We start from the raw sequence: 72089 nt of genomic DNA, 5'->3' as shown, positions 1-72089 counted from the left end.
TCTGCATCTCTCTTGCCTATTTCTGTACCCCTCTTGCCTCTTTCTGTACCCCTCTTCCCTCTTTCTGCATTTCTCTTGCCTCTGTTTGCACACCTGCTCCCTCTTCCTGCACCCCTTTTACCTGTTTCTGCAACTCTCTTGCATATTTCTGCAGTTCTATTGCCTCCTTCTGTACCTCAGTTGCCTCTCTCTGCACTTCTCTTGCTTCTTTCTGCATCCTTCTTCCCTTTTTCTGCACATATCTTGCCTCTTTCTGTACCCCTTTTGTCTCTTTCTGTACCTCTTTTCCTTCTTCCTGTACTTCTCTCTCCTCTTTCTGCACCCCTCTTGCCTCTTTCTGCACCTCTGTTGCTTTTTTCTGCACTTCTTTTGCCTCTTCCTGCCCCTCTCTTGCTTTATTCTGCACCACAATCAACACTAGTCTTCCCTCTTTCTGCAGTTCTCTTGACATTTTCTGTACCTCTTTTGCCTCTTTCTGCACCTCACTTGCCTCTTTCTGCACTTCTCGGGCTTCTGTCTACTCCTCTGTTGCTTCTTTCAGCAATTCTCTTGCCTCTTTCTGCACCTCTCTTGCATCTTTTTGCACCTTTGTTGCCTCTTTCTGCATCTCACTTGCTTATTTCTGCGCCACTCTTGCAACTTTCTGCACTCTTCTTGCCTCTTTATGCACATCTGTAGCTTCTTTCTTCACTTCTCTTGCTTCTTTCTGCACCTCTCTTGCCTCTTTATGCACTTCTCTTGCTTCTTTCTGCGCCTTTCTTCCTCTTTCTGCACGTCCTACCTATGTAGGCATAGTCAGAAATTAGCAATTAAAAAACATTAGAAATTCACAGAAAAAAACAGTTATAGGAAGTTATAGTTAAGGATTAACATTAAAAGAAACTTAGAAATATACTGAAAAAAACACAGGTTTCAGGGACGTTATAGTTAGACATTTTAATTTAAAATACATTTGAAATTCACTGAAAAAACCATAGGTTTCACGGACGTTATGGTGAGAAATTTTCATTTAAAAAATCTTGGAAATTCTCTGAAAAAACATAGAGTTCTGGGACGATATAGTTAGAAAATAGCATTTAAAAAACCTTTGAAATTCACAGAAAAAAAACACAGGTTTCAGGGACGTTATAGTTAGTTGGAAATTTACCTCGTACAAAACCAGATAAATTCAGCCGTTATAGTTAGTTAAGCTAACTATTACTCATGCCACGGCAATGCACTGTTGATGACGTCACATATTACGTTACTCATGACATGGTCAGTGACATCACTGAGGACATCACTGATGACATCTCAAATGACATCACTGATGACATCATTGATGACATCATCCACGTTATCAACTGATGCACCTCCTCACACCCTAATAAAACCTTTGATACACCCATCCTAAAATACAGACTACCAATATCGAAACCATAGACAGACCAATAGCCTTTAGTACATACGCATGCACTGATTCATAGGTCTATACACACATCCATTCACTCATCCATACAGTCACTCATACACGAAGTCACTCATCAAGATAGCAACTGATATATGCACTCATACACCCATACAGACACTCACACACAACCACTCACCTATAGAGTTATTCACACACCTAGTCAGTCACCCAAAGAATCAATCACACTGCCATTTACTCACCCATACAGTTATTCACACACCACCTCACTTATTCATACAGATACTAACACATACTTATTCTCTTCTACAATCACTGACACAAGCACACACTCATGCATACACCCACTCTCACAATTTCTCACTCTCACATATAGTCACTTTTATACTCCAACACTCACATATACTGCCTTTCACATATATAGTTAATCACACATATACCACTGAGTCATCCATTTACTCACCAACACAGTCATGCACACATTCACTCACCCATACAGCCCCTTGCAGATCCACTCATGAACCCATACAGCCACTGAATCACCCACTCACACATCAATGCAGGGAGTGAAACCACCCCACCCACTCACACAGATATTCAGGCACCCATATAGGTACTCAGACAATCAAACATTAACCCATATAGATACTCATGTAGCTACTCACAAACCCATGCAGCCACTTAAACACCAACTGACAGACTGATATAGACATTCACACAGATTAGTCATTCACCCTTGCATTCACTAAGGCACGTTTAATTACTCACTTTTACAGTCAGTCACATGCCCACTAAATCATCCATTCAGACACTCATACACCCACTCTATCTTCGATACACCTTGGCGTATATATATTCGAAACATTTGCTTCGAAAATATCCAATATAAATGTGTTAATTTGTGGTAACATTGTCACAATATGCTGAATTATGTATTTGGCTTCAAAAATATCAAATATTAATTTGGTAATTTAGAAGGCAACCTAGATCTGAATTCCAAGTGGGCGTCATTGCAATGTGTCCATCCTTTATTACACTTTAAATACACAGTATAGTGTCCAGATGTTGTAGTAGGTCCAGCATGGAAAATAATAGCACTGCTATAAAAGTTCTTCCTGAAATAGATATTTGACTTGCAACAACATTTTTAATATTTGTTTCCAATTTTCTTCCATTTGCTCTACAGTGTTGTAGCATTAAAATGAAATATTTTCCATATCTATCTGCATGTAATGTAGGCAACATCTCTGATCTACAATGTGAACATTTCATGACCTGATTGGCTGTTTTAATCAATTTGTTAAAAGGTACTGATTCACAGTCTGGTATTTGTCAAGTATATGAATCTTTCTCATCCTAATTCAGCGGTGGAAGTAAATGAACACTCTTTACATTTATGATCCCATCGGTAAATTAGCCAAATAAGTTGTAAATCTGAATTCCTTCATGTTCTAACACTCCAAGCATAAACATTAGAAATTCTTGTGCATCTTGTTGTACATTAAGAGTAAATGTTAATAAACCAGTACATATATCCAAAAGATGACGAACTCCAGAAGGAGTATGGATTTTAGTTCTGTCAGTTACCAGCTGTTGAAATACATGATGAAAAAAAGAACAAAAATATTTTTTCATGATTTCTCATGATTAGTATAGCAGTTGATATATGAACTATTTTCCAACTAATATCCTACAATCTCATCAACAGTTTCCATTTGCTTTTTCTTTACGCCTTCAAGTTTCTGTTCATTTCTTTACTTTGTTTTAACCTCATTTCCATCTTTGGCACATTTCTGTTTTGGACAGACTATATGTTCCTCATATATGGGTAGTCACCTAAATCAGGAGCATAAAGTCTTCTTAAATGAATATATTCTCTTACACAATTTTCATCAGCACTAACCTTTTTGTCATCAAAATCTATCAAATACAAACCAGACAATGTTCTTACTCAAGATAATGCAATAAATGCCATTCCCTCTTTGAACACTACTTCCAATATTTACAAAAGCGCTGTCTATACTTAAACCTTGAGACTTACAAGCAGAAACCATACAACACAACACCCAATCTGTGTTACCTCTTGAATGTGATCAAATTTTATCTTCAAAATGTCTATTCCATCTCTGTTCTGATTGCTTACAAACTCAATAACCTTTCCCATTGCTCCATTTACTAAACCTTGTTGTACAGTCAAAATATGCCTTAAAATTACCAACAGTTTACACATAGATGTAAAGTGTTTTCTAAGCCTGCTGTTTTAAATACAGACTTCTCCAAAGAATGCAATTCAGACTGTAGTTTGTCTGTAAGAAGAATAGTCACTCCCTCGTGTTCAATTTTTAACAATAGCTTTAATTTCAACTATTTCTTGTTTTTCCAGTTTCAAAGGTTTTTGATTAAATGTAGAACACTCTTGAACTGTAGGCATTAGGCAAACTATAGACTTGTTTTCTTCAAGCTTATTGTACATTATTTTAGATGCTGTGTTTTCAGTTGTAAACAAGTTCCTTAGTTGCCGACTTTTCAAAGCGTCTTTATCATGTTTCGTCAATACACCAATTCTTATATCTTGAAGACTATTTCCATAATGTTCATCACTTGCTTGTCGCATATTCTTAATACATTTTTTATATTCAAAATTTGAACAAATGTTCATATTTCCAATACTTCCCAGAGACTTCCTAGTGGCCTCATGCACAAGTGTTTTAAAATAGGTTTGTCCTTTTACAGGAGTAAGTTGTAGTAGATCTCGGAGTACAATTGCATGTTTACCACCAAACAGTACACCGTAATCTGTTTTTAAAATCTCTTGCATCTTCAAGTGTACAAAAGAAAGCATTAAGTTTGAGACCATGCTCACCTCATCAATGATTAGAAGTTTCATTTTCTTCAGTACTCTTGAAATTTCATAAGAAGCTTCTCCTGATAGCTTCTGATATTCCAATCTATTATCATGTCCAACTGGTAGCATAAGTAATCGATGTCAAGTAATCCCTTTAATGTTGTGTGCTGCTAATCCAGTTGAAGCTGTTACAACACAAGATAAATGTGATTCTGTAGTTTTGTGGAGATAACTGTTCAAAACTTTAATTAAGAAACTTTTTCCTGTTCCAGCTTGGCCACTGGTGTACAATAAAATAGGTTTAACCCCTTGAGTGCCCATGACGAGATGGTCTCGTCATGGGCCGCGGTTGCGCTGTGCCCATGACGAGACTATCTCGTCATGAGCCCCGCCCGCTAATGAAACGCCCGGCACAGGGCGTGGAAAGGGCGGGGCACACAAGGGATTAAACAATGAATATTGGCATTCGTTTTCTTCATGCAGTAAACCATGTTCTATCTGTTGTGTCACTTGTTGATATATTTCTTTTTGTTCGATGTTTAGTTGTTCTTCTAACTTTTCTAACTGGATAATACCATGTTGTGCTTGTTGCATTGCAATGTCTACTTCATTTATGGCAATTGCTGCTTTATTTTCGATAATTGGTTGTCCCAGTGGATCTTGACTTAGTGGACCAGAACTTTGACTATCTTGAGAACTGTCTCTGGCTATTTCACCTGCAATAGTAGTTTCTTGTTCCATCTCATCATTTAACATTTGTAGATATGTAGGGAACATTGTGCACCCAATGCCATCTTTACTTGCATTGGAAGAATCTTCATAGCAGTCAACATCTCCAAGAAATGCCAAGGCTTGAATAGTTGCAGAAGTGCTTAATAGAAAAATTCCCTCTTATCTGGACTTTCACAACTGAGCTTTCTGTTGTTAATAATATTTCCTTTGGCATGTTTTACTAAACATCCATCACATCCAAGTACTGCATGTTTTTCTTCATTTATATTTTCGATAACATTTCTTTTAAAGCTGTAATGTTGAAGTATTTCATAGAGACATAGGTTTTCCATATGTGGAATCCTTTTGGGATAGTAAGTATCCAACATATTTGCTTTAACAATATCTGTACATTCTGGTTCATTCAATGCTAAGTATTTGAAGGCATATTTACAATGAAAGAGACTCAGTTCATTCAGCAAGCCATTTGGCTGCACCACACCGAGTCACTTTCAAAGCAGGAAAGGTCACCTTCCTGCACAAAACCAATCACTGCAGGCATTTTTCTCTTTCAATGCATGCTGTAGAATGCAGCACGCATTGAAAGGGGAAAAACAGGGATAAACAAAAACATTTCTCCTCGTTGCCACTCCCTATGCCTCCGCTGGGGAGGCGTAGCATTCAGACTCATTTCCAGATTTACCATTCCTCGTAAATCTGGAAATGTGTCTCGTTCCATGGGTGTTGCGTGTTAACACTCACAGCAACACCCATAGACTGCCCCTTTCACGCAAAGTGCTGCATGTAAAGGGGCCATATTTACAAGGACTGGAAAAGCCACTCAGGGTGTCTTTTCCTGTCCTTGTAAATATGGAGCAGTAAGATTTGTCACCAGTACTTCAAAAATACTGGTGGTGCAGGGAGCCTGCAAATCTGCCCCTCAATTTCTTGTAGAGATTTCAATAATCTATTTTGTGTGGCTGCAGACCTATACGTACCCAAATGATTCTTCTTGACTTTGAATATAAACTGGCAGAGCTCAACTGATCTGAACATTCATAGGATCCAAACTCTCGGTGGGAAAGCATTTTCAAGCTAAAACTGTTCAATTTCTTGCTAAGACTCTTTTCCTGCGAAATTTCTTCCCACATTTCTTTCTACTCTGTTGTTTCAGATTTGGTTATATATGACGTAACATAGCGAGCAGCAGCAATTGAATTATCTCTAACATATTGAATATCCATGTTTGCATTCCAGATAGTCAAAATCACTGGATTGTAGTCATTAATATACTTTGAATCTTCGGTTCTTTTTAAGTTGAATGTATTCTTCAGAGATTTCCGAGCTATTGTACACCTTACTGCTGACATAATACTATTGACTCTTGCTTTTGAAATGATTGGACGTGGGAATCTAAAACGACATTTTGTATACAGTGTTCCATTTGAATTGTATTTTTGTCGACAATATTTTCCACATCGATGACTTTGAAACCCTAAAACTTGTTGTCTCAAGCAGTTTTCTGCTCCTTATTTTGGAATGGCACAGGTAACATACTCTTCGATGAAAAACAAAACACTTTCATAAGTATCAGTTCCAAATTTTGTTGCATTCTTGATCTACAATAGCATGGGTTTATGAGGAGCACCTCTGGCTTGGTACTCCTTTCTCCATAAGAAATCAGTAACTTCTCCAAGAGGTGGATTATTTTTATTGCAGATAAAATGCATCATAGCTTGAAATCTATGATTAATATATCTGCACACATTTACAGGATCCAAGGAACAGAGTGATCCAGCTGTCTTCAATTCAATATTTTTAGCATTTGAATTTGCTTCTTATAGAAATTCAAATATATCGTCCCATGCATGTTCAGCACAGCTAAGTGCTAAAAACCACATAGGGGTACCTAAGTTTCTATACATACATTTAAGTTCTCCTTGATGATGATACCAATACTCATTGGTACTACATTGATATGCCATCAAATTAATTAGCAGAGATTCTAAATGATCATCTCTTTCTTGAACTTTGTCCATGAATTCCTTTGCAAAAACATGTGGAAGATGAACTCCTGTTTTTAATATGTTATTCACTGCATATGAAAGTGCAGATAAGTCACTTTCAAGCAGAATATGAAATATATATGGAATGCACTGTTGAAATCTTGGATCTTATGAGTACAATCATGTCAAGTGGTATTCTGAAGCTGGAATCCGTACTGCTTGTTCATCATACCGTCCACCTTCTCCAGTGGGGAACAGCTGTGGAAAACAACAATCTTCTAAACTTTTTTCCCATACACTCATGGAAGTTCCCTTTGCTTTCTTCATTTGAAACAATTCAATACTGTTTCATAACACTTCTTTTGAATGTAGAGGATGTATACTGTTAATGTTCGTAAATCTCTTCGCTCTTGGACTTGTCCACCTTTACTATTTGCCTACTTGAAATTTCGGTTTCATCTTCTAAGCATATTTCCTGTTCTTCCACATTTACAGTTTTATAATAAATATTGTTTTGAACAAGATATAATGTAGCCTTTTGAAGTTTGGTAACATCTACTAACTTGCCATATTTTTCGACTCTTTGTTGGTACACCATTAACTAGAATAACTAAATGCTCACTTTGACCTCAATATACCAACAGTTTCAATATTTGTCTTAAAATCTAAAGGTATGTACACAACTCTTCCTTTCAGACCTCTTTGTAAATCTGTTGGAGGCAGCTTACCTGTTTTAGGCTCCATACGAACCTTAGCCAGAAACGGGTACATAGATTGAAAAATAATGGACTCATATGCATTTAAATCTGCCAGTTCCGGTGGAATAGCTACCAACTCTAAGTTGTTATGTACTGCTCTAGCTGGCATTTTGTTTTCTTCTAATTTATTGTAACAATATTTACAAATACGTTGATCAGTATCAGTACCCAACTCAAAACGACCATCCACCAACAAATAAGCACCAAATTGCTCCCACTTATCATTGTTTTCCTTTTCACTTTTTAAATATACATCAACATTCCTAGTTTGACTTCCATAGTGAGTACGTCGACAATAATCACAAACAGTTTGTTTTTTCACATGAAAGCATCTTAAACTTTGTAATTTCTTCTGCAAACTTGTCAGTACTAATATCGTGCACCAGTTCTTCAACACCTACGCTTATCAAGTTCTCACTTTCTCTACACTCCTCCTGTGAACCAACAAAACTAAACTGTATATCATCACAAACTTTTTTTCACATCAGATACTGAATTATGCAAAAGGACTACGTTCATTTCACTTAAAAGGATCTCTGACATATTATCGACAGACACATTATCGAACTACACAAATATCGCATCAAATATATCGACATCAAAAATATCGACATTGTATACTTATTTAAAAAACGACACTAATATCAACACTACAATATCGAAATACAATTATATCGATCACACAAAAATCGCACACATAAATATCGCAATACTAAATATCGACATGAGTAAATAAATATGACACATGTCACAAATATCGATGTTTAAGCGCCAGGAGGCTCCGTCAGGAGTGACAGTTGCGCTATATAAACCTTCCTTTTCATTTCATTTCATAACCAAAATATAGACATCAATAATATCGTTTTTTTTAAATATATCGACAATTCTAACACTAATAAAACCAATATTTTAAACAACATAAAGACAATATTTTCCCAAAACATACTTTTTTCAAATGAGATTCTACTTAAACATAAACATAACATTTATAGCGATCTCAATATTTAACAACATAATAAAAAAACACTGAAATAATTATCACATTGGCATTTCGAACACATTTAAAAAACATTCACTACACATTATAAACAATCTTTTTATATATAATGATTTAAAACTCTCCTCCTTTAAAACTAAATATACTCTTACTTAGCATTTTCCATAAAAGGAAACCAATTAACTAAAAAAAATTCAAACCATCCAATAGAAAGGCCACATACAGAAAACAACCAATAACATTCAAGAAACAATTTAAAACCACTATATAAACCAATTAAAACAAGTCTTCTACTGTGCCTTAAACCAAAGCATTGCACGAAGAAGAAACTCTGCTAAACAGAAGAAACCTACATCCTACTACTATTCTAAAAACGTAAGTAAATATTATTTTCTAACTAAACTGCCAAATTAAACTAAAACACTAATTTATCTTTACTCAAATAAATAACTAACGTATATATTCCATCTCTTTATGTTTCCACTACAGATTTTACTCCAAACACCGAAAGAAAATATTGTACCTAATGTATTTGGTGTTTCTATGGGTGATGTGGTTAAGCAAAACATACGTTCTAATGATTGGGATGTTCACGCCATTGAAGCACTATTTTCAGATTTGAAATATTATGCCGCTTTTGATGCTGAAGATTTAGATGAAAATGCGGCTAATCATGCGGAACAATATTGTTTTCAACATTATGGCAATCACTTTCTGCATAAAGCAAACACTTTTCGTAATTTTGTAAATTTTACCCAATGGGAACACTGTCCCACTCCCTCTTTCGGCAGTTCACCTACATTAGTTGATAAGTATACTTATTTTACTGATTTCATTGTTTCCAGCCCGGCTTCCTTTTATTTTAAGGTTATGCCTGAGTCTGCCACAAAGGTTAGACTCACACACACCAAGTTACTTTATTCTAAGTCCTTTATGGACGAGTTGTCAATCAAAGGTTATGATCTATGGAAGGCTACTATTGATCTTAAATCGGTTTGGGGTTCCAAACCATGGCAGGTTCAGGGAACTGAAGCTTTGCATCGTGCCTATCTTGTACCAAATCATATGTGGTTTTTAAATTCAACCATCTTCCGAACCACCTGTTTCGGATTGGACACTTCTAAACAACTAAAGTCACCTTCTGTGCCGGATCTGGGTGCTTACCCCAATTGGGATAACCACACAGATCTGTCCCTTCCTGCTTTGCAGTCATTGATTTCTAATACATCTTTCAATATTTCGAAATTTAGTAGTGATGGATGGTTAGTTTGGCAAAGCAGTTCAGATACATGTCAACGTCGTTTTCTAGGTCTGAAACCGGGGTATACTCAGCAATGAGTGGACCCTCGGTTTGAGTCGTCACATACCATAACTACATACTCTGTAGGAAAGTTATGTCAATCCTGGCTGCGACATTCCACCTTGGCATCTGTCAAAGTTCATTTATCAAGATTACATGACAAAATAGATTTGAATGATTTTGTTAAAAGTCCTGTGGGTGGCAGATCCAAAAGGTGGACATATGCTATTTACAACGAAGTATGGAAACTGTCACAAATAGAGGCAGCATCACGATTGAGAGCTATTGATCAGGCTAATATGGAAAAGGTATTAGCAGTTATTGATAACAGCATTAGCACTCTTTCTTCCCGTATTTATACATTGGACAATATTGTTTCTTCAATTGTTGATATTGTGCATGATGATGTGTCTATATTGTATCATGGTCAAAACCAGTTGCATTCTGTTATGCAGTTTGCATGGACATTACAAACGTTAAAGGCAGGGAAGGTCCCCTGGGACTATTTGAATACAACATCTTTATTTCTTCCCTTTAACCTTACTGAAAAACAGCAGTTCATGTCCATGAAAGATGCTACATATTCATTGTTACATATTGAAAAATTAGAACCTTTACCTTTCTCTGTAGCGGAATTGGATACAGGCGTGTGGTTATTACATGGGTTGATCACTCTCCCGTTCGTGCTTTTCAAGTTTACGTCCTGTATGAAACACTATGCTCTGGGTAGATATGAACAGCTGGGCACCGCTTTCATACATGAGGTTTGGTCCCTCCCTTTTATGTATAGATGTACAAGGGACGGTACTGAGGTTTATCTGACGGGTGAGGAATGTACAACGACACCTGATCACTCTGTAGTATGTAGGCACATTCAGTTACACGGTGCATGCAATGTACAATCTCCAAATTTGGCCTGCGTCTTGAAAGGTATCCCTGTGCCAGTGATTACGCCATCTTTCACGCTGCTTGCAAACGGTAGTTATTTAATTTTGAACAATGAAGCTTGCTGCGGAATATTAGTGGGAATCCCTTACATAGTGACTGTATCGCAGAGAGTTGTCTGCTGCAATAATGTTCTATTTCCACCCCCGCTTGGACGGCTGGATGTTTCCATCTGGCCTTCGATTCCGACCTTGAAGGCAGAGTTCAACAAGATGAGCAGAATAAGGGCGCTATTGTCCCAAAAGGAGGTGCCATTGACTTCCTCCCGTGAAACATTTGTCCTTCACGTTGCAAATACGCGTACTGAGGTACAGACACTTTAGAATACTGACCTCCCCCTACATTTCGGTGCTTTGATCCAAACAATTTTCAATGCTTCGTCCACGACCGGCCTGGCTAATTTTTTTAAGCTTGTGGGCTCGGGCCTCGTGACCTCTTTCCAAACTATTTTTGGTGTGATTCCGGCATTTTTTCATTCTATTTTCTCGAGCATCTTTGGAGGTGTCCCACTGATTCTGGCGCTTGTGGCAGGAGTGCTGCTTTTACTTTTCATACTGCGAAATGGCTGCTCTTTCTGTGCCACACGACAACCTGTCCCGTCTGCATCTTCTCCGTGACAGGATGCTTGAATATTATGGTACGCTGCCATTGGCGACTTTGAGCCTGGCGTATGGATTATCCTTCCGGTATTCTTACTTCACCTGCGTACAGCCAGTCTTTCACTGCCTAGATTGTCCCTTTGAATGGCCTTTGGATTTCTGCTTAACCAACACGGTGTCTCCGGTGCCGGATTATGATCGACTGATGAGGCCCTTAGTGTCTCACGAGTTTGCCTGTTCTGGTGTTCGGATTATGGCCTGTGGTGCAGCGCATGGTATCCTGGGTAATTGGGACATCGCAAGAGCAGCCTATGATTTCTTGAAAATGAGCTATCTGGAGGAACAATTCGGTTGCCCTCTGATTGTGCTAGAGGCTCCGCTCATTGAAGAACATGTATGTTCCTTTTCTTTGATTAATTGGATGGCTGAAACTTTTCGTGACTCTGCAAACGATTTCTTGTTGGAAGCAGTGGCCACGTATGCTGCATATACGTTCATGGATTGAGTGAACTGTGGTCCTCTAGGTTTTTTCTCCCGTGCCTTTGGACTGCTGTCCACAGCAACATTTTTTAATTTTTCCCATCACACGTTTGTGGTTTTTTGGTTTTTTCTCCCCTTTTCGGTTTTCATGTTTTCGGCTTTTGCCTGAACTATAAATTGTTTATTAATTGAATACGCCTTGTTCTGCTGTGTCGAAACTGAACTTTGCATTCTCTTTTTTCTTGCCTACTGTATAGTGCTTCGATCAAGGGGGCATGTAGTGAGGACTCCCTTAATACGTACATACATTGTTAAGTTAGCATAACCGCGTAAGATGTTAGAAAGCCATCTTGCCGCTTTTGCGCACGACACTGCGTTTACATGTTATTGCTTAAACAAACAGCTGACTCGAGCTTTGCCTCACACGGAAGCAATCTGTTGTTACCATCCCGAGCTCTGCGCAGCGACCTTGGTCTGTACATGGCGTGACAAAACAGTCTGGTTTGTTAGACAATGCATGTGTTCTACTCTAGGTTGATCAACCCACTATTTAGACATAACACACAGGCAGCTGTAAATACCTGAAAGTTGGTGCTTTTAATAACACAGACATCATGTTTATTATTCAGACCGAAGACGAGCCTTCCTGCGAGAAGACTCCTGATGCTCCTGTGATGTGATTTCACTAAGCTGATCTTTGAGGTATGGGGTCCCCTATTCAAGCCTAAGAGACCTTCTATTAGCATAATAATGATATTAGCTTCTTAGTAAAGGGAAGGTGGTATTATCCACTGTCATTATAATATGATCACCCCTTTTATATTCTATGGTATTGTAACGATGCTGATGGTTTTGATTTTAATCATTTGTCTGCTTGTATTAGCCAAAGTACTGCATCTTAGGACACGTGGTCTATAAAAATAAACTATTTTTATTTTCACCGTGTCTCTGTTAATTCTTGTTGTGGACTGATGTGAGAATAATATACGAACAGGTATTTCCGATTCCCACCATTCCTGAGAGTATACTGAGTCGCTTGTTCTGGGTTGTCTTTTCATTGGGATCTCTGAGCCTAATCTCGGATAACGAATGGGACACTAATACTAGCCGGATACTGGGTTCTGGGTTCTGAGGTGAGTTTCTGGTGCACCACAATTCACTGAGTTGGCAGTATGTGCTGGACACAGAACTTAATTAATTTATTATTCCCACTCCAATCTATATTTAATTAAGATAAGTGCTGGACACTGAACTTAATTAATTTACTATTCTCACTCCAATCTATATTTAATTAGGGTAGATGCTGGACACTGAACTTAATTAATTTACTATTCCCACTCTAGTCTATATTTAATTAAGATAAGTGCTGGACACTGAACATAATTAATTTACTATTCTCACTCCAACCTATATTAAATTAGAGTAGGTGCTGGACACTGAACTTAATTAATTAACTATTCCCACTCCAGTCTATATTTAATTAAGATAAGTGCTGGACACTGAACTTAATTAATTTACTATTCTCACTCCCACCTATATTTTCTTAGAGTATGTGCTGGACACAGAACTTAATTAATTTACTATTCCCACTCCAATCTATATTTAATTAAGATAAGTGCTGGACACTGAACTTAATTAATTTACTATTCTCACTCCAATCTATATTTAATTAGGGTAGATGCTGGACACTGAACTTAATTAATTTACTATTCCCACTCTAGTCTATATTTAATTAAGATAAGTGCTGGACACTGAACATAATTAATTTACTATTCTCACTCCAACCTATATTAAATTAGAGTAGGTGCTGGACACTGAACTTAATTAATTTACTATTCTCACTCCAACCTATATTTTCTTAGAGTATGTGCTGGACACAGAACTTAATTAATTTACTATTCCCACTCCAATCTATATTTAATTAAGATAAGTGCTGGACACTGAACTTAATTAATTTACTATCCTCACTCCAATCTATATTTAATTAGGGTAGATGCTGGACACTGAACTTAATTAATTTACTATTCCCACTCTAGTCTATATTTAATTAAGATAAGTGCTGGACACTGAACATAATTAATTTACTATTCTCACTCCAACCTATATTAAATTAGAGTAGGTGCTTGACACTGAACTTAATTAATTTACTATTCCCACTCCAGTCTATATTAAATGAAGATAAGTGCTGGACACTGAACTTAATAAATTTACTATTCTCACTCCAACCTATATTTAATTACAGTATGTGCTGGACACTGAACTGAATTAATTTACTATTCCCACTCCAATCTATATTTAATTAAGATAAATGCTGTACACAGAACTTAATTTATTTACTATTCCCACTCCAATCTATATTAAATGAAGATAAGTGCTGGACACTGAACTTAATAAATTTACTACTCTCACTCCAACCTATATTTTATTAGAGTATGTGCTGGACACTGAACTGAATTAATTTACTATTCCCACTCCAGTCTATATTTAATTAAGATAAGTGCTGGACACTCAACTTAATTAATTTACTATTCTCACTCCAACCTATATTTTCTTAGAGTATGTGCTGGACACAGAACTTAATTAATTTACTATTCCCACTCCAATCTATAGTTAATTAGGCTAAGTGCTGGACACTGAACTTAATTAATTTACTATTCTCACTCCAATCTATATTTAATTAGGGTAGATGCTGGACACTGAACTTAATTAATTTACTATTCCCACTCTAGTCTATATTTAATTAAGATAAGTGCTGGACACTGAACATAATTAATTTACTATTCTCACTCCAACCTATATTAAATTAGAGTAGGTGCTGGACACTGAACTTAATTAATTTACTATTCCCACTCCAGTCTATATTAAATGAAGATAAGTGCTGGACACTGAACTTAATAAATTTACTATTCTCACTCCAACCTATATTTAATTAGAGTATGTGCTGGACACTGAACTGAATTAATTTACTATTCCCACTCCAGTCTATATTTAATTAAGATAAGTGCTGGACACTGAACTTAATTAATTTACTATTCTCACTCCAACCTATATTACATTAGAGTAGGTGCTGGACACTGAACTTAATTAATTAACTATTCCCACTCCAGTCTATATTTAATTAAGATAAGTGCTGGACACTGAACTTAATTAATTTACTATTCTCACTGCAACCTATATTTAATTAGAGTATGTGCTGGACACAGAACTTAATTAATTTACTATTCCCACTCCAATCTATATTTAATTAAGATAAGTGCTGGACACTGAACTTAATTAATTTACTATTCTCACTCCAATCTATATTTAATTAAGGTAGATGCTGGACACTGAAGTTAATTAATTTACTATTCTCACTCCAACCTATATTAAATTAGAGTAGGTGCTGGACACTGAACTTAATAAATTTACTATTCCCACTCCACTCTATATTTAATTAAGATAAGTGCTGGACACTGAACTTAATTAATTTACTATTCTGACTGAAATCTATATTTAATTATGGGATTAGTAAAATTCTACATTATATTTAAATTTTCTAAATAATGTTTTTTTAAAATTTAAAAATATATAAACATTTTAAATTAACTTCCCAACCTTATCCCCTATAACCCAACATTCGGCTCCTAAAATAATTTGTAAAATTCTAAATGTAATTTACAATTTCAAAATAATTTTTATTAAAAATTAACAAATATATAAAAAAAATGTAAACACTTCCCACCCTTATCCCCTATAAACCAACATCCCGCTCCTAATAATATCTGTAAAATTCGAAATATACTTTACAATTTCTAAATAAATTTATAAAAAAATTAAACAATATATAAACATTTTTAAAACACTTCCCACCCTTATCCCCTATAAACCAACATCCCGCTCCTAAAAATATTTGTAAAATTCGCAATTTAATTTTCAATTTCTAAATTATTTTAATACAAAATTAACAAATATATAAACATTTTTAAAACACTTCCCACCCTTATCCCCTCTAAACCAACATACCGCTCCTAAATTTATTTGTAAAATTCGAAATTTAATTTACAATTTATAAATAAATTTATTAAATAATATAAAAATATATAAACATTTTTAAAACACTTCCCACCCTTATCCCCTATAAACCAACATCCCGCTCCTAAAAATATTTGTAAAATTCGAAATGTAATTTACAATTTCTAAATATTTTTTAAACAAATTTAACAAATATATAAACATTTTTTACACTTCCCACCCTTATCCCCTATAAACCAACATCCCACTCCTAAAATTATTTCTAAAATTCTAAATTTCATTTCCAATTTCTAAAAAATTTGTAAAATTTTTTAAAAATATATAAACATTTTTAAAACACTTCCCACCCTTGTCCCCTATGAACCAACATCCCGCTGCTAAAATTTTTTTTACAATTCTAAATTTAATTTACAATTTCTAAATATTTTTTTTTTAAATTAACAAATATATAAAAAAATTTAAAACACTTCCCACCCTTATCCCCTATTAAACCAACATCCCGCTCCTAAGATTATTTTTAAAATTCTAAATTTAATTTACAATTTCTAAATTATTTTTATTTTAAATTAAACAATATATAAACATTTTTAAAACACTTCCCACCCTTATCCCCTATAAACCAACATCCCGCTCCTAAAATTAAATATACATTTCACATTTTAAATAAAATTTTCGAATTAAATTTTACAATATTTAAAAAAAATTAATTAACTTTTTTAAAACACTCCCCACCCTCATCCCCTATAACCCAACATCCCGCCCCTAAAACAATATAAATTTTCTCATATTATATACATTTTAACTATTTCTACAAACAACTTCAAAATATTTACTAAACATACAATGACGATATTTTCACATGTCGATATTATTACTAACGATATTACCTACATCGACATATAAGTAAAAAAAAAAACGATATTTTTCACATCGATATTATCTATTACGATATTTTGTACATTCGATATTTTTGACTCGATATTTCTGTCCCTCGATATTAAAAAGTCGATATATAGACTGCTCACCCACTTAAAAATAATGCAGGACTTTTTACGTAGTACGATCTCCTTATTCATTTCCGTATTTCTGAGTAGTGTACTGCTAATATTCTTAAATGATTAAATGCACTTTTACACACTTTCCAAGAAAGACAAACCAGAGAATGACCCTCAAACTTAGTATATTTTCTTAGTCTTCTGTTTAATACTTTGTTTGGCATATTCTAAGAAAACTCGTAATATGACAATAGATTCCTGTCGAATACTACAAATACTACTTCAATCCCACTTATACACTGGAGCTTGAGTACATCTCCCTTGAACTTCTTCAGCTATTACTTCTTCCACAATCCTAGGAACCACCTTTTCTTTTTCAATTGGACAACCATCTTTCATCTCCTAAAGACCACTGGTATCAACTGCACGAAGTAATGTATTTTGTTGAAAATACCTTTCTTCATTTAAGAAAGGTTCAGTACTAGACGTGTGCTTCCATTCACCAGAAAAGGTTGTGCAAAAGTTACTTCTGTTAGCCAGTCTTTTTCGTTTGATTTTCTCCTTAATAAAGTGCATTGTTTTATTCAATGTTTTCATTCTCTTCAATACCAATATAAATAATTTTTGTTTCCATTCAAAAGCAGTATCTATTGCACTTTCAATCTGTTGGATCTTCTAATATGCTGATGATCTTTTTTTATACATTTTACAATTGTTTAATACATTTTGAATTACTCTATTCCGAAACATTCGTAAATGTATGTCTTTAAATTGTTTCTGTCTTTTTGTGGCTTTTTCTTTTCCAAAAACGAATGGTTTTTTTCCATTGTATCTCTTTATTTGCTTCTGCTTTGTTGTAAAAATGTATTTTCTCCTTTGATTAGTATTTTCTTTGTTTAATCTCTCTTTAACATTTTTAGTAAATTGTTTAGTTCTCTTACCAGAAGAGGCTTTATCCTCAGCAACCGTTTGGTGTTTTTGTAGTCCACTCTTTCTAGTTTTTTTTTCTTTGCACTCTACTCTTTTCATGCTTTCTTGACATCTTCCAATTATAATCCAACCAAATATCTTTCTAAAAAGCAAAGAATAGTTTGATTATTTTGTTACATCATGTCATGCAGAGGAAGGTCTCACTAACCTTCTTAGCCGGGTACAGCAAGAGCGATGATGCTAGGCAACCCCTTCCCCTTAAGGGCACTACCAGTGAGCGCTACGTAACGCCTCAGAGACAGGGCCCTGCTCGGGGAAAGGGAAAAAAGGGAGAAAAAGAAACAAAAACACTGCAGCCAGCAACTCAAGATAAGGGATGTCGTCAGATATTTTGGGAACCTCTCGTTCCTGCACTCCACCCCAACCGGTCCTGCAAAGGAAAGACACAACACCATGAGCTAGCTGTCGTCACTACCCAGCCCCGCGTGAACCCCTATGTGTAAGTGTACTTACTGGACAGGTAGCTGCATATAGTATAGGAGAGCACAAGCTGAGAGCTCACAGAAAAGAATCAAGCAATTAAGTACGCTTAGTTATTGCACTAAAGTACTTATCTGTCCACGGCCTCTGACCCTTGACTGGAACTTCAGGAATTTCTGTAGGTCCGTTCCACAAGGATTTAGGCCAGGGTATCGCACTCCTTGAAGTCAGGAAGCGAGGAGGATCTGCACAGTGTAGAGCACTGTCTTCTCTTGTTGTATCCAAAAGGAAAGAGAAGCGCTGCCTTGCGCTTCTATATAATTCCAGGTCAATCCGTTTAAAGCCTTGGAGATTGTCAGGGGTTTGCACTCAGAAATGAAGGCGCTGACATCGCGCTAGGTCTAGTCTTGGCGGATGCGAAGTCTTGCCGCAGTATTCACTCCAAGCGCGTCTGAAAGTGGCTTTCTCGCCGCGTTGCTGACAATTACTGTAGCGTCTTCCTCGGGAGCTGGGGGACGCTACTTTTGCCGGCTCCATAGACGCGCATGCGTGGTTCAGGAAGGAAGCTGGGAGGAGCAAGCCGACAGGAATGTTTTGCGGTGCTGGCCAGGTGCGCCGCAGGTTCGTACGATCTGGAGCGTCGTCCGTGAAGATAGTAGGATGACGAATCTCGGGTCTAGCTGCGACGCTAGGGTGAGCAAGCTCTTCCGAGGTCTTCGTCCACAAGCAGGTGAGAGCACGTCAATGGTGACAAGCCCCGAGCCGAGCGTGGGCGTGACTTAAATAGTGGGCTACTGGTCGCTCTAGGGTTTGTGGGAAACGTAGTGCATCGAATCGTTGTCAACCCGGGTTGGGTATTCATGCTCTAGGAACCTGCCTTTTCCTACTCATGACACATCAATTAAAATTTTTAAAATTCATAACATGTCAATATTGAATATAACAACTAAGCAAAACATTTCAATTACATTCTTATTGCATTTATAACAAATACAAAGGGAACAGTGTAAAAACAAGCAAAACAGCTGCAAAAAAAGAAGAAAAGGTGCTCAGAGAGAAAGAAAGAGATAGGGAAAAAAGATAGGTTTAGAAACAGCATAATAAAATATTCAAAGAACAAGGCTACTGAAAAATGTAAGAAATAGAGAAACAAGCAACAGATGTGCAGAAAGAGGCAAGAGAGGTGCAGAAACATGCAACAGTGGTGGAAAAACCAACCGATGACAAGGGTGCAGAAAAGGCAAGAGAGGTGCAGAAAGAGGCAAAAGAAGTGCAGAAAGAGGAATACAGATGTACAAAGAGGCAAGTGAGGTACAGCAATGGGTAAAAAGGGTGTAGAAAGAGGTAAGAGGAGTGAAAAAAGAAGTAAGAGAGGTACAGAAAGAAGGAAGAGAAGGGCAGAAAGAAGCAACAGAGTTGCACAAAGAGACAACAGAAAGGCAGAAAGAGCCAAGAGAAGTACAGAAAGAAGAACAGAATTGTAGAAAGAGGCAACAGAAGCACATAAAGGAGTAGCAGAGGTGCTTAAAGACACAAGAGAAGTGCAGAAAGATGCAAAACTGTGTTTCAATGATTGCATGAGTGCAAGGCTAATGCCTGGGTTATTCAAATAGTGCAGAGGTGGTGTCTGAGTGAATGGTTGCATTTAAGAATACTCCCTGAGTGATTACATAAATGCATGGGTAGTGCCTGAGTGAATGTATAAGTGGAGAAGTACTGTTTAGGTCCTTAGGACACAAAAGGACCTCATCACCCAACCAGCAGTGTGCCAAGAGGTGTGTTTGCAGAGTGGTTTAAAAAGGGCCATTGCCTCAGACCACCTCTCAGCAATCCCACTGTGTTGGGCTTACTGGAGGTACCTGGTGGGCTAATTGGCCCCTACGGACCCTTAGGATTCAAGGGGACTTAATCCCCCAATCCAGAACGCGCCAGGAGGTGCCTTTGCATAGTGGTGTATGGAGGGGGTGGGGTCTCCAGTGAGATGCTGGCTTCTGCTTGTTTTTTTATTAGAAGGGGGTCTGTGTGGCCCCGGTTCTCTTAATATTTTGTGGGCCCTGTGGACCCCATCACCGAAGGGCCCTAGCCATTTAAAAAATGAAAAATGGGAAGGGGCCATGTGGTCCCACTTCCCTGCTGGGCCTCTTTTGGCCTCGGGGACCACATCCCCCGAGAGCTGCCCTGCTTTAAAAAAATAATAATTTTGGAGTGGGCCGGCCTGTCCTTATTTAAAAATAAATAAATAAAACAGACCCCATCCACCAGGGCTTGGCCCGGCTTTTTTGTTGTTGTTATTTGTAGGGGGGCTCCCTCCTGAGGCCAATTATGGCCCCGGGGACCCCATCCCCCGGGGCCTGGCCTTATGTTGGGGACCGCGGGAAGCACCTTGCACCCACGCGGTCCCAGCCAGCTTCCCGCCTCCTGCGAGAGCCGACATTGCTTTTGGACAAGGGGAGCTGAAAAAATGCAGCTCCCATTGTCCAAAAGCAATACTGCTGTGCTTTGTGGAAGTGAGAGCAGGTTTCCTGCTCTCGCTTCCATGAAACAAAGCAGAAGTTTGCAATGACAGTGCAAACTGCAATGTCCCACGGATGGGCACCTCAGGTCATTGCTGGAGCCGGCCCTCTCCCATCAGTATTAAAGCTCCGGGGTGGTGGTGGTCCCCAGTGCCGGGGGTCGGCATCGGACCCCCATATTTCAATAATTTGTGCCCTGGGAGGTGGTGGTCCTTGGGGCAGTGTTGGGGGGCTATATATGTTATAGCCTTGGGGAGGTGGCAGTCTCCAGGGATTGGGGTCCACAAGGCCCCCCACAAATAATTAAGCAAAACCCCGGGGAGGTGGCAGTCCCCGGGGCTTGGGGGGGCTGCAAGGCCCCACCAATATCTAAAAGCCCTGGGGAGGTGGTGGTCCCTGGGGCAACGTGCGGGCAGGAGCCCCCCACACATTTTATTAAAAGCCCCGGGGAGGTGGCGGTCCCCAGGGCTACAGGGACACGCACGCCCCGCATATATTTAACATATTGCACCCGGGACCTGGCCCCACCGTGGGCTCATTAAAATGAAGCGCGGAAGAACGTGCTTCATTTTTTTTTTCTCAGCTGGATTTGCACACCCAGCGTGACTCTCGCTGCAAAAATAAAAAAATATATACTCTTTTGGGCCCTGGAGGGTTCCTGTGTGACCCCCTGACCAGGCCTAGGGGGTCACGGTGTTCCATTTCCTTCATTTTTAACCTGTGTTTTTTTACCTTGCTTTTACTTGTGACTCGGGTCAACCGAGTCACAAAATAACTGCCAACACATTTTGGTTTGGAGTGTTGGCAGCCAATCAAATGAAGCTCATGCTCGGGAGGGTTTGTGAAACCTCCTAGGCCACCAGATTCGATATTTTTTATTTTTTAATTTCTCAGGAACTACTGAATGGATTTACACTATTTAAAAAAAGAACGCTTTCTGAACCAAGACCTACCTTTTTGCCAAGTTTGCTGTAATTCCGTTCAGCAGTTCGGCTGTAGCTTTGTCTAAAGTTTCCAACTAAAATTAACATGGAGAAAATGCGTTTTGGTACCCCCCTTTTTTCTTGGCCCCTGCTTGACGAATCACCCGAAAACTTTCAAGACAGGAGCTGACCTGAGTGAACCATTAGTTTTGAAAAGTTTGTGAAGATTCGTCAAACAGCGCCAAAGAAATTAGCAAAAGAAAAAATGTTTTTTGAACAAAAACGAGGTCCTTACCATAACTACCTACTGGCGACCTTCAGTAGGTTATATATATACTCACTTAAAAAAAAACATAGGTTTCACACACGTTATAGTTAGGAATTAGCATTTACAAAACCTTGCAAATTCACTTAAAAACCATAGGTTTCACACATGTTACAGTTAGGTGGACATTTCACTTGTAAAAAACCAATGAAATTCCCCCGTTATAGTTAGTTGAGATAACTATAACTCGCGCGCCCGCAATCCTCTGCTCATGACGTCACATATTACATCACTCATGACATGGTCAGTGGCATCACTCATGACATCACTAATGACATCATCCTTGTGATAGAGTGGCGGTCACGTGAGTTATAGTTATCGCAACTAACTATAATGGGGGAATTTCATTGGTTTTTTACGAGTGAAATGTCCACCTAACTATAACATGTGTGAAACCTATGGTTTTTTAAGTGAATTTGCAAGGTTGTTTAAATGCTAATTCCTAACTATAACGTGTGTGATACCTATGGTTTTTTAAGTGAATTTGTACGGTTTTTTAAATGCTAAGTTATGTATGTATTATTATATGTTTTTTTTAAGGTTTTTCACCGTGCGCGCACCGTGCGCGCACCGCGCGATTTTTTTTACAAAAAATAAAATGTTTTTTCCACCCTTCGGGGTCCTTCAGGGACCCCCTGACAAAGGCTAGGGGGTCAGGAACTCTCTAACCTGCCCCCTTTTCACGTTTGCCACCTCTCTTTTTCACTGTCGAACCCAAAACAAACAAAATGGCGGAAGACACTTCCAGATTTCGACCGATTCGAACGTTGACTGACATGTAACCACCAATCAGAATTACGCTCGCGCACGTTAGGGTGCACGCACGGTGCGCGCACGGTGCACGCACGGTGCATGCCTACAGATATTTATGTACTTTTAACTGCAATTTTCTCAGGAAATACTGAACAGATTAACTCCATATATGCAAAAGGCACATGCCTGACCTGAGGACTACCTCTTTGTCAAATTTCAAGTAATTCTGTTCAGCCGTTCGGGCTGTACCTTCGACTAAAGGTCCTAAGGGAAAATGCATGGGGAAAACATGTTTTGGGACCCCCCTTTTGTCTCAGCCCCCGCTTGACAAATCACCCCAAGACTTTCAGGGTAGGAGCTGAGTGGAGCGCCCCATTAGTTTTGAAAATTTCACGAGGATTCGTCAACCGGCGCCAAAGTTATTCAAAATAGAATTTTCAGATTTCCTATGGAAACACGGTCCTAACTATAACTATCTACTGGCGACCGCCAGTAGATAATATATATATATATATATATATATATATATATATATATATATATATATATATATATATATATTCTATGTATATATATATATATATATATTCACAGAAAAAACTATAGGTTTCAGGTACGTTATAGTTAGGAATTAGCATTTAAAAAACCTCAGAAATTCACTGAAAAAACCATAGGTTTCAGGGGTGTTATAGTTAGCTGGACTTTTCACTTGTACAAAACCATTGAAATTCCCCCGTTATAGTTAGTTCAGCTAACTATAACTCGCGCACCCGCAATGCACTGCTGATGACGTCACATATTACATCGCTCATGACATGGTCAGTGACATCACTCATGACATCACTGATGACATCTCAAATGACATCACTGATGACATCATCCAGTGAATGTGTGTTTTTCTGAAAATTAAATATGTTTTACATATGTATATCTCAAGGTCGATGGAAGAATAAATGGGTGTATAAGTGTCTAAATGGATGATTTGTTTTTGAAAAATTGATTGTGTAACTGACTGATTAAGTGTATCATAGTGAATACATGGCTTAGTGAGTAATGTTTAAATATGTAAATATCTGTATCAGTCTCTCACTTTGTGTATAAGTGGCTGCATGGGTTGGTGAGTAGCTACATGGGTGTCTATATAGGTTATTAGTTGGTTTTTTGAGTATCAGTCTGAGTTTCTGCATGGTTCGGTGGGGGGTATTACGTAGTGCATAGGTGCATGAATGAGTGACTCACTCTTTGTATTTGTTGAAGACAGCATGTGTGCAGGACTGTATGGGTGGATGAGTGTGTGTATGGGTGTGTTAGTGAGTGAATGACTGTCTCAATAGTGTCTTTATGAGTAACTACATATGTTTTAAACTAGTATATGTGACTATTGGTGTATATAAGTGACTATATTTGAGAGACTGGAAGAATTCCTGTATGAATAAGTATGTGTTTCTATAAATGATTGTTTAAAAGACTAAGTATGTGTAAGTTTCTGTAGAAGTAAGTGTGGTTGTGTGTGTATAACTGTATATGCAAATAAATGTATGTTTGATTCTTTATTAGCATGAGTGACTATGTGTGTGAGTAACTCTATGGATGAGTGGTGTTGTGTAACAGGATGTATAGGTGTATGAGTACATATGATGAGTGAATACATGTATGAGTGACTGTATAGGACTGTTGGTGAATGAGTGGATGTGTATGTGGATCTTAGAATTACTGAAGAGGTTGTTGTAACTGGTATTGGTATGTCCATTGTTTTGAAAAGTTTAGTCTCTATTTTTGAATGTGTGTATCAAAAGTTATATTAGGGTGAGAGGAGGTCTGCCACTCTATCACAAGGATGATGTCATCAGTGATGTCATTTGAGATGTCATGAGTGATGTCATGAGTGATGTCACTGACCATGTCATAAGTGATGTAATATGTGACGTCATCAGCAGTGCATTGCGGGCGCGTGAGTTATAGTTAGCTGAACTAACTATAACGGGGGAATTTCAATGGTTTTGTACAAGTGCAAAGTCCAGCTAACTATAACACCCCTGAAACCTATGGTTTTTTCAGTGAATTTCTGAGGTTTTTTAAATGCTAATTCCTAACTATAACGTGCCTGAAACCTATGTTTTTTTCTGTGAATTTCAAAGGTTTTTTAAATGCTAATTTCTAACTATGCCTACAGAGATAGGACATGTGAAGAAAGAAGAAAAAATGCACAGAAAGAAAAAAAAGAAGTGCAGAAAGAAGCAACAGAAGTCCTCAAAGACAAAGAAAAGTGCAGGAAGAAGGATAACGTGAAGAAAGAACAAAAAGAAGAGCAGAAAGAAGCCTTGTTGCAAAATCATCCTGTACCCTCAACTTTTTCAGACGGATAGTGGTGGTAACTGAGTCTGACTAACCAGTCCTAGAGCCAGTGCTATGTTAAAAGACACTTAGAATACAGTGAAAACACCTACATACACTAGGGAACATTATGCGTTGGGGTCCCCCTGTGATTAGCATGACCTCCTCTGTAAGCCCCTAGTATATAATAGGGCAGGGGGATTAAAACTACCTCTTAAAACAGGCCACAGGGCGTTTTTGCACACGTTACCTCAGGCCCCGTCCCATCCCTTCACCACTGTGTAAACACGCCCTGTGTCCGTTTTTAGTTGGGAGATTAAGTTCATTTGAATCCTCAGGGTCCCAGGGTCCAACTAGCCCACTAGGTACCTCCAGTAAGTGCCACAGAGCTGCGTTTCAGAGAGGTGTAAAAAGTGGCACGGCCTGGACCACCTCTCTGCAATGCAGCTCAGTAGCGCTTACTGGAAGCACTTGGTGGGCTAGTTAGCCCCCAGGGGCCCTCAGTATTGAAGGAAAATTATATCCCCAATTTAAAACGTGCCATAGTGCGTGTTTGCACACGTCACCTCAGGCCCCATCCCCTCCCTTCACCACTGTGTAAACGCGCCCTGTGGCTGTTCTAAGTTGAGAGATTAAGTCCCCTTGAATCCTAAGGGTCCCTAGGGTCAAACTAGACCACTAGGTACCTCCAGTAAGCGCCACAGAGCTGCAGAGAGGTGTAAAAAGGGGCTTGGCCTCAGAACACCTGTCTGCAGCGCAGCTCCCTGGTGCATACTGGAGATGCCTGTTGGGCTAGTTGGCCCTCAGGGACCCTCAGTATTGAAGAGGAATTAATTCCACAACTTACAACTCGCCAGGGGGCGCGTTTGCAGAGTGCTGCAAGGAGGGGGCGTGTCCTCCGGCACGATGCCAGTCTTTTATTTATTTTAATTTTTTAAGAAGGGGGCTGTGTGGATCCCCTTCTTATTCTAATTTTTTGGCCCTGATGACCCCATCCCCCAGGGCCTGTCTCCTAATTATATTTTTTTGACCCCAATCCCCAGGGCCGGCCACTGTTTTTTATTATTTTTAAAAATATATATTTATAGACACACCTAGGACATGCTGGACAAACCGTACGTACCTATCACCATGATGATTTGCGTGATATTCATTAAAAGGCGACTATGCATACAATGAATCCACGTGGAATGTATTTACACCACTAGTGAAGCTCTGACATGTCTGATGCCCTACCGTGCCTAATCCCGGTAGACACCCTTGTCATTTATTTATACAAACATGGGTAGCTATTGACGGGCACATTTAATACACATGCACACCAAGCCATTCAAAGGGGATTCGACAAAAATTCGACCAAAACTATACAAGAAACCCCCCTCACGGTTAATAAAACACACATCCACTGCCGGATCTGTAATACTTTTTATTTTACTCTCTGGAAAGGGGACGAACATCACTTGAGAGTCACAGAGCACAATGCTGTGTTACACCCACCATTGCCTGCTGAGTGCCACACACCTCTGTGTTGTATTCCACTAGCTAGTGCATATGCTATGACACTCTCTAGCCCATGTGCACTGTAACACCACCCCGTGAATATGTCATGCCACACTTGTCTTCGCACGGGTTATATTGCCCCATCTAACGTGCCTTCCTCGATGCCTATTTTATAACGCACAGTGCTATGCCATACATATTACAATCTGGGATCCATATCTTTGTCACAGTGCATATGCAACGTTACACTCCCCAGCACATATTTTATATTACAACTTTAGAGACTAGTTAGGTTACACAACACTGCCCTGTGCATATTACACTCCAAGGCGCATATCGCATAGCATGCGCTAGTGCCTGTGCTATCTCGCGCTCTCCAATGAATCTGTCATTGCGCACAATGTATTGCATATTATATTTCACGCCCGGTTCATCTTATATCACACTTTTTGGTGCATAGTTTATACCATACACTATATCTAGTTTTCATTTTCAATCGTGCTCTCAGGACTATGTTCTATATAACACTGTGTTCACCTACCCTTTTCACAGGCATTACATTTTGCAATAGGGGGTGGAGGGTCAGGGGGTGTTTCTGCCAAGTGAGCCCGGAGTCACAGTCACAAACGTCCTCTTCTTCCTGAATAAAAGTGAGATTATGCTGCATACTTGTTCATATTTTAAGTAGTTCGCACAGACACACGTTTTAAAAACAATAAAGTTCCTAATACCCGCCTTCTCTGAACAGTTAGCTTGCTGCCCCATCCCCCTCCTCCCTATCCTCTGTTGTGTGAATCCATGGACTAGCTTCCTCCCTCCTGCCATGCATGGTCTGATGTCCTCAATTTAGTATGATGTACCAGTCCACTCCTCCTGCCCTCCATTGCCCAATTCTATGCCCCATCATTGACCTCCTGCTTAAACTCTGTGCTTAGCTTGCTGCCCCTATTCTCCTTCCCCCTGCCCTCCGATGTCTTTGTGCATGCCCCTGCTCCATCCTTTTTGCCCACCATGTTCCATGGACCTGCCACTCCTATCTACTCTGAGTGTTCTGTTGAGCTGCCACTCCCCTCCCACCTGCCTAGCATTGTCAGATGACTGTAACCTGTCCCTGCTACCTCCACCCTGCCTGTCCACATGCCATGCCCCTATCCTCTTCCACCTGTCCTACATGGTCCATTGTACTGCCACACCCTTCTGCCCTCCCTGGTCTGTTGTGCTGCAACTGCTCCTCCTGCCTGCCCCGTGCGGTCTGTTGTGAGGCCCCTTCCCCTGAACTTTCTTGTATGTGCACAGGTCCTGACCCTCCCTTCTATCCTCCATCGTCCTTTGTGCATGCCCCTGCACCCTCCTTCTTGCCCATCATAGCCATTGTGCTACCACTAACCCTCCCACTTGCCATGCATGGTCTTCTGTGCTGCCACGGCCCCTCCCACCTTCCCTGTGTGGTCAGTTAGCTGCCCTGAACCCCTCCCACCTTCCCTCCATGGTCTGTGTGTATGCCATCACAGTCTCAATGTTGCTCTTCATGGTGTGTCTTCAAATGCCCATCCTGCCTGACCTCCATGGCTATCTTGCTGCTCCTGCCCTGCCCCCTTGCCCCCAGCCCTCTGTTTACATGTGCAGACCCCTACTCCCTCCCTCCTGGCTTGTCTGTTCCATTGTAATGCCCCTGATCCATCCCTCCTGCCCTTTATGGTCTGTTATGCTGCAGCTTTCTCTCCTGTCTGTCCATTATGGTCCTGCCTCTTGCCCCTCTGTTCTCTGTTGTCCATGTGCATGGTCCTGTCCCCTCCCTCCTGCTTTCTATGGATTGTTGTGCTGCACTCCCGTCCCGCATGCCCTGTGTGGTGTATTGTGCTGCTGCAAACCTTGATGCCTGCCCTGCAGGGTCAGTTTGGTGCACCTCTCCATGTCCCTCCTGTCCTCTGTTATCCAAGTCCATGTCCCTACCCCACATCCTTCCATGATCCAATGTACCATACTTGCGAACATTTTGAACTTGGTAAGAGGGAGATTTTGAAAAAAAAACTGGGGTATTGATTTTCCCCTTTGAGTTACATTGAAAAAGAGGAGATTGTAGACAGGAGACAGATAAAATAAAGCCCATTTGATCTTAAAAACATTGGACGTTTCCTGGCTGAATCGGGTCTGTTGGCATGTATGGTTGTACTACCATTGCCTCTTCCTTCTGCCCACAATGGTCTATTACATTGCCACAGCCTCTCTTGCAAGTCCTGTATTGTTGGTTTGTTGCCCCTGCCCCCCTTTCCACTGCCCTCCATAGTCTGTTGTGCTGCCACGGCCCTTCCTGCCTGCTCAGTGTGGTTCAATTGTTGCCTTTGCACCCTCCTACCTGCCTTCAATTTTCAGAGTCCGTGCCCCTGTCCTCTGCCTCTCAACAGTATCCTAATTAACAACTAGATTGCTAACATTCTATATTTATTACAAAAGTGTGGAACGCCTGACGTCATCTTGATGTAATCAAAACTGTAATACCTAGAGCATTTCCTTTAGAAATTACATATATGAGAGGGTCTTATTGGCATCAAAATTATGGTTAGTGCTCTAAAAGTCTAAAATAAGGACATATTTTCTGAGTTTTCAAATAGCGAGAAAGGACTTTTAAATTATTTGTTACCTTTATGTTTTTTTATCCAGTTGACCACTTGATTAAATGTTGCACTTAGGGGAGAGGATGTGGTGTTACTTCCAGAACTGCAGACTTTGCAACTGGGGAACCAGGTTGGAGTTTCTGCTTCAGCTCGACATTCTGTGATTCTGGTCAAATCACATTGGTGCCGATCACGATCCGGCAAAAAATTCCCCCGTGCGACTCGTATCGGGTCTTTTTACCGTACGAATCGTACAAGTGCCGTACGAACTGGCAATCACGATTCGCATGGTAAAAAGTCCATACGAACCGCACTGGGAATCATTCCCCACACGTTCTCGGGTCGGAAAATGTGTCCGACACATCCTCGGACGATTTACCTTACAAACGTGAAAATCCAAGTCCGACCGAGGAATCACGATCCATCCCGTGCGTCCGAGCGTACAACCGTATGGAAAAAACACCGTCCGCACCGAACACCTATAGCAACCATGGAGACATGTGCCCGCATACGCGCCCAACACTCCCCCCAGCCCCCGTACGTCCGACACGTACCCCCCGTATATGTATACCCCCACCCGTCTAGGTACACCCCAGTACGTTCGAGCCCCACCCCCACCCCAGTACGTGTCATAGCCCCGTCTACCTACACCCCAGTACGTTCCAGTCGTACCCCCACCCCAGTACATGTCATACCCCCCGTGTACCTACACCCCAGTACATTCCAGTCGTACCCCCACCCCAGTACGTGTCATACCCCCCGTGTACCTACACCCCAGTACGGTCGAGCCCCACCCCCACCCCAGTACGTGTCATAGCCCTGTCTACCTACACCCCAGTACGTTCCAGTCGTACCCCCACCCCAGTACGTGTCGTACCCCCCGTGTACCTACACCCCAGTACGTTCGAGCCCCACCCCCACCCCAGTACGTGTCATAGCCCCGTCTACCTACACCCCAGTACGTTCCAGTCGTACCCCCACCCCAGTACGTGTCATACCCCCGTGTACCTACACCCCAGTACGTTCCAGTCGTACCCCCACCCCAGTACGTGTCATACCCCCCGTGTACCTACACCCCAGTATGTTCGAGTCCTACCCCCACCCCAGTACGTGTCGTACCACCGTCAATGTACACCCCCCCACCCCTGTACGTGTCGTACCACCGTCCATGTACACCCCCCACCCCTGTACATGTCGTACCACCGTCAATGTACACCCCCCCACCCCTGTCGTACCACCGTCTATGTACACCCCCCCACCCCTGTACGTGTCGTACCACCGTCTATGTACACCCCAGTACGTTCCAGTCGTACCCCCACCCCAGTACGTGTCATACCCCCGTGTACCTACACCCCAGTACGTTCCAGTCGTACCCCCACCCCAGTACGTGTCATAGCCCCGTCTACCTACAACCCAGTACGTTCCAGTCGTACCCCCACCCCAGTACGTGTCGTACCCCCCGTGTACCTACACCCCAGTACGTTCGAGCCCCACCCCCACCCCAGTACGTGTCATAGCCCCGTCTACCTACACCCCAGTACGTTCCAGTCGTACCCCCACCCCAGTACGTGTCGTACCACCGTCAATGTACACCCCCCCACCCCTGTACGTGTCGTACCACCATCCATGTACACCCCAGTAGTTCCTGGCGCACCCCCAACACAACCTCCTAAGTACGGAGCGCACCCCATGCCCCAACATCACAACCGCATGTACGAGTCGTACAAAGCCACACACAAGGACATAATCGTACAACCAAATGGCCCATGTACACACCGTACACACGCTCAAAACGCACGTACACAACCAGGACAAAACAAAACAACACAAGAATACACCATTCGAAAGGCACAAAGCCACTAAACATGGCCAACAACCACTAAAATAACACAATCACTGACCTGCAACTGCCAAAAACAAACAGAGGCCCAATACACCACCACTCCTTATAACACACCCACCCAAACACTGCCACACCCACCCATGGACCAATAAAAAGGGCCCACACACACAAACCATGAGCCTTTGCAACAGACTCACTACTGCCAGACACCACAGAACCAGACTACAAGCTACACCACACCTTACACTTGCACACCTTCACACGACCACCCTCACAAACACCCTCTCATCACATTCACACACACACACAACCATCCACACCCCCCCAACATCCACACACCCCCCACACCCACACCATCCCCACCCACACCCCTCACCATGCCCACTACCAAGAATCCAAAGTTCAGTCACCGAGAGTTGGAGGTCCTTGTTGATCAAATCCTCAGAGTCGAGCCACAGATCTTTGGAACATTGGTCAGAAGCACCAGCCAGGCAGCCAAAACAGCCATGTGGCAGACCATCGTCGATGCTGTGAATGCCGTTGCGGACACCAGGAGGACCAAGCAGGATTGCCAGAACAGGTGGTACGATCTGCGGAGGAGGGTCAGAGCCAAGAGGCAGGAGGAACACGACCAGGCCAACGCCACCGGAGGAGGGCCCTCCCGCAGAGCCGTACAGTACCATCCCTGGGAGGAGAGGGTGATGGCCATACTGCCGGTGGAGGCAGTTGAAGGATTAGAAGGACTCCGAGACCCGGGTGAGTACACAAACAACGCACCTCACATGGGGGAACTGCAACCACAACCAAAATTACTAACAGGCACGCAACCACCACAAGCCATCGCATGACTCAACCACACTCCATGAGCAGGCACATGCCACTGCTGCCACCATGCCCCATGCACCCAGCTGGACAATGTCAAGTCACAGGCCACAGAAGACACCAACACATGACACGCTAACCCGGATGGCGGGAGGCTGGGCACCAAAAATCACATAGTGCGACTCCAAAGCAGACAACAATGCCCCCTGCCCATATGGCCTAGGTCACAGCCAGACAAACAGTGTGTCCCAACACAGGAATGACTTGCCAGCAAATGGCGGACGCCTTGCATCAACACATGGGGGTGAAGGCACTGTTTTGCACATGACAGCAGCTAATGAACAGCCAACATTGTGAAAGAGTGGCAGCACACACCACCACAGCAGCAGCGCACAGACACACACTACACCCAATGGGTGCCTGGAGATCAGAAACAAACTCACATCAACAGGCCAAGGGCCACTCAAAGATCTGCTAACAGTGTGTGCCCAGGAAGCTGGGCCAAGGTGACAGAGGGTGACACACGGAGGGAGGGAGAGGGGGACACAGAAGGAGGGAGAGGGGGACTGAGAGGGAGGGAGACGGACAGAGGGAGGAGGCTGACACACGGAGGGAGGGAGAGGGGGACACAGAGGGAGGGAGAGGGGGACTGAGAGGGAGGGAGACGGACAGAGGGAGGAGGCTGACACACGGAGGGAGGGAGAGGGGGACACAGAGGGAGGGAGAGGGGGACAGAGAGGGAGGGAGAGGGGGACAGAGAGGGAGGGAGACACAGGAAGACGGACAGAGGGAGGAGGCTGACACACAGAGGGAGGGAGAGGGGGACAGAGAGGGAGGGAGAGGGGGACAGAGAGGGAGGGAGAGGGGGACAGAGAAGGAGGGAGACACAGGGAGAGCAAATCAGTCCTTTGGTGTGTGGGAATGTCTGCTCGTCAGCAGGTGGACTGCGTGCATGTAGACAAGGGTGGCCAGTGCCAGAACCCCCCCTCTTCATTATGGCAAAATGCAGGGCCATGTCACAACCTGTACACGAGCACAAGGACAGCTACCTGCATCATATAAGTGTGTGGATCCACTCCATGTGCACATGTACAGTGCTACAAGGAAGGCGCAAATGCATGGCTCGCCACACCTGCACACTCCACTGCTGACTGCAGTCACACTTGACGCAGCAAGTAAGACTGTGCCACACATAGTTAAAGGGGCCAAATTGGTGCCCAAGGGACACACCCATGCACAAGTGCACTGTGAGTGGAATGCAAGACAGATCCTAATTCCAAGAGGAAATGTGCCAACTTTGAAACGGATGAAACATGGATGTTGCATGGACCAAAATTAACATTGTCTCTCTCACACACAGGTCAACGTCGTGCTGCACCCCCCAACACTGGGGGGCAACACTCACAGGACCCGGATCTGCAGGAGACCGATCCCACCGGCAGCGACCACTCTCACCACTCTGCGGACGACCCCGACCGACCTGGCCCCTCTGGTGTCCAACCACCTGCAGCACCTGCGTCAGGTACAACCGTGCCAACCACCACCCCCACTCCTGCCACATCCCAGGAGACACCCAGGATCCCTGCCCCAACACCACAATGCAGCCAGGCTCGCCAGGAGGGACACGGTGGCCCGGGCACCCAGGAGGAGGCAGGCGACAACGCCAATGCCACCCCTCAGGGGTCCCGGAGACCCGATGTGCCCACAAGTGCAGGCCAGGCGCAAGTGGGCAGGGGTGGTGGGAGTGGAGGACGGCGGAGGCGCGAGCCTGACCAGTTGGCTGGGGATCCGGTATTTTCCCATGTCCGTAACATCCTGGACTCATACCGGCAGGACACCACGGGCATGGCCCAGGTTGTGTCCGTCCTCGAGGGGATCAAGGTCCAGCAGGCCCAGCAACATGCGGTGCTAATAGCCTGTCTACTGGTACACCAACGGAGGATGGAGGACAGACAGGCTGAGCAAGTGACGGCGTTCCAGGGGATTCACGCTACACTCCATCGGATGGCCGACACCATGGCCGACCCTCCCTGTGCCAGAAGGCGGAGAACATCACCACCCACAGGGAGGGATCAGGAGGAGGAGGAGGAAACATCCGACGGAGCATCCCAGACGTCGTCACGGCCTGCTGCTGAGGTTCCCCGCAGGAAGCCGGGTTGTCCACGGAAAGGACCGTGAGGGTGGCTGCTACATCAACATCTCCCAGGACACCTGGCCTGGCACCTGGCCCACTGGAGCAACAGCATCACAGCATCAAGAGACATTCTCTGCCACATGGCCCTGCTGGTCACTGGCTGACCAATGTTGACAAAGACTGTGGCATTGACTCTGAGGATTTCCAATGGCAAGGACACCAACTCCCCTACTGAACTTTGGATTCCCTAATCCCGGAAAGCCCCTCACTTTGTCCCCCCCCCCCCAATAATAAATCACACTATTAAGAGTAGATGCCTGCTGGTAGCATTATTACCTAACATGTGTCTTGTACAGTCTAAACATGCCTGAGTCATCTGTTCTCTTCAACCATCCACACCTTGGGCCTGAGTCTGGCACAGGACACATGGGTCACAGTTTATTAGGCAAGACAGACATGGAGCACCATACACACCCGTGATGGGCACAACCAGCTGAGGGGGTGGCCGAACAACCGTGCTGACAGACACATTGAGTACAGCAACAGTCATGCGCAGAGGTCAGGGATCCTGGCCAGTGTCCTGGGGGGCACCCAGGTATGTGTAGACAGGTGGCAGAACCATGTCCTGCAAGCTTGAGTCCGGTGGATGCAGAGAATGGGGTCATGGACAACGTTGGATGCATGGGGATGGCACATGTCACAATACCCACACAGTCATGGACATCATGCCCAATACACAGTCTCAGCACACACACACAGCTTGCATCTTGCCACTCGACACATTGACACATAGCCACAATCAGGGAATACCATGCCAGACATGCAGGATGCACCGTGCCAACACACCAGCATTGACTGAGAAGAGGCACCTTGGAGGCATAGGGACACCTTTATTAGTCATGTTTTTGGGATTGCAGAGGCAACTTGAAGTACACATGAACACATCATGTGGAGTAACATGTGGGTCCAACACTGGCACCCCCCTTCTGCAGCACAAATGCGTGATAGCCATGGTACTGGCACACAAGTGTCGGCTAACAGCTAAATACCCACAGCTGCACACGGAGAGCCTGCCATACACCATAGATCCGCTGATGTGGAAGTCCCACGCCATGTCAAGCGAATGTTAACCGTATGTGTCCAAGGGCAGTGTCACACACATTGATGCCATCATCACAATCCACTATCCCATCACTGATGACTGACAACCAGGCAGCCCATCTATTCAGGTGTACCCAGCTGCATGTCGTGTCCCATGGGGATGCCACATGTCTGCAGAGGAACCAACCCCGACCGGGGCAGTGTGCACACATCGTGAACAACTGCCACACCCAATACACCCCAGATGCATCCCTTACCCCATGGAGACTTCCAAACGTGTCCGTTCCTGTAACGCTGAGTCAGCCCACGATGCCATGTCCATGAGGAATAGCAGTGCCACAACAATGCAACCAGAAGATGGCATGCGCAGGTACCTGGGGAAGAGAGACACACAAGAAGTCAGCCACAAAAAGCACAGCCACTTGCATGTGCATTGACTCGACACATGTATGGATGACAACATGCTAGGTCACAATTATGAGTGGGGAAATACTACCATCACTGCCACCATCACTCCAGTGACACACCCACACACACCTCTGACTCACGTGCCATACATGCAGGTGGAGACACACATCACAACACATGCCACACGGGGACCAAGGCGTGCACACTCAGACACTGGTACTCACCACTAAGCAAAGAAGTCGCGTATGAGCCGAGTCCGGATGTCCTCTTGCGGCTCCACATCCTCCACATCACTAGCCCCATTGCCAAGCCCTTCGTCCTCCACGGGTGGATGGTCCTCGTCATGTTGATTCAGGATGAGTGGCACAGCTCTTTCGACTGCCATGTTGTGCAGCATGCAGCAGACCATGAAGATCTTGCAAACCTTCGCCGGGGCATATGGGAGTGCGCCGCCGGTCTTGTGGAGGCACCGGAATCGGCTCTTCAGCATGCCAAACGTCCTCTCTATCACTCGCCTTGTCCGGCCATGGGCGGTGTTGTAGCGGAGCTGGGCCGGCGTGATGGGGTTGCGGAGAGGTGTCAGCAGCCAAGGCATGTTGGGATAGCCAGCGTCCCCTACATGGAAAGCACATGGATATCGTTAGAACTGGCGAAGCGGTCGTGCTGCTCGGCCAAACAGAATACAGGACAGACAGACTGTACCCACCAACAACACATGCCCGTTCGTTGTGCAGCTGCATCATCATATCAGGCATCCCGCTACGCCTCATGATGTAGGCATCATGTGCTGATCCTGGGAAACGAGCACAGACATGTGAAATCACCATGTTGGACAGACACACCACAAGGGCATTGATGGAGTGGTAGTGCTTCCGATTGCGGTACGCCACCTCCCGTGCGTGTGGTGGTACCAAACCTACATGTGTCCCATCTATGGACCCAATGACATGGGGCATCCCTCCCAGGGCATAGAATCCACGCTTGACCTCAGTCATCTGTTCAGGGGTTGGGAACTTGATGAAGTCATCCAGGTGAATCAACATGGCCTCCAAGAAATCATGCAGCACACCGCTGAACATGCTCTGGGACATGCCACCAACATGAGCTATGGTATTTTGGAAGGTACCCGTGGCAAGAAAATGTAGGGCAGCCATTACCTTCAGCTGGGGTGTCAGTGCCGTAGGATACCTGTGCTGCGGTTGCAGGTGTGGTGCCAGTCTCGCCGTCAGCTCCAGAATCAACGGTTGGGTGAAGCGGTAGAGCCGGATCCTGTCATTCTCCTGCATGGCAGCCAAGTCTGGAATTCTTCGGGCAAGAGGCGGCGCTCTGCAGTAATTTGGAAGTGACAAGGAAGAGTGAGTGCACTACGAGAACAACTCATGTCTACTGAGCACATGTAAATCTGGCAATACACACATGCTACATAGGGAGTCAGGTATGTGCTACATGCCCAGGACACGTATGGATGCAAGGTGACACTCCTTCCAAGACCCAGCTACACACGGTGATTGAGAACCTCCCCATGCCACGCCATGGAAATAGCTGTGTCCCAGTGCAAGTGAACAGCCCGACGCAAGACAGGAGTGACATACACCCACACATCAGCAGAAGTGGGATGCCGATTGCAGAGACTGGTAGCGGAACACTGGAGCCACAGGTCACATGACATTACACTAGTCCAGCCCACACACCTTGCCATGAAGGTGCACATGTCATGACTCACCACACATTCCTTGTGAGGATGCTGACATGGCCTTGTCACGCTACTCCGTGTCCCATGCATACATGTGCACCTCACATCCGATAACACATGTGGCATGGTGTGCGGAACAGTGTGCAATGACAATCTACACACAGCCACATGTTGGTTGCTGCAACGGCTGCAGCTTTTGAGGGTGCTACAACATCAACCTGATGTAAATCCCGGACACATATATGACATAGTCACATTGTGCACTGTGGGTAGTGACAAGTCATGTGTCATGACCCCTGTACCGGGCATCATGGGACACTTCCGTGTGTTGGTGTCCGTGCCATGCCAGTGACGCTCACCCCAAGTGCGCAGTCCGACATGCACACATGTCAAAGGAGTCAAGGGCATGCCTGGCACACATTGCACCCTCACACAGTACACCTGTACACATCTCATCATACATGTGGTGCTTTCTCCACTCAGGAGGCATGTTCCAAATCACAGCCTGTGACACCTGTGCCCCACACATGTAGTAATGCACAGACGATGCCTTGATGTCCATTCCTGGACAAGTATGTCCATCCATGGACAAGTATGTCCGCCCTATTCCTACCTGTGTGTCGCCTATCACCACAGTGATGTGTAAAAACCGCCGTACTGCTGCTAAGAGGGCCTGTGTATGTTCCCAAATCACTGTGGGAGTGCTGCCGTATGTGTACCCATCGTGATGGCGAGCGTACAGGCATTTGTACGGTCCGTAGCACTACGAGTACGCATACGCGTGCAGACCCATAGTGATAGGGCCGTACACACGCATGTACGCTCACTATCACTATGGGTCTGCACGCGTATGCGTACCCGTAGTGGTACGGACCGTACACATGCATCTACGCTCACTATCACTATGGGTCTGCACGCGTATGCGTACCCATAGTGGTACGGACCGTACACTCGCATGTACGCTCACTATCACTACGAGTACGCATACGCGTGCAGACCCATAGTGATAGTGAGCGTAGATGCGTGTGTACGGTCCGTACCACTACGGGTACGCATACGCGTGCAGACCCATAGTGATAGTGAGCGTAGATGCGTGTGTACGGTCCGTACCACTACGAGTACGCATACGCGTGCAGACCCATAGTGATAGTGAGCGTAGATGCGTGTGTACGGCCCTATCACTATGGGTCTGCACGCGTATGCGTACTCGTAGTGATAGTGAGCGTACATGCAAGTGTACGGCCTGTACCACTACGAGTACGCATACGCGTGCAGACCCATAGTGATAGTGAACGTAGGCATGCATGTACGGGCTGTTGCCATGCATTTGGGGTGCCCTAGGGCCCCGAAACGCACCGTACCTGTGTGTGATGCTCCAAATTACATAGGGGACAAGTATTAAGGCCTACATGCATGCTGGTTGTCATGGAGACCAAGTTCAAATTTCGAAATTGTTCTGGAAGGTGCACAGCAGAAGTCAGTTGGAATTCTTCTACTTTGTTGCAATGTGTTTGTGGGGCTGACATCATGCAGGAGAATGAAACCGATAGAGAACCCACAGACTGCTAGGTTTGAAGGGATTGGTGGAAACATAGGATGCAAATGTGAGTGACCAATCACTCTGTACTCCTGTGCATGAGACTGGGCAGAAGGGCACATATAAGGCAGCCAGGTCCCATGAGGGAGTACTTGCCTGCACATCTTTGCATTCGTCGACCCAGCTGCTGCTACTGATTCCCTGGAACCATGTCAAGGGCTGTGGAGAGGACACAGCCATTCACCCTGGAGGAGAACATGGCTCTGCTGGATGTGATCCTCCCACAGTACTCCATGCTGTATGGGCGACCAGGGTATCAGGTGAGTGCATAGGCCACTGCCACAGACTGTCCCTATGTTGTGACTGTGACTTCTGCCATTGTGTCCAGGTGTAACACACATGCCATGTACTGTCGGGGGGGTCCCGGGGGGGGGGTGCCTGATGTCTCCCAGCAGTGCCCTGAGACAGGAGGGGTGGGGGCCTATCACTCACAGCAGTGCCCTGAGACAGGAGGGGTGGGGGCCTATCACTCACAGCAGTGCCCTGAGACAGGAGGGGTGGGGGCCTTTCACTCACAGCAGTGCCCTGAGACAGGAGGGGTGGGGGCCTATCACTCACAGCAGTGCCCTGAGCCAGGAGGGGTGTGTGCAGAGTCCTCCCAGCAGTGCCCTGAGACAGGAGGGGTGGGGGCCTATCACTCACAGCAGTGCCCTGAGCCAGGAGGGGTGTGTGCAGAGTCCTCCCAGCAGTGCCCTGAGACAGGAGGGGTGGGGGCCTATCACTCACAGCAGTGCCCTGAGACAGGAGGGGTGGGGGCCTATCACTCACAGCAGTGCCCTGAGACAGGAGGGGTGTGTGCAGAGTCCTCCCAGCAGTGCCCTGAGACAGGAGGGGTGGGGGCCTATCACTCACAGCAGTGCCCTGAGACAGGAGGGGTGGGTGTGGAGTCCTCCCAGCAGTGCCCTGAGACAGGAGGGGTCTGTGCAGAGTCCTCCCAGCAGTGCCCTGAGACAGGAGGGGTGGGTGCCTATCACTCCAAGCAGTGCCCTGAGACAGGAGGGGTGTGTGCAGAGTCCTCCCAGCAGTGCCCTGAGACAGGAGGGGTGGGGGCCTATCACTCACAGCAGTGCCCTGAGCCAGGAGGGGTGTGTGCAGAGTCCTCCCAGCAGTGCCCTGAGACAGGAGGGGTGGGGGCCTATCACTCACAGCAGTGCCCTGAGCCAGGAGGGGTGTGTGCAGAGTCCTCCCAGCAGTGCCCTGAGACAGGAGGGGTGGGGGCCTATCACTCACAGCAGTGCCCTGAGCCAGGAGGGGTGTGTGCAGAGTCCTCCCAGCAGTGCCCTGAGACAGGAGGGGTGGGGGCCTATCACTCACAGCAGTGCCCTGAGACAGGAGGGGTGGGGGCCTATCACTCACAGCAGTGCCCTGAGACAGGAGGGGTGTGTGCAGAGTCCTCCCAGCAGTGCCCTGAGACAGGAGGGGTGGGGGCCTATCACTCACAGCAGTGCCCTGAGACAGGAGGGGTGTGTGCAGAGTCCTCCCAGCAGTGCCCTGAGACAGGAGGGGTGGGGGCCTATCACTCACTGCAGTGCCCTGAGCCAGGAGGGGTGTGTGCAGAGTCCTCCCAGCAGTGCCCTGAGACAGGAGGGGTGGGGGCCTATCACTCACAGCAGTGCCCTGAGCCAGGAGGGGTGTGTGCAGAGTCCTCCCAGCAGTGCCCTGAGACAGGAGGGGTGGGGGCCTATCACTCACAGCAGTGCCCTGAGACAGGAGGGGTGGGGGCCTATCACTCACAGCAGTGCCCTGAGACAGGAGGGGTGGGTGTGATGCACAGTGTGAGCCTTGATCATTGATTGTGACATTGCCATCATTCCACCTGTGTACCCACTGCGGCACGTACTGCTTTTTCCCTCACCAGGGGATGATGTCCCTATTACAAAGGTGCAATGCGTTGGCTGCATGACATGCCTTGTTGTAACCAGCTAATTTGTACCCATATGTCTCTCTGTGACATGTGGCTGGTGTATTGATGTGGTGTCACTTGTTCCTCCTCACAGGTAGGCGCCACTGCCAAGGAGCAGATCTGGCTGACCGCTGTCAGTGCCGTGAGGGGTGTGGATGGTCGGAGGCGGAGCCTGCCCCAGGTGAGGAAACGCTGGCAGGATATCCGGTGCTGGACGCGGAGGATTGCACGGCTCCTGCTGGGGGACTCACCTGAGAGCCACAAGAACCGAGGCCGCCGCCGTCTGAGCCACCTCCACAGGCGTGTGCTGCCGGTGGTCTTTCCAGACCTGGAGAGGCGCTTACAGGCGATGCAGCAGCCGGAAGGGGGTAGGTACATGTGTGTTTGTTGTGTGTCACCGGCATTTGTAAGGGCACAGTAGCATGAATTCACTGGCAGGGTTTAAAGGTGCTGTGCAGATCGTGTTTGCCCCAGTATAGCGCTGCGCCCCTGCCACCCTTCCCCTCCTTGCAATGTGTTCCCTGGTCTGTGTGTAGTCACTCCTTCACAAGGTAATGTAGGCTGGCGCTTTGTCCACGAGAACAATGACTGTAGCATCATGTGTGGGGGTGGTGTGTAACAGGTTGTGGGACCTTGCCTGTGCACTGTCAAGTTCACTGCATGTGGGTTCCATGTCAGTTGGCACTGATGCTGACTCCAGACATGGGAGTTGGTCTCTCATGTGTCATGCCTTACAGCGCGCATGTCCTATGTAGTGGCCTGTGACATGATGTGCATGAGTGTGCAATACACATAGTGCAGGGATGGTGACGTGTGTTGCAGTCATTACCATTCAGTAGCATGTAGTTGCGTGCCCACTACTGTCCCCTGGGGCACCTTTTCCTCAGTGGTGTATGTGTCATCATAAACGTGGACAATCTCAGTGTCTACAGCGTAGGTTGTGCTCTGTGCCATTGTCCCCTGTCACCATGTATATAGACGTGCTATTTTGTACAGGTGTCCACTGTGCAGCCTGACCTGATTGTCCTTCTTCATACTCACAGTTGCCAGTGCCTGTGTGTCTTGTTATACTCATCTGAGGATGGGCACTGGTACCTCATTATTTGTACAGGCGCACCTTGGCTGTTTGGCGTCCAATCTTGCTTTTTGCCTGCCCCTATGTGTATCACCCAGACTATGAGATGTTGGTGCCACCTGTGTCTCAACAATTTGCCTCGTGTAGGGTCTTGTTGGGGCGGGCAATGCCTATGTGTCAAATCCTGATTTCTACTTGCTGGGTCTGGGCAGTGTGTGATGTGTCTGGACACACACGCAATGTGCAGTGACCGAGTCATGTTGGGCATGTTTTCAGCATTACCTATGCAGTATGTGTCTCAAGTTCATGGATATGGTCCCTGGTCATCGGTATTTTCGCCAACGCTGTGTGGTGCAGATGCAGTGCTGGATTGTCCCCAGGGCCTGGGTGCTATGTCAGACTCCGTTTCCTGTGTTTAGCTATTGTCTCATGCTCTCCATGGTATTTCAGTGGCATGGTGGCTCAACCAACTGTGTGTTTCATGCCCTACATCGGTACCTTATTTAGTAGATGTTAGGGATCTTCCTTTTCAGGCTATGCAATGTTACCTATGTAGATTGGACTCATGTGACAGATGTGTACAGGTGTCTGATTAATTTCTGTCTCTCCACCCTGCCCACATCATCATCGGGGGACACAGAGGGAGACATGGACACAGACCAGGCGGAGGGACCGAGCACCAGTGCCAGCCGTGACATCGGGGCTGGCACATCGAGTGGGACAGAGGCGGAGGAGAGTGTGGCCGAGGACCTGTCGACTGGCACATCAGAATACGAAGCTGACAGGTCCGAGGAGGATGTCTCCGAGTGGGCGGAGGCTGCACCAGCAGCTGACAGCGGAACAACACCTCGCACCGCCCCCTCAGTTTCCATCAGCCGCCTCCCACTTGCTCGTGTCCCTTCCCAGCGTGCCCGGTCACAGCATGTCTCCTTCCTGCCAGGCACCGCACCCCCTGCCCCTGTCTCCACTGCTGCCGCCAATGCAGAGTCTGTGGACATCCAGCGGCAACTGCAGGTTGGTCAGGCTGCGATCCTTAATGTCCTCCATGCCCACGGCAAAACCCTCACCAACATCGAGGCTTTCTTGGAGGGCATTCATTCATCGCAGGCTGACCAACGCAACTTGCTGAGGTCCATAGACTCCACACTGACTGCAGCAGTGGGTCTCCTGCAGCGTGACCTCCCCCCACCTACCCCTGCCCCATCCACACTTCCCACTCCCATGCCTGTCACACGTACACCCAGACGTTGGCATGCACCCACATCAACGGACACGGGCACCACACCAGCAGGGAAGGTCCACCGCACTCCTCCTGACACGCACACACAGGGTGAGGTAGGCACACCCACTGGGTCGGGGGGCAAACGTGTGACACGCAGCCATAGTGGGAGTCCGCATTCCACCCAGTCCACTCCCTCCAAATCCCCTCCCCTCAGCTCTCCTGGCCACATCTCCCCCAAGGACTCCTTCATGGCCGCTCTGTCCCTGAGCCCCACAGTTACACCACCACGCAAGCGGTCAAGGAGGTCCCCGGTCAGGGTGGTTGAGTCTCCCCCCCTGTCTCCACCCTCCCCCGGTGGCGCTGCGACCCATCCCTCTGACCCCCCCCCCTCCTTGGGGCCTGAGGTCCCTTCGGGTGCAGGGGACTCCCTGGAGGACCTTGCAAAGGTGTGTAGTGCCATCCTGGCCTCCGCCTTTGGCACTGACCCACCCCCTGTGGTGGAGTCCTCCATCCCTGCACCCACAACGCCGCCCCTTTGCCCTGATGTCCCTGCGGTGCCTGTTGCTTCCCCCCCCCTGATGCCCTCACCAGTGTGGAAGACGATGCCATTTGACTGTGCAGGCAAGGTAGGGGACACGCATCCCACTGTGTCCCCCATCCAGCTGAGAATCATTGACTGCCCTATGGGCTTTGTGAAGATTGAACTGCCTGCGATCCACGGACATTGTGCTCATGCTGAATAAAGCTTAATTTTGTTTTCATTATCACACTACTGCTATGCTGGTATTGGTGTTGGTGGGGCTGCTACATGGTTTTGGGTGGTGTGTAAGGGTTTGGGTGTGTGGGATATGTAGTAGTGTACTGCTCATTGGTGGGACCCTGGGATCTGTGTGCCATCACAAGGTGTTGGCTAACTTTCTTTGTTCATGTAAGCAGTTACTGCATGGTGCACTTGTCCCAGGGTGTATTCCTTCCTCTGTGTACCCAGCTTTCTTTGCTGCAGGGTGTTCCCAATGTTTAGCGCAGAGCTGTGTCTACATGAGCTGTGTGTGTGACGGAGCCCTTCTACTTTGGCCATGCATGCAGGGCCATGTCTCCACCTGCAACAATCGTGGCATCCTTGGTGATCACTGTACTTGTGTGTGGAGTCTGTTGACATGAGTTCATGGGGACATGTTCCCTTGTAGCCAGTATGCATGTGGATAATTCTGGCCTCACACACATGTGTTACACCCCTCCTGTCTCAGGGCACTGCTGTTAGTGATAGGCACCCACCCCTCCTGTCTCAGGGCACTGCTGGGAGGACTCTGCACACACCCCTCCGGTCTCAGGGCACTGCTGGGAGGACTCCACACCCACCCCTCCTGTCTCAGGGCACTGCTGGGAGGACTCTGCACACACCCCTCCTGTCTCAGGGCACTGCTGGGAGGACTCCACACCCACCCCTCCTGTCTCTGGGCACTGCTGGGAGGACTCTGCACCCACCCCTCCTGTCTCAGGGCACTGCTGGGAGGACTCCACACCCACCCCTCCTGTCTCAGGGCACTGCTGGGAGGACTCTGCACCCACCCCTCCTGTCTCAGGGCACTGCTGGGAGGACTCCACACCCACCCCTCCTGTCTCAGGGCACAGCTGGGAGGACTCTGCACCCACCCCTCTTGTCTCAGGGCACTGCTGGGAGGACTCCACACCCACCCCTCCTGTCTCAGGGCACTGCTGGGAGGACTCTGCACACACCCCTCCTGTCTCAGGGCACTGCTGGGAGGACTCCACACCCACCCCTCCTGTCTCAGGGCACTGCTGGGAGGACTCTGCACACACCCCTCCTGTCTCAGGGCACTGCTGGGAGTGATAGGCACCCACCCCTCCTGTCTCAGGGCACTGCTGGGAGGACTCTGCACACACCCCTCCTGTCTCAGGGCACTGCTGGGAGGACTCCACACCCACCCCTCCTGTCTCAGGGCACTGCTGGGAGGACTCCACACCCACCCCTCCTGTCTCAGGGCACTGCTGGGAGGACTCTGCACACACCCCTCCTGTCTCAGGGCACTGCTGGGAGTGATAGGCACCCACCCCTCCTGTCTCAGGGCACTGCTGGGAGGACTCTGCACACACCCCTCCTGTCTCAGGGCACTGCTGGGAGGACTCCACACCCACCCCTCCTGTCTCAGGGCACTGCTGGGAGGACTCCACACCCACCCCTCCTGTCTCAGGGCACTGCTGGGAGGACTCTGCACACACCCCTCCTGTCTCAGGGCACTGCTGGGAGTGATAGGCACCCACCCCTCCGGTCTCAGGGCACTGCTGGGAGGACTCTGCACACACCCCTCCTGTCTCAGGGCACTGCTGGGAGGACTCCACACCCACCCCTCCTGTCTCAGGGCACTGCTGGGAGGACTCTGCACACACCCCTCCTGTCTCAGGGCACTGCTTGGAGTGATAGGCACCCACCCCTCCTGTCTCAGGGCACTGCTGGGAGGACTCTGCACAGACCCCTCCTGTCTCAGGGCACTGCTGGGAGGACTCCACACCCACCCCTCCTGTCTCAGGGCACTGCTGGGAGGACTCCACACCCACCCCTCCTGTCTCAGGGCACTGCTGGGTGGACTCTGCACACACACCTCCGATTTCAGGATATGTACGCTTGGAACATACACGGTGGGGGTACGCTCAATGCATTCGAGGTGAGGGTATGAGTCTACTTACACTGGTGTGGTGGGGGTACGCTCCATGCATACGCGGGTGAGGGTACGGGTCGTACTTACACTGTTGGGCTGGGGGGTACGCTCCTTGCATACGCGGGTGGGGGTACGGGTCGTACTTACACTGTTGGGGTGGGGGTACGGTCCGTGAGTCCGCGGGTGGGGGTAGGAGTCGTACTTACACTGGTGGGGGTGGGGGTACGCTCCGTACGTCCGCGGGTGAGGGTTCGAGTCGTACTTACACTGTTGGCATGGAGGGTACGCTCCATGCATACGCGGGTGAGGGTTCGAGTCGTACTTACACTGTTGGCATGGGGGGTATGCTCCATGCATATGCGGGTGGGGGTACGGGTCGTACTTACACTGCTGGGCTGGGGGGTACGCTCCTTGCATACGCGGGTGAGGGTTCGAGTCATACTTACACTGTTGGCATGGGGGGTACGCTCCATGCATACGCGGGTGGGGGTACGGGTCGTACTTACACTGTTGGCATGGAGGGTACGCTCCATGCATACGCGGGTGAGGGTTTGAGTCGTACTTACACTGTTGGCATGGGGGGTACGCTCCATGCATACGCGGGTGGGGGTACGGGTCGTACTTACACTGTTGGGCTGGGGGGTACGCTCCTTGCATACGCGGGTGAGGGTTCGAGTCGTACTTACACTGTTGGCATGGGGGGTACGCTCCATGCATACGCGGGTGGGGGTACGGGTCGTACTTACACTGTTGGGCTGGGGGGTACGCTCCATGCATACGCGGGTGGGGGTACGGGTCGTACTTACACTGTTGGGCTGGGGGGTACGCTCCTTGCATATGCGGGTGAGGGTACGGGTCGTACTTACACTGTTGGGGTGGGGGTACGCTCCATGCATACGCGGGTGGGGGTACGGGTCGTACTTTCACTGATGGGGTGGGGGGTGCGCTCCTTGCATACGGGGTGGGGGTAGGGTCCGTACATATCCGTCCCCACGCTATGTGATGTTTGTGCGGCCCGTACCCAGACCTTTGCCACGTGGGTGCGATCCGTCCCGCCATTGTTGGGGTGACGTGTGTGGGCGTGGTCCGACTCGTACCCACGCTCTTCAGGCGTGGGTACGGGACGTACCTGTCTGGTTGTGTTGCCGGTTCGCGTGGTGACGGACTTCCGTTGTGGCGGTCGCTGGCTTATCAGGACACGCCCCCACCCCCTCGTGGTGACCAGGGCATGGGAGTCAGGTATGTCCAGGCCATGTGTGGTGTGTGACTTATGTGGTTGTTTTGTGGCCTGCCCTGGTCCTGCCACCCCCACCCCACCCCACTTTCCCCCCTCACTTAGTTATTCTGACCTTCTGCGGCGTCTGCGTCGTAACCTGTAGAGGAGGTGGACTGCTATGAGGGCAGGGATGACTCGTAGGTTCGGGTCCATGTCTGTCCGTCGCGTACTGGTACTCCTTGATCGCGTCGTCCTGTCGCGTACGTGTCCTCCTTGATCGCGTCGTCCTGTCGCATACGGGTCCTCCTTGTTCGCGTCGTCGTCTGTCCGTCGCGTACTGGTGGTCCTTGTTCGCGTCGTCCTGATTTCCCGGCAGTTTTTGGCTGCCGCAAAATATTCACCGTGCGGGGTGACGTCGGTGCGAATCGTGATTCCTGGGTCGTGAATGGCTGGCTGCGAGCGTCCCGACGTCAGGTCGGCGCTTTCCCGGATCGCATTGGTAGGTGTTTTTTTGTTCGGTCGGGCTTTTTTACGATTCGTACGGTAATGGTGTACCCGTGCGAATCGTAATTCCTTGTTTGTAAAAATTGACGACCGGGTACGCGTCGGGCGGAGATTGTGCTCCGTCCGACGGTTCGTACCCGGTTTTTGCCGGATCGTGATCGGCACCACAGTCTCCCCATGTCTACAACCAAAATGAATTTGTTCTTGTGTGATGTAACCAATGCTCATGTAAAGCACTCCAATACCTGACAAGTCTGCACTATATAACACTGCAAAAACTCAAAATAATAAGTGTTTTGCACACTTCTGTCATTGGGCTATATTTGGGCTACATCTGGGTGATTTTGGGCTACATTTGGGCTCTTTTGTCTCCGGTGGCCATCTTGGGAGATTTATTTGTTATGAAGTTTCCTAATTTCCTCATGTACTGCAGTCTCCTCAGTAGCAAATGCTTTCAGTTTTTTACTTTGATTCCATAATGAAGGTATTCAGATATGTCACACATTTGCCATAAATTCTGAATGTTAGCACTCTAGTTGCTCATTAGATCACTGTAGTAAAACTACTGTTCACCATGGAAGTCTGCTCCTGGTATTAAAAGTGCATGTTTCAGTCTGCATGTCAGAATTTTTTAATGAAATAGAAGAGGATTTGAGAAGTCACTCAAAATGTGCCCTCATTTTCTTTCTTCAGCATTAATCATAATTTCTATGGCAAAATGAATCCCCTCATTGTGTTCCTTTTTAAAGCAAATGTTTTAAGTGTTACCAGTTTATTCCAATCAAGATGGCTTCAGGTGTGCCATACTTTTGTCATAATGAAGACAGTAAGCGCTCTAGTTGTTTTTAAGAACACTCTGGGACATTCTGTCATTGGGCTATACTTGGGCTACAACTGGGTGATATTTGGGCTACATTTGGGCTCTTTTGTCTCTGGTGGCCATCTTGGCAGACTTATTTGTTATGAAGTTTCCTAATTCCTCATTTACTGCAGTCTCCTCAGTAGGAAATACTTTCAGTTTTTTACTTTGATTCCAAAGGCATTCAGATGTGTCACACATTTGCAATAAATTCAGAATGTTAGCACTCTTTTTGCTCATTAGATCACTGTAGTAAAGCTACTGCTCACCAGGGAAAACTGCTGCTGGTATTGAAAGTGCATGTTTCAGTCAGCATGTCAGAATTTTTTAATGAAATATAAGAGGATTTGAGAAGTCACTCAAAATGTGCCCTAATTTTATTTTTTCCGCACTAATCATAATTTCTATGGCAAAATGAACCTCCTCATTGTGTTCCTTTTAAATTAAACTACTCACTCTCTACTACTCACTCGCTACTACTTTCTACTACTCACTCTCTACTACTTTCTCTCTACTACTCTCTACTACTACTCTCTACTACTCACTCTCTACTACTCACTCTCTACTACTCTCTACTACTCACTCTACTACTATCTACTACTCTCTACCACTCACTCTCTACTACTCACCCTCTACTACTCTCTACTACTCTCTCTCTACTACTCCCTCTCTACTACTCACTCTACTACTCTCTACTACTCACTCTCTACTACTCACTCTCTACTTCTCTACTACTCTCTACTACTCACTCTACTGCTCTCTACTACTCTCTACCACTCACTCTCTACTACTCTACTACTCCCTCTCTACTACTCTCTACTACTCTCTCTCTACTACTCCCTCTCTACTACTCACTCTACTACTCTCTACTACTCACTCTCTACTACTCACTCTCTGACGGCGGTGTCTTAGACCGCTGTGAGACCTCTCTGACCGGCACTGGCTCGGACTATAATGGACTAAACGGGTGCCTTTCATTATCGGAAGAAATATACAAACTTATTATTTTCTAAACTATGCTGAAGCTTCGAGATTAATTTCAAAGGATTCAAGGGATTTAAGCGCTTTGCGAGCCTAATGGAGCCGGGGGGAGGCTCGGCGATTTCATTTTCTAAGCACTCTCACCTGCGGGTCCTGGCTTCTCTGATCGGCTTCGTAGTGCTGCGGGCAGTCGGACGTTCACGGCTGACTGGAACCTGCATTGAAGCCCCCGCTGCTACTGATCGGGGAGACGACACAACGACTGCTCAAAAGTTAAAAAGTACGCAAAATACTTTTAGCGTGCTGGTCACGGCAGGCTTGGACCAAGGCACCTCAATGGCTCCAAAGAACGCCGCAGCAGCCTCGGCAGCCTCCAAAACCCGAGCAGCGAAGCAGGCGAAGCAGGCACTCAGAGATCGCGAGCTGGCAGCGAGACGCAGGGAGATTCTTGATTCGGACAAAATTAGCTGCCCAGACGTAGCCTCTGTGAGACCGAGTAAGACATCAAAGCAACTCGCGCTTACTCCGGGACCCGGCCCTTCGGTAATGGAGCTACTTCAAAAAATGCCCGGGAATCCCTCCCCCGCTCCCCTGTCCGCCCCTGTCAAGTTGGTCTCACTGAACCAGAATGACCTGCCTGGAGCTGGAACTCTCGAACAAGAAAAAACTATGGCGAGTTTACCTGGTACTGGATCAGTAAGCAGTATATTGGGAAATCCAGAGGGAGAAGGAGGAGAGGGGGGAGAAGGGAGCATTCAACCACCAACCTCTGAAGTCCATGTGCAAATGATCGAAGACTTCGAAGGTAGGGTTGCCAAAGTTATTTGCCCCCCTTCACTAGCTGCTGTGGTTTCTAATGTCCCTCTTGTGTCTGTCGATTCCTCTGCAACTGCCAAAAAAAAATTTGTACATCGCGCCCTGGTTCCCAGTGGGAAGGCGTATGCCTCTGACTCTTTTGATACCGATAAAGATCCCTCGGATTTCTATTCTATATCTGAAGGTTTGGAGGAGCTTAGATGGTCTCAAGAGTCAGATTCGGACTCAGACTCAGACTCTAAAATTAATACTGGTCTTGATACCGCGCCAACTGAAAGCGATTATGATTCAAATCATGGAGAGTCTAGGGAGAGCAGGCGGTCTGTGCTGCGGAAGAGAAGGAGCCTTCATATAGCATCGGGGTCAGCACGGGATCATTCCCTAGCGGTGCTATCAAACTTACAGGACCATGCCTCTGTGTCTCATTCTGAGTTGCCTGCCATTGAGCCGCAAAGTGCTACATTATCAGCTGTTATGGATACAGTACTCCAGGCTATTGCTTCCCACCGGGAACAGACTTCCAGGGATGGCCGCAGGGCGCAAGTAGCCCTTAATAAAGTTCAAGGTGTGGTCCGGAAGCTTTCTAAAACAGTTACAACCTTCAACACAAGACTGACGGAGATTGAAGATCGTATAGTTACCAACGAAACTGAAACCGCTACAATTCAGAAAAAAGTCGAGGCTCATGAAGACGATTTGAAAGATGTCAGGTGGAAAATGGAGGAAATGGAAAATCGCCTTCGACGCAACAACCTTCGTGTACTTGGAATACCAGAGAAAATTGAGGGGGATGATGTACGTTCATTTATAATTCAACTGTTTAAAGACACACTCCCCGAGCTGGCATCTTGGAACTGGGACTTAGAAATCCAACGTGCTCATAGAGTCCCAATTGCTTTAAAGTCCTCACCACAAGGGGGGTACCCCCGTGCAATTTTGGTTTTTTTCGGTAATTTTTTACTCCGACAGGCTATCACGGAGAAAGCAAGACCTGAAGCTCGGCGTAACAGAGGCACTATCTCCTATTTTGTGAGGCCTGATTTTTGTCACACTACTGTTGAAAGGAGATGGCGTCTCCGCCAATTGATCAAACCCTTTCAGGAAAAAAAATACAGGTGTATCTTAACAACCCTGCAAAGTTAAAAGTTATTCACAATGGTCAGGCTAAATTTTTTTCTTCAGAAATTAAAGCTAAGGAGTTTTTGGATAGCCTGCCCTGAACTTAAACCTTTAAAAACTTTAAACTATCTTGTTTATACCATGCATACTACATATTACATATACTAGTAGCACTTGTAGCACTGAGTGCGGAAATGGGTTGGGCTGCTTAGCTTTTCTACCCTTTTTTTTCATTTTTCTCTCTTTATCTTTTTGCTCTTTTTACTACGATTGCACCCTTTTGGTCTTATTGACTTTTCACTCTTGATGGTTATTCTTTATATGCTGGTTAGGGTATATCTCTCCATCACCTCAGACTCCTTTGGAGTCTCATGCCCTGTTGGCCGTCGTTTGGGGAGGGGGGGGTGGGGAGAGGGAGAGCGGGAGGGGGAGGGGGGAGAGGGGAAAAAAACACAAAAATGAGCAAATTCATGCAAATAAGGTAATCTTCAGTTTTTTGTACATGGAATATATCCAAGTAATTAGAGGGGACCAGATTAAGATTTATGTTTTGTTTTCTATACAACCTATCTTCTTTTTTGTATTTAGATCTGGAAATTTGTCTTGCTTCTATAGATGGGGAGAATAAAACTTTGTAGTTGGAATATTGCGGGCTTAAATGACAGAAATAAAAGGGCACAATTATTCCAACTCTTGCGGCAGGATCCTGTCGATATTTTATGTTTACAAGAGACGCATATTTCAGAATCCGATAAAGAACTGCTTAATATTCCAGGATATAATGTTATTATAGCAACATCACAAACAACTAAAACACGCGGGGTTGCTATTCTTGTAAAGCCCTTAATCGGTGATCCTATTCGAACATTGGCCGATAGTCATGGCAGGTGGGCCATAGCTCAATTAAAATCTGGTCTCATAATTTGTGCAATCTATGGCTCAAACCTGGACGATCCCCTACTCTTTAGAGATCTAGAGTTGGAATTAGCCTCTTGGTCTGGACCCCTTATTTTATGTGGGGATTTAAACATAGCTACAGGGAGTCATTTTTATAATCAAAATTCTACCAATTACAAGGGACGTAAACCTAGGGTATATAGGGCCTTGCGTCAATTGATGGATAGCCATAATTTACGGGATATATGGGGGCTAAAAAAGAAAAATGATGACGGATTTACTTATTTTTCATATCCACACAACAAGTATGTCCGAATTGATTATATTATGTCATCATTAGAGCTTCAGCTTTTGGTAGATATAATTAAATCCCCGAAAACGATCTCAGATCATAACGCACTTACCCTTATATTTGATTCCCCAAACAATACGAAGCCGAAAACACAATGGTCCTTTGATAGAAAGTTACTTGTTAATTATCAATACATAGCCCATATTACATCTTGGGCCCAGGAATTTTTCGACTGTAATCAGTTTAGTGCCTCGAGACTGATCGTATGGGACTGTTTTAAAGCTGCATTAAGGGGGGAGACTATTGCGTTCGTTGCTAAACGCAAAAAGATAGAAGACAATATTAATCTGAGCTTAATGCGAGAATTGTCAAACCTCGAGACACAGCACGCTACCCAGATACAACAGGGAGCTCCAACTCTCGATACTCTTCAAAAAATACTGGTATTAAAAGCTGAAATTAACGGTACCTTAACTAGGAAAGCGGTAGAAACATATGAAGCTAATAAAAACAGATTATATGAATCCGGAGAGAATGTAGGCAGATATCTAGCCCTTCGAACACGTCAAAAACTATCTCAAAACAAGATACAGAAGATCGAGTATGAGGGTCAGGAATATGAATCTTCAAGCGAGATCGTAGAGGCATTTAGAAAATATTACCAAAAACTGTATCACAATGATAATCCACACTCTGATAATGCCTTAAAAACTTTTTTTTAAAATTGGCTATCGGGTCAGGACCTCAATCCGGTGGTTGATGATTTAGTTACAGAAGATCTCGAAAGAGAAATTTCAATGTCGGAGCTGGAGACTGCACTTTATGATTTAGCAAATGGGAAGGCCGCTGGACCGGACAAAATTCCACTTGATCTGTATAAGGTGCTAGGCAAACAAATTCTACCTTATTTACTGGACTTGTTTCTGGGGGTTCAGTATCACTCACTTCCACCGGAGTCATGGAAACATACCAACATAGCCATTTTCTTGAAAAAAGGCAAACCCCCACATAATCCATCCTCCTATAGACCTATATCTTTGATAAACTCTGACTCAAAATTATATGCTAAAATTCTAGCTAATCGGTTGAGTGGGATCATCGAACATCTTGTCTCCCCATGGCAACATGGCTTTATCCCAGGTAGGGGTACCACGGACCATACGCGGAGAGCCATCACCCTTTTTAATATCATGGGCAACACGGGGGGCGAGATGTCGATGATCCTTCTCGACGCTGAGAAGGCATTTGATCGCGTATCATGGAGCTTTCTTTGGAACATCCTGGATTTTAACAACTTTGGGAATAAGTTCATCAGAGCTATAAAATCTCTGTATATCGATCCTAAAGCAAAAGTCTCCATTTGCGGTGCTGAGTCGGAGTTTGTTGATATACAGAGAGGCACGAGGCAAGGATGTCCCTGCTCTCCTATATTATTTTCTCTTTATATTAACCCATTAATTGTTAAATTGCTTTCCTCACCCGTTATCCGACCTATTGATATTGGTGTGTCATCGACGAAAGTACTGGCCTATGCCGACGATGTGGCCATTTTAACGACAAATCCTGCTGAGGCCATTCAGGAAATCGAATCAATCACTCAGTCCTTTGGCCTCTTTTCAGGTTATTCCCTCAACAAGGATAAAACAATGGTTCTGTGCACAAATAATACGGTCTTTGATAGTCCCCTAAGAGTGAAACAAGCCACCTATTTAGGTATATGTCTCTCTTCTGATGTAAGGGAAATTGATCATCTTAACTATACTCCCTTGATTAATAAAATTAAGGTTGACCTTAGGAGAATAGATAATTTACATCTATCTATAATTGGCAGGGCCAATTATTTAAAAATGAATATTTTCCCAAGAATACTCTACCTGTTTCGAGCAATCCCGCTTTTACCCGGAGATAGTTTTATTAAGACTATTGATTCCTCCATGTCTAAGTTTATTTGGAGCTTTGGAAAGATCAGAAGAGCCCTATCGTTTTTAACTTTGCCCCAGAGGAGAGGAGGGCTCGGTATTCCCAGTTTAAAATTATACTTATGGGCAACATTTCTTCAACAAATGGCTCCATTATTTAGGTATAAAACTACCATCTCGCCTAGTATGGAACATTATATCCCTTCTATTTATGAGCTGAGTCTTGGAAATAAATGTCAAGGTTTATTTTTAAGGCAGGTTGAGCAACTATACTATAAAAAAATTAAATTAAGGGTAGTCACGGATGCTTGGAAGGTTTGGAAATCTGTATCTAAATACTTATCGATTCCAAAATACTCGAAATACACCCCCTTATGGCGCAGTGCAATTATACCTATTAGTCTTAATGATTCTACCACCCGTAGGTGGGAACTTTTAGGTATTAATACAGTGGATGATTTCTTTGGCAATGATATTACTCTGTCATTTGGACGGTTACAACAGAAATTTAATGTTCCATCCACTGACTTTCTGAAATACCTGCAGGTGTTTACAAGCATTCGTGACCGGATTCCCAGTATTAAATTGGACGACATTAAGCTGTTTTCTATCATTGGGAAACATTCTACTAAGATTGGCACTTTTTATCAATTGCTGAACCAAAGTACTCCAGATGATTTAGAACGGGTTGAACAGGCCTGGGCCATAAGATTAGCTAATCCAAATGTTGATGTTGATCTTTGCCTGGTCCTTTCATCTGAGCTTTTTATTCCCTCGAATCTTAAAGCCCAATATTATAGAGTTCTTTATAACCTTTATTTTACCCCCGCAAAGCTATTTTCTTGGGGTCTTCGGGCTGATGATAGTTGTCCGAGATGTAATCAACCCCAAGCGAATTTAGTACATATGTTTGCAAGCTGTCCCAAATTAGATTTATTAAAAGCTTCGTTCATGGGCTTTTGGAACCGACTATTTGGTCATCATATTCAAGATTCAATAACTCTTTATTTATTGGGACATGATGAATCGCTCGGTCATAATACGGAAGAACAAAGGATACTTTTTTTGGGTACTGCTATTTTTCGTATTATTTTAGCTGCACGGTGGAAAGATACAGATTCACCTACTTTTCAGATGTGGCTTAGCCGATTTTTAGCAACATATAAACAGGAGCTTTTAATTTATAGTTCTAGAGGTAAAAAAGCCCGGCTTCTCGGGGCTCAGATCTGGGCTCCTATTTCTAAATGGTATTTAAAACATAGATCCAATGATCCACCTCTTTTGAACTAAACAAGCTTTCTGCTGGGCTTTATATTTGTTTATTTATTTAAATTTTGATTGGAATCCTTATTTCATGTTTGGTTATTGTATTTCTATGTACTGTTTGACGTATTATGCTGTATGAATTTTGCTCGAACAAAATAAATAAAAAAAAAAAATAAAAAAAAGAATGAAAAAAAAAAAAAAAATGTGCCCTAATTTTTCTTTCTGCAGCACTAATCATACTTTTTATGGAAAAATGAACCCCCTCATTTTGTTCCTTTTTAAATTAAATGTTTTAAGAGTTACCACTTTAATCCAAGCAAGATGGCTTCAGGTGTGCCATACGTTTATCATAAGTAGGACTGTTAGCTCTCTAGTTGTTCTTTGGAACACTCTGGGAAGCTGCAGTAGAACACAAAGGAATCAACTGACAGTCTCTGCCCTTGTTGGATGTACATGTTTTACTGAGAATGTCAGACTTCATTCTCACATGACTGGGAAAGATAATGTGAATTTACAGAAAATAAGCTCTCAGTTTAGCTTATAGATCACCTTCCAATCCTCTGTGGGAAAAGCATGAGAAAATATTTTTCTCTCAATCATGATATCCCAGCAGAAGGCTTTTTCACATGGTGAAATCACCTTAGAACATACCACAATTCCTAAAATGAGTATGGTACCATCAACAAATGATTTATAATGTAACTAAAGTCTTAAAACATTCTATTAACTGCAATGCTTTTTAATGAGGTGCTATCATGTATATTGGTCCCAAGATGGCTGCCAACACTTCTTGGATGAAGTGCTGACAGCCAATCAGATCTCAGGATGAGATGTGTGGTTAGGCTCCGCCCACATATATATTTGATTTTACTTTTGATTTTCTCAGGAACTACTGAACAGATTGACACCAGACCTGCAAAAGGCACATCCCTGACCTGAGGACTACCTCTCTGCCAAATTTCAAGTAATTCTGTTCAGCCGTTCGGGCTGTACCTTGGACTAAAGGTCCCTATGGAAAATTGCATGGGGAAAACGCGTTTTGGGACCCCCCTTTTTTCTCAGCCCACGCTTGACGAATCCCCCCGAGACTTTCAGGGTAGGAGCGGAGCGGAGCGCCCCACCTATTTTGAAAATTTTGCGAGGATTCGTCAACCGGCGCCAAAGTTATTCCAAATAGAATGTTGCGGATTTCCTATGGAAACACGGTCCTAACTATAACTATCTACTGGCGACTGCCAGTAGATAATATATATATATATATATATTCAGTGAAAAAACCATAGGTTTCACACACGTTATAGTTAGCTGGACATTTTACTCGTAAAAAAACATTGAAATTCCCCCGTTATAGTTAGTGCAGGCAACTATAACTCACGCAACCGCAATCCTCTGCTGATGCTAATACTGTATTTAGACACTTATTTGCCCATGTCTTCTTCCATTAAATTTTAGCTATACATATATTACAAATATTTTTTTTTCATAAAGACACATATGTCATCAGCAGAGGATTGCGGTCGCGTGAGTTATAGTTGCCTGCACTAACTATAACGGGGGAATTTCAATGGTTTTTTACGAGTAAAATGTCCAGCTAACTATAACGTGTGTGAAACCTATGGTTTTTTCACTGAATTTGCAAGGTTTTTTAAATGCTAATTCCTAACTATAACGTGTGTGAAACCTATGGTTTTTTCAGTGAATTTGTACGTTTTTTTAAATGCTAAGTTACTTTACGCCGTTCGTGGCGCGCGCGCCCACTTAACGCAGTTCGTTCCGTGCGCGCACGGTGCGGTTCGCGCACCGTGCGCGCACAGTGTGCATGCGGTGCGCTTCGTGCACCGCGCGCCCACTTTACGCAGTTAGTGCCGTGCATGCACGGTGGGAACGTGGTGCGCTACGCGCACCACGTGCCCACGTTACGCTGAATGGGCCATGTACGCACGATGCGCTTCGCGCATCGTCCGCACACGGAGGACATATTATGCGCTTCGTTGAGAAACTTAATCTATTAATTGTTCCTTTCACCCATATGCCATGCTCAAAAGGTGACCTGCGGGCACCTTTTGCACACGGGGGAGGGGTGAATGTGGATATTTTTTTTTTTTATTAATTTTTACCGTACGCGTACGGTAAGCGTAATCGGCTTTTTTTTAAAAAAAAATAAAATTGATTTTTTTGCCTTGGGGGGTCTTGTGGGGCACCTATATCAATGCTAGGTGGTTAGGAGCTGTCTAACATGCTCCTTTACATATTTTCCACCTTTGTTTTTCCTCCCCCCCTCAGAGTGCGAGAGAGAAAATGGCGGCCGCCGCTTCCTGGTTTCGACCGATTCGAATGTTTACTAAGATCTAACAGCCAATCAGAATCGTGCTCGCGCACGTCACCGTACGCGTACGGTAAGCTTACGGTAAGCTTACGGTAAGCGCACCGTAAGCTGCCACAGATATATATATTAATTTAAAGGATATTTTCTCAGGAACTACTGCACAGATTTACACCAGACCTACAAAAGGCACTTCCTTGACCTGTAGACTACCTCTCTGCCAAATTTCAAGTAACTCTGTTCAGCCGTTCGGCCTGTAGCTGTGTCTAAAGGTCCTATGGAAAAATGCATGGGAAAAACGCGTTTTGGGACCCCCCTTTTTTCTCAGCCCCCACTTGACGAACCCCCCCGAGACTTTCAGAGTAGGAGCGGAGCGTAGCGCCCCATTAGTTTTGAAAATTTCGCGAGGATTCGTCGACCGGCGCCAAAGTTATTCCAAATAGAATGTTGCGGTTTTCCTATGGAAACAGGGTCCTAACTATAACTATAACTACCTACTGGCGACCGCCAGTAGGTAATATATATATATATTGTGATCTGCAATAAAAACATCTGACCTGAAGTCCAGCGGGGTCCGAGTTTCCTTCTTCGCCGCCGTCGAGTGGAAGTAGCAGGAATTTCGAATTTTCCGCTATATATATATATATATATATATATATATATATATATATACATATATATATATATATATATATATATACACATATATATTATCTACTGGCGGTCGCCAGTAGATAGTTATAGTTAGGACCCTGTTTCCATAGGAAATCCGCAACATTCTATTTGGAATAACTTTGGCGCCGGTCGATGAATCCTCGCAAAATTTTCAAAATAGGTGGGGCGCTACGCTCCGCTCCTACCCTGAAAGTCTCGGGGGGATTCGTCAAGCGTGGGCTGAGAAAAAAGGGGGGTCCCAAAACGCGTTTTTCCCATGCATTTTTCCATAGGACCTTTAGACACAGCTACAGCCCGAACGGCTGAACAGAGTTACTTGAAATTTGGCAGAGAGGTAGTCCTCAGGTCAAGGAAGTGCCTTTTGTAGGTCTGGTGTAAATCTGTTCAGTAGTTCCTGAGAAAATAGCATTTAAATCAATATATATATGTGGGCGGAGCCTAACCACACATCTCATCCTGAGATCTGATTGGCTGTCAGGACTTCATCCAAGAAGTGTTGGCAGCCATCTTGGGACCAATATACATGATAGCACCTCATTAAAAAGCATTGCAGTTAATAGAAGATTTTAAGACTTTAGTTACATTATAAATCATTTGTTGATGGTACCATACTCATTTTAGGAATTGTGGTATGTTCTAAGGTGATTTCACCATGTGAAAAAGCCTTCTGCTGGGATATCATGATTGAGAGAAAAATATTTTCTCATGCTTTTACCACAGAGGTTTGGAAGGTGATCTATAAGCTAAACTGAGAGCTTATTTTCTGTAAATTCACATTATCTTTCTCAGTCATGTGAGAATGAAGTCTGACATTCTCAGTAAAACATGTACATCCAACAAGGGCAGAGACTGTCAGTTGATTCCTTTGTGTTCTACTGCAGCTTTCCAGAGTGTTCCAAAGAACTACTAGAGCGCTAACCGTCCTACTTATGATAAATGTACGGCACACCTGAAGCCATCTTGCTTGGATTAAAGTGGTAACTCTTAAAACATTTAATTTAAAAAGGAACAAAATGAGGTGGTTCATTTTTCCATAAAAAGTATGATTAGTGCTGCATAAAGAAAAATTAGGGCACATTTTGAGTGACTTCTCAAATCCTGGCATGCAGACTGAAACATGCACTTTCAATACCAGCAGCAGTTTTCCCTGGTGAGCAGTAGCTTTACTACAGTGATCTAATGAGCAAAAAGAGTGCTAACATTCTGATTTTATGGCAAATGTGTGACACATTTGAATGCCTTCTTGATGGAATCAAAGTAAAAAACTGAAAGTATTTCCTACTGAGGAGACTGCAGTAAATGAGGAAATTAGGAAACTTCATAACAAATAAGTCTCCCAAGATGGCCACCAGAGACAAAAGAGCCCAAATGTAGCCCAAATATCACCCAGATGTAGCCCAAGTATAGCCCAATGACAGAATGTCCAAGAATGTTCTTAAAAACAACTAGAGCACTTACTGTCTTCATTATGACAAAAGTATGGCACACCTGAAGCCATCTTGATTGGAATAAACTGGTAACACTTAAAACATTTAATTTAAAAAGGAACACAATGAGGGGGTTCATTTTGCCATAGAAATTATGATTAATGCTGAAGAAAGAAAATGAGGGCACATTTTGAGTGACTTCTCAAATCCTCTTCTATTTCATTAAAAAATTCTGACATGCAGACTGAAACATGCACTTTTAATACCAGGAGCAGACTTCCATGGTGAGCAGTAGTTTTACTACAGTGATCTAATGAGCAACTAGAGTGCTAACATTCAGAATTCATGGCAAATGTGTGACATATCTGAATACCTTCATGATGGAATCAAAGTAAAAAACTGAAAGCATTTCCGACTGAGGAGACTGCAGTACATGAGGAAATTAGGAAACTTCATAACAAATAAATCTCCCAAGATGGCCACCGGAGACAAAAGAGCCCAAATGTAGCCCAAAATCACCCAGATATAGCCCAAATATAGCCCAATGACAGAAGTGTGCAAAACACTTATTATTTTGTGTTTTTGCAGTGTTATATAGTGCAGACTTGTCAGGTATTGGAGTGCTTTACATGAGCATTGGTTACATCACACAAGAACAAATTCATTTTGGTTGTAGACATGGGGAGACTAAGTGATTTGACCAGAATCACAGAATGTCGAGCTGAAGCAGAAACTTCAACCTGGTTCCCCAGTTGCAAAGTCTGCAGTTCTGGAAGTAACACCACATCCTCTCCCCTATGTGCAACATTTAATCAAGTTGTCAACTAGATAAAAAAACATAAAGATAACAAATAATTTAAAAGTGCTTTGTCGCTATTTGAAAACTCAGAAAATATGTCCTTATTTTAGTCTTTTAGAGCACTAACCATAATTTTGATGCCAATAAGACCCTCTCATATATGTAATTTCTAAAGGAATGCTCTAGGTATTACAGTTTTGATTACATCAAGATGATGTCAGGCGCTCCACACTTTTGTAATAAATATAGAATGTTAGCAATCTAGTTGTTCATTAGGATACTGTTGAGAGGCAGAGGCCAGGGGCACGGACTCTGAAAATTGAAGGCAGGTAGGAGGGTGCAAAGGCAACAATTTAACCACACTGAGCAGGCAGGAAGGGCCGTGGAAGCACAACAGACTATGGAGGGCAGTGGAAAGGGGGGCAGGGGCAACAAACCAACAATACAGGACTTGCAAGAGAGGCTGTTGGAGGGAAGATCTATTATGGGTCAAGGAAGCTAGGGGCGGTCCCCAGAGCCCCGGGAGCCACCACAGAACTGAGCAGGAGAGTGAGTCAGGGACAAAAGGGGCACCTTAATTTGAGCCGGGGTGCCTAGGAACGCTTGCTCCAAAAATGAAGAAAACAGACATATGAGACATGGAATTGGAGGCAGAATACAATGGCAGTTTAATGAGAAGATGCAACTTCAAAGAAACCGCAGAATAGAGACCTAAAGTACAAAATACAGAATCCAGATAATCATACAGCTGTCATGATATTCTCTGTATCTCAATTAATGGACTGACAGAGAGAGAGAGAAAACACATCTATAAATGCATCATGAGAAACAAGTTACACCAAGGAAAATGTTACCTAGGGACACTCACATTTACTCTTAGAGCAAGCATTCCTGCAATTACAATACAACATCTTTTAAATGCAAAAGTAAAGAGAACAATGGTTAAACATAACATGACATTTCATATAGGTAAAATAGAATAAGATACTTCAAGCAAAGCCGAGCAAGACATTTTAAGCAAAGGAAGACAAGAGCTCCCAGTTCTTGGGGAAAACCTGCACAGCCTGTTAACCTACATACAGACGGCGAGGTTGTCCGTCGATATCTGTGGGTGCTCCCTTTTTATATCATTTTGTGGGCTCCTTTGCACGCTACATCTACCTACGTATGCTACCCAAAAGCTTCGTCTGCAGATTTTACCAGACATTTCGTCATTTACCCACTTAATGCTGACAATGGACTGGGTAAAAAGGTCAGTCTCTCAGGCCAATCGCTTATCGTAAGTTCCATAGAGCAAGCAGAAAATAATGGGTATGGTACAGGAATTCAATATATTCATGTATAAAATCTCCTCAGTTCTCCTAACTTGACGCTCTGCAGTTGCCCCTTCCTTAAAAGCGGGAAACCTGTCCAGGAAGCAAGTACCAGTCCAGGATGCAGCCTACTGTATGTCGACAGCTTCAGGGGGATGTTGAACTTTGATACCGAGCACGGAGCACTCGGGTAGGGTGGGGGCTACTAGTTTGGAGCAGAAGGCCTCGCAGACCTGCCTTCAGACTGCTATACACTAAAATTGCAGAGCTATGGTCAATTTAACAAAGAGGCCTACACATTGAACAGAAGGGCCTACACAGGGGTTTTATGCTGGCTGAGTGGTAAGGATGTCTCAGGATAATTATATAGCAACACAGGACCCGCTGGTCAATTTAATACGGCCTACAAATGCGGCTGGCAGGGCAAGGACAAGGGTCTCATACTTCAGGTGTGGACAGAACGGGCCAGGGGCCCCCTGTGATACAAAATCTACGCTCCTTCAAGGCTGTGGCAATGTAAGAGACCATTGTGGGCAAAAGGAAGAGGCAATGGTAGTACAACCATACATGCCAACAGACCCGATTCAGCCAGGAAACGTCCAATGTTTTTAAGCTCAAATGGGCTTTATTTGATCTGTCTCCTGTCTACAATATCCTCTTTTTCAATGTAACTCAAAGGGAAAAATCAATACCCCAGTTTTTTTTCAAAATCTCCCTCTTACCAAGTTCAAAATGTTCGCAAGTATGGTACATTGGATCATGGAAGGAAATGGGATAGGGACATGGACTTGGATAACAGAGGACAGGAGAGACATGGAGAGGTGCACCAAACTGACCCTGCTGGGCAGGCATCAGGGTTTGCAGCAGCACAATACACCACACAGGGCATGCAGGACGGGAGTGCAGCACAACAATCCATAGAAAGCAAGAGGGAGGGGAGGGGACAGGACCATGCACATGGACAACAGAGAACAGAGGGGCAAGAGGCAATGGTAGCTAGCTGACCATAATGGACAGACAGGAGAGAAGGCTGCAGCATAACAGACCATAAAGGGCAGGAGGGACGGATCAGGGGCATTACAATGGAACAGACAAGCCAGGAGGGAGGGAGTAGGGGTCTGCACATGTAAACAGAGGGCTGGGGGCAAGGGAGCAGGGCAGGAGCAGCAAGATGGCCATGGAGGTCAGGCAGGATGGGCACTAGAAGCAAGACACAACATGAAGAGCAACAGTGAGACTGTGATGGCATACACACAGACCATGGAGGGAAGGTGGGAGGGGGTCAGGGGCAGCTAACTGACCACACAGGGAAGGTGGGAGGGGCCATGGCAGCACAGAAGACCATGCATGGCAAGTGGGAGGGTTAGTGGCAGCACAATGGCTATGATGGGCAAGAAGGAGGGTGCAGGGGCATGCACAAAGGACGATGGAGGATAGAAGGGAGGGTCAGGACCTGTGCACAGACAAGAAAGTTCAGGGGAAGGGGCCTCACAACAGACCACACGGGGCAGGCAGGAGGAGCAGTTGCAGCACAACAGACCAGGGAGGGCAGAAGGGTGTGGCAGTACAATGGACCATGTAGGACAGGAGGAAGAGGATAGAGGCATGGCATGTGGACAGGCAGGGTGGAGGTGGCAGGGACAGGTTACAGTCATCTGACAATGCTAGGCAGGTGGGAGGGGAGTGGCAGCTCAACAGAACACTCAGAGTAGATAGGAGTGGCAGGTCCATGGGACATGGTGGGCAAAAAGGATGGAGCAGGGGCATGCACAAAGACATCGGAGGGCAGGGGGAAGGAGAATAGGGGCAGCAAGCTAAGCACAGAGTTTAAGTAGGAGGTCAATGATGGGGCATAGAATTGGGCAATGGAGGGCAGGAGGATTGGACTGGTACATCATACTAAATTGAGGGCAGTGGCAGCACATCAGACCATGCATGGCAGGAGGGAGGAGGCTAGTCCATGGATTCACACAACAGAGGATAGGGAGGAGGGGGATGGGGCAGCAAGCTAACTGTTCAGAGAAGGCGGGTATTAGAAACTTTATTGTTTTTAAAACATTTTGTCTGTGCAAACTACTTAAAATATGAACAAGTATGCAGCATAATCTCACTTTTATTCAGGAAGAAGAAGACGTTAGTGACTGTGACTCCGGGCTCACTTGGCAAAAACACCCCCTGACCCTCCACCCCCTATCGCAAAATGTAATGCCCGTGAAAAGGGTAGGTGAACACAGTGTTATATAGAACATAGTCCTGAGAGCACGATTGAAAATGAAAACTAGATATAGTGTATGGTATAAACTATGCACCAAAAAGTGTGATGTAAGATGAACCAGGCGTGAAATATAATATGCAATACATTGTGCGCAATGACAGATTCATTGGAGAGCGCGAGATAGCACAGGCACTAGCGTGTGCTATGCGATATGCGCCTTGGAGTGTAATATGCACAGGGCAGTGTTGTGTAACCTAACTAGTCTCTAAAGTTGTAATATAAAATATGTGCTGGGGAGTGTAACGTTGCATATGCACTGTGACAAAGATATGGATCCCAAATTGTAATATGTATGGCATAGCACTGTGCGTTATAACATAGGCATCGAGGAAGGCACGTTCGATGGGGCAATATAACCCGTGCGAAGACAAGTGTGGCATGACATTTTCACGGGGTGGTGTTACAGTGCACATGGGCTAGAGAGTGTCATAGCATATGCACTAGCTAGTGGAATACAATACAGAGGTGTGTGGCACTCGGCAGGCAATGGTGGGTGTAACACAGCATTGGGCTCTGTCAGGAGCGTGCTGTGACTCGCAAGTGATGTTCGTCCCCTTTCCAGAGAGTAAAATAAAAAGTATTACACATCCGGCAGTGGATGTGGGTTTTATTAACTATGAGGGGGGTTTCTTGCATAGTTTTGGTCGAATTTTTGTCGAATCCCCTTTGAATGGCTTGGTGTGCATGTGTATTAAATGTGCCCGTCAATAGCTACCCATGTTTGTATTAATAAACGACAAGGGTGTCTACCGGGATTAGGCACGGTAGAGCATCAGACATGTCAGAGCTTCACTAGTGGTGTAAATACATTCCACGTGGATTAATTGCATGCATAGTCGCCTTTTAATGAATATCACGCAAATCGTCATGGTGATAGGTACGTACGGTTTGTCCAGCATGTCCTAGGTGTGTCTATAAATATATATTTTTTAAAAATAATAAAAAACAGTGGCCGGCCCTGGGGATTGGGGTCAAAAAAATATAATTAGGAGACAGGCCCTGGGGGATGGGGTCATCAGGGCCAATAAATTAGAATAAGAAGGGGAACCACACAGCCCCCCTTCTTAAAAAAATAAAATAAATAAAAGACTGGCATCGTGCCGGAGGCCATGCCCCCTCCATGCAGCACTCTGCAAACGCGCCCCCAACAGGCATCTCCAGTATGCGCCAGGGAGCTGCGCTGCAGACAGGTGTTCTGAGGCCAAGCCCCTTTTTACACCTCTCTGCAACGCAGCTCTGTGGCTCTTACTGGAGGTACCTAGTGGTCTAGTGTGACCCTAGGGACCCTTAGGATTCAAGGGGACTTAATCTCTCAACTTAGAACAGCCACAGGGCGCGTTTACACAGTGGTGAAGGGAGGGGACGGGGCCTGAGGTGACGTGTGCAAACACGCACCATGGCACGTTTTAAATTGGGGATATAATTTCCCTTCAATACTGAGGGCCCCTGGGGGCTAACTAGCCCACCAAGTGCTTCCAGTAAGCGCCACTGAGCTGCATTTCAGAGAGGTGGTCCAGGCCGTGCCACTTTTTACACCTCTCTGCAACGCAGCTCTGTGGCACTTACTGGAGGTACCTAGTGGGCTAGTTGGACCCTAGGGACCCTCAGGACTCAAATGAACTTAATCTCCCAACTAAAAACGGACACAGGGCGTGTTTACACAATGGTGAAAGGAGGGGACGGGGCCTGAGTTAACGTGTGCAAAAACGCCCTGTGGCCTGTTTTAAGAGATAGTTTTAATCCCCATGCCCTATTATATACTAGGGGCTTATAGAGGAGGTAAGGCTAATCACAGGGGGACCCCAACGCATAATGTTCCCTAGTGTATGTAGGTGTTTTCACTGTATTCTAAGTGTCTTTTAACATAGCACTGGCTCTAGGACTGGTTAGTCAGACTCAGTTACCACCAGTATCCGTCTGAAAAAGTTGAGGGTACAGGATGATTTTGCAACAAGGCTTCTTTCTGCTCTTCTTTTTGTTCTTTCTGAACGTTATCCTTCTTCCTGCACTTATCTTCGTATTTGAGGACTTCTGTTGCTTCTTTCTGCACTTCTTTTGTTTCTTTCTGTGCATTTTTTCTTCTTTCTTCACATGTCCTATCTCTGTAGGCATAGTTAGAAATTAGCATTTAAAAAACCTTTGAAATTAACAGAAAAAACCATAGGTTTCAGGCACGTTATAGTTAGGAATTAGCATTTAAAAAACCTCAGAAATTCACTGAAAAAACCATAGGTTTCAGGGGTGTTATAGTTAGCTGGACTTTTCACTTGTACAAAACCATTGAAATTCCCCCGTTATAGTTAGTTCAGCTAACTATAACTCGCGCGCCCGCAATGCACTGCTGATGACGTCACATATTACATCACTCATGACATGGTCAGTGACATCACTCATGACATCACTGATGACATCTCAAATGACATCACTGATGACATCACTGATGACATCATCCTTGTGATAGAGTGGCAGACCTCCTCTCACCCTAATATAACCTTTGATACACACATTCAAAAATAGAGACTAAAATTTTCAAAACAATGGACATACCAATACCAGTTACAACAACCTCTTCAGTAATTCTAAGATCCACATACACATCTACTCATTCACCAACAGTCCAATACAGTCACTCATACATGTACTCACTCATCATATGTACTCATACACCTATACATCCTGTTACACAATGCCACTCATCCATAGTTACTCACACACATAGTCACTCATGCTAATAAAGAATCAAACATACATTTACTTGCATATACAGTTATACACACACCACCACACTTACTTCTACGGAAACTTACACATACTTAGTCTTTTAAACAATCACTTATAGAAACACATACTTATTCATACAGGAACTCTTTCAATCTCTCACTCTCACATATACTCACATATATACACCAATAGTCACATATACTAGTTTAAAACATATGTAGTTACTCATAAAGACACTATTGAGACAGTCATTCACTCACTAACACACCCATACACACACTCATCCACCCATACAGTCCTGCACACATACTGTGTTCAACACATACAAACAGTGAGTCACTCATTCATGCACCTATGCACTACGTAATACCCCCACCGAACCATGCAGACACTCAGACTGATACTCAAAAAACCAACTAATAACCTATATAGACACCCAAGTAGCTACTCACCAACCCATGCAGCCACTTATACACAAAGTGAGAGACTGATACAGATATTTACATATTTAAACATTACTCACTAAGCCATGTATTCACTATGATACACTTAATCAGTCAGTTACACAATCAATTTTTCAAAAACAAATCATCCATTTAGACACTTATATACCCATTTATTCTTCCATCGACCTTGAGATATACATATATAAAACATATTTAATTTTCAGAATAACACACATTCACTGGATGATGTCATCAGTGATGTCATCAGTGATGTCATTTGAGATGTCATCAGTGATGTCATGAGTGATGTCACTGACCATGTCATGAGTGATGTAATATGTGACGTCATCAGCAGTGCATTGCGGGCGCGCGAGTTATAGTTAGCTGAACTAACTATAACGGGGGAATTTCAATGGTTTTGTACAAGTGAAAAGTCCAGCTAACTATAACACCCCTGAAACCTATGGTTTTTTCAGTGAATTAACGTCCCACTTTGCTGTCTATCGCCCTTCTCTCGTGGCAGTTGGAGCGCACTGCCGGCGAAGCCCACCGGACATTATACAGCTGCAGCAACGAAGTAAGCGCTGACTCAGGGGATGGTTTATCAGCAAAGATTTAATTTGACGCAGTAACGCATTTCGGAGAACCACGTCTCATTGTTCACACACCGGTCAACAGTCTAACCACATCTTTACATATCTGAGTTGCGACATAGAAAAAGGACAACCATGAAAACAGCAATAGTGCAACTGGTTACGACAGTGGCCATATTGGAATGGCTTTCTATACAGTGATCGTTGTCTGGTAGATCTTCTTCCTCATTACACTATTGTCATAGGCATTTGGGATTTGACTGTTCCAAAATGTGTATCAATAAAGAATGTCTCCATAAAGCTACAGAAGAGCGTCTTAGTATTGCGAATGTCAAAGGGGGAAAAATGATGCACTAGTGGCTTAACAAAAGTTAGAGAACTAGAGGATAGACCACATTCTATGACATATGAGTGCCCTGCTGTTGTGTGTATTCACACTAGTGGCTTTAGGCTAACTGTGTCTTGAACAGCCTGGTCTTAATATTTGGTTGGCTGTAAGTATGTGGTTTACTATTGGACTCTGTATTCTCCTCCTATAGTCATCCTGTGATAGTACTGGGGACACGTTTCTCTTTGCCAAGTGGCTAATGAACTTATGGTGTCTCTCCGTACTAGTTCTGTGTACTAGGCTCATTGATATGTTTTTCTCAACTCTAATATACGTGTTTCATATGTGTGTGGTTGGTGGACACTAGCCTGTAGTGGTAACACTCTCACCCTGTGAGAACCCATACCAGTTGTCAGTATCATCATGTGCAAGTTTAGAAAGGAAATCATAATAACATAATATGAAAATTTATAGACTTTTCTACAAGGTGCTCCTAGATCACGACAACGCGATCTTGAAGGAAAGGGTAGGTGACCTCTGTCAGCATCTCCTCCCAGGAGTATGCCCCTTCCTTTCCTCCTAGGTGAAAAACAAAAATCATAAAATCAGTCACATGATTAAAAACCATACACCATCAATATGCGCACAATTCATCATCACATCACATTGTTCGCAATAGTCAATGCTGTGGTGATCTGTAAGACCCCTCTTATTCTACTCCTGAAATAGGAATCAAGTCTTCATGTAAATGTATACCGAGTTCCTCGTTTAGATTCAAACCTCCTGGGGTTCTAGTTTAGAGTTCTATGATATGCCACAATTCTCTCTGTCTGAGGTGAAGGACCCTGTTCCCCCCTCTTGGACTCTTTTGTACTTGCTCTATAGCGTAGTATTCGAGCATTGAACAATTAGACAGATGATACTCTTCAAAATGCCTTGCAACCAGATAATGGCTGTCTTTGTTGTTTATGGCCCTTAGATGTTCTAGTCTCCTCTTCTTGGCTGCAAAAGTGGTGCTGCCTACATATTTCAGCTTACATGGACATTTGAGAATGTATACCACATGTGTAGTATAACTAGGCCTGGGCGGTAAATTCCGTTCCGTTCGCGGAATTTGCGGAATTTGGGTAATTTCGCGTTCTGCGGAGAACGCGAAATTGCCCAAAAATCTGCGTTCCGCGACTTTGCGATATTGCGATCGCGAACAGGAAAAAAGTATCACGAACAAGCAATTCCGCGTGTTCGCAGAATTTCTGCGTGTTCGCGGAGATTTTTTACCGTTTCGCGGAGATTTGCGCAACGCGATTACGCAAATTCCGCCCACCCCTAAGTATAACAAGTAAGAAATTGGTTAATGATTTTGTTTTATTTGGTGCTTCATATGATTTCCTCATGTAACTAAACTTGCAGGCTTTGCAGTGACCATAGGGACAAAAATCCCTTAGGTGTTGTCGTCCTGTGATGCTGTTGCTAATATCACTTTTAACTAGAATGTTCCTGAGACTCCTCCCTTTTCTGCATGTGACCATTGGATGGTTTGTTAACTCGTGTCCTATAATAGGGTCACTTTTCAGAATATTTCAGTGCTTAGTTATAATGTTTCTGATCTTGTTGTATTCCAAGTTTTGTGTCAAAATCTCCTGCGGTGTGTTGTTTTCCATTTCCTGATCTTTTTTGCTAGGTGTATCTATCAGGGTTTGCTCTCTTGTGACCGTCTTAGCTTTGTTCATAGATCTTTTATGGACCCAGTTAGGATAGCCACTTTCTCTAAATCTTTCCATCATGTCTATACTTTCTGCAAGGTAGGCTTCATCAGTGCTACAATTTCTTCTTGCTCTCAGTAACTCCCCATAGGGGATTCTCCACTTCAGAGTATCAGGGTGGCTGCTGAGAGAATGAAGCAAGCTGGTCCCTGCAGTCTCTTTCCTATGTAGTTTAGTGTGGAGAGTGTTATCCTGAACCTCTACTAGAGCATCTAGAAATTTGATGGAGTGTCTGCTCGTAGTGTCTGTCAGTTTGAGATTGAAATTTTTCTCATTTAACTCAATGAGGTTAGTAGCACTTTCGTCACTTCCCTTCCAAATGACAAATAAATCATCTATGTACCTGAGCCATATAATGGTTTGATTGAGCAAGTGGGAGATGGTTGGGCGTTTGTGAATTTCTTCCTCCCATGCCCCCAGAAAAAGATTGGAAAAGCTGGGGGCAAAGCATGTACCCATAGCGTTCACAGTGTTTGCTTGTACATGGTACCGTTGAACATAAAAATATTATTGTGGAGGCAGAATCTCATCATTTCCACAATCATATTTGTGTGCTCAAGGTATTGTATAGGTCTCTCCTCTGTGAAGTGTTGACAACATTTTATCCCTAGATTGTGGTCAATTATGGTGTAAAGAGAATTCACATCTATGGTAATTAACATATGATCATCTTTCCATATGACATTGCTTAATTTACTCAGGAAGACTTTTGTGTCCCTTATGCATGAGGGAAGGGCTGTGATGTAGGGTCTCAAAAGGTGGTCCACATACTTCGATATGTTCTCTGCCACGTGCCAAATGAAGGCTACGATAGGTCTTCCAGGTGGTTCTACAGGATTTTTATGAATTTTGGGAAGTAAGTAAAACAAGGGGAGTTTCGAGTAGTCTCTTTTCAGGTAACTGAATTCTTCCCCTTGTATGATACCCTACTCTCTCCAGCCATTAAGTTGGTTCCATATTTAAATGATGCTTTCATTGTATTCTATGTTATCACTTTGGATGTAGAATGTCCTGTCTCCTAGTTGTTTTGGAGCTTCTTTAATGTAAAGACCTTTATCCCAAACCACGATGTTGCCTCCTTTATCGGCCGGTTGGATGACAATGTTGTCATCGCTAGACAAAGATTTTATTATTTCTCTTTGTGCAACCATCAAGTTGTGTTGCTGATTTTTGGCATTATTAATTTTCTTGTCCTCATCAGCTCTTGCCTGACTGTCGTGGAAAGTGTCAATATTATCGTGGGTCATATTGGAATAAAATTTGGACTTAGGTTTAAAATCTGTGATAGCTGATATTTGTCAGTAGCAATTTCCATCCCTTCCCAACTGTTCATCATGTCTGGATTTGTTTCGACAAGTAGATCTTGCAAGGTGACTAGTATGTCTGCATCTTTAATTGTCAGCATAGTTTGGGTGGTATTACTGGTTCCTGTGGTAGCCTTGGATTCTTTCCTGCCCTTTCCTGTAGTTTGTCTAGTGTTATAGAGTTGATGCCACTTTTTAAATTTCATTTTGCGTACAAACTTAAATATATCAATTCCAGTTACCGGTTAACTGAAATGTTCTGACGGGCAAAAGGAGAGGCCTAGGCACAGTGTTTGTTTTTCATGAGTGCTCAGAGGTTGATTAGATAAGTTCACAATAGTCTATTTAC

Source organism: Triturus cristatus, chromosome 6 (genome assembly GCF_964204655.1).
Source record: "Triturus cristatus chromosome 6, aTriCri1.1, whole genome shotgun sequence".
Classification (NCBI taxonomy): domain Eukaryota; kingdom Metazoa; phylum Chordata; class Amphibia; order Caudata; family Salamandridae; genus Triturus; species Triturus cristatus.
Note: the sequence above shows the minus strand (reverse complement) of the source record.